Below are 72089 nucleotides of genomic sequence, written 5' to 3'. Positions count from 1 at the left end.
AAAAACAATAAAACTGGGACTGGGATTTTGAAAATTTGGGAACAAAATTTGGGAAATGGGATTTGGGCAAAATTTGGGCTGGAAAAACGGGATTTATACCCCTTTCAGGACCCTTATAGTAGATAAGAACAATCTAGATTCTTCTTGGATAGTCAGTATACTGGTTAGAATGGGGTATGTCATTAAAGGAAGGAGGACGTAGGTGCAACTCCTGTTTGGATAAGCTAAAGAGGCAGCCTGCGTAATTTACTGACAAACAGTTTTTCGAGTTTTATTTTTGACAAGTTTTTATTGAATTCCATCTAGGCCAGTTTACTCTGGACATATGATAAACATTTAGTGACAATTTATACTTCAAACCGTTAAAACGACTACAAAACACGAAGATAATTACACAAATGACCCTGAGCGGATTTTTGGGCACATTTTACACGGGCGCCGTTTTCAGTTCGAATTCATTCAGGACGAATATAGCCAATCATGTAAGCAGACTTGACGGTTGACTTAGCTTTGAAACATTTCATAAACAACAAGAAGGATTCTTCAGTGTTTTTGTTGACTGAATGTTCAGCATATGGCGAACTTTAGCCAAAATGTATACGTATGATTCGGGATGGGTCGGAGGAGGAGGAGGGTTAGGGGCAACGCCGAAATTAATTGAATTTTGAAAACCGCGCCAAATATGATTTCCTCATTTCACACGTCACCAGTTGATTGCCCATTGCGTTTCTTTGTGAGTTTCTTTTCTCCGTACATTTTGTGTTAAAATAAGGAAGCATTTCCATTTATTAACTTTAAGCCTGAGACAGGCCTGAGCCTTCCGGTTACTTGGGTATGTGATTTAAGAACGTCCGAGCGTTTAGTTATTACGGTTGTATCGTCCATCGGTACCCGTAATACTCCCTACTACAAGCAGTTACTTTGATATATTATATATATTTTCAATATTAATTTATTGCAAGACACAAATATACTACTTGCAATACAGTTACTTACAATACTAACAATCCGATTACTTAAGCTACTGATAACACGGTAAGTTAATATACTACACTAACAATACGATTATGACTATTTACATTATTTACAATACTATACGTTTGTTTAAGCTCATTGCAATTTACTTACAAACAAATACGCTACTGGTTTACAATCCGTTAATTATGTGACTTCCAATTACTGTTACAGTATACTGGAATTACTTTACATTTACAATATATACACTGGTAGAATTCCGATTTCTCTAACTCTCTCGAGATTCTCGATAACTCGAACCAAAAGTTGTTTCTCTTGGATTTGCTTTACTAAGTCAAACGCTGCAATTTCCCCCGTCCCCCCACTCTCGGAAAGCGCCCGCGCTGACTTCGAACGCTTACAACCGACTTTTTCAAGATTCAACCAAACGCGGGCCAAACTTTGCGAGTTTATCTCAAATTTATCTCGTCTGAAAAGAACCAAGAAAGCCCGGTCTGAATAGGGTTAAAAAAAAATCGTTTCACTTGGAAGCTTGAGAAATTTGGATTCCAGTGCATCTTTAGTTTTAGATTTATACAGTTTGTACCGTTTTGTAATTACGTTATTTACAGTTGCAAGATTATATATTAAATTAGTCAATCTGTACTGAACTCTCCTTTTAGGATTGGCTACATCTATACCTTACGTTTAAAATAGCACGTTTTAAAATAGCAGGCCTTTCAAAGTCCATTCTGATGCCAAAAACAAATTAAATTTATTGACCATAATATAAATGGGAGCTCTCGAAAATTTTGTGCGATTTTGTGGGTATTCTATTATGGCTTTTACTTTACTGGATTCGTTGCAGCGGAATTCCTACAGTTTCCCCCACTGGCTGATTCCCAGTCGCAAACCTTGAGATAAATTGTTTTTTCAAAAAGGCGCGAAAATCTCTCATTTGTACACAGTATATTATAACATTTACAGCACTGTTTGAAAATGCTATTAACCCACTGCCATAGCGAATGACGAAATCAGTTTCATAACTGATATCTGCCTTTGTTACCATGTTGTAAATTACTTGACCAAAGTATAATAAATATGGTATGACAAATGCAAACATGAGACTAATGGAGATAATCGTTCCTCGTCTCTTTGCAGCTCTCCTCATGGCTTTGATGGCATTGTCCCGTTGAACGTCAACAGTTCTTCTCGTCCTTGAGTTTAGAGTCGCAATAAGGCATATACTTATGATAATTATAATAATACTTGGTATGAAGTATTGAAAAATTATGTATGTTGAAAACATAATTCTAAAGGGTAAATAATTCTTATCGTACTTGCAAGAAACCGCGTAATGTGTTTCGTTAAGATTGAATCTTACCCCTTTAAATGTTGCAACGGGAATTAAGACATAAAACATTGCTGATACCCATGCAAACCATACTAGCCTCTTAACAGTGGAATTGTTAAACGTACGTGGAACTTTACGAGTTGAAAAGTACTTCTCAATGCTTATAACTAACAAATTATTCATAGTAACGGATGGAAACAAAATATTTAAGTAACGACCTGCTCTGCAAGCCCAGTCTTTTTCGAAGATATCGAAATAAAATTCGACAACTGCAAGTGGGTTGGCTGTCACGGCACAAAGAGCATCAGATATAGCTAGACTCTTAATATAAAAGTCAAAATTCTGCTGGAAGGAACATGCCCTTAGAAAAGAACTTGTCTTTTTCTTTGACTTTAAGAACCAAAGTATGAGAACGTTCCCTAAAAATCCTACTATTCCAACTAACACAAGCACTGCTAAAATAGTGATTTTTATCGAGGATGATACTGGGGAAAATACGTAGATTATTTTGGGTAGCCCTGTTTTGTTATCTGGCGTCGTAGAGATGTTAGTGAAGAGGCTGGAAGACAGATTCGTACCTTGCAGATCATCCATTCGTAACATCAAACAGAATCTACGATGGAAATAAAACGAATACAATTACCACTTGTTCGTCACTTGAAGTACATGTAATTGTACTTTTTTTACACCTTTATTGAAAATAACACATTTCACACATTGTTTTCGTGTTGATTTTTTATGTTTTTTCATGTATATTTAATATTTAACAATCCTTCGCCGAAGACGAAGTGATTTTAGTTAAATAATTCCCGAGACGTAGTCGTGAACTTCTGTTCACAATATTGAAACGTTATTTCAAAATTACATTCATGAATTACGCTAATTCCTTACTTTACAAAGAATATAACTTAATTTTTTCAAAATTGTTTTGTTTCTCTAAAGTCGTACACATGGAAAAAGTTTAAGATATACTTTTTCAAAAAAGGAATTATTTTTGGTTAATTTACAAACAAGGTCAAGATGAGCGTACAAAGTCATACTCTATCAATTTTTTTCTATTTAGTACTTACAGTGCTGAACGTTTGTTGGTTTCAAGAAAATTACACAGAGTTTAGCGTCCGCCTTTACAATGAGAGCACCTCAGCTTGTTTACACTCACTAAAAAATAAAATAAAAACAGCGGACAAGATAACTTTACTAAACAGCCAATTTACGTACTTGGTGAGAACCTAATTGCTTCATGCTAAAATGCAATAGTTGACAAAACCGTGACATAAAACGTCATAAAAATAGCATCTCAGTCAGTCAGTCAGTCAGTCCATGCGTTAGTCAGTCAGTCAGTCAGTCCATGCGTTAGTCAGTCAGTCAGTCAGTCAGTCAGTCAGTCAGTCAGTCAGTCAGTCAGTCAGTCAGCCAGCCAGCCAGTCAGTCATTTAGTCAGTCAGTCAGTCAGTCAGTCAGTCAGTCAGTCAGTCAGTCAGTCAGTCAGTCAGAGTCAGTCAGTCAGTCAGTCAGTCAGTCAGAGTCAGTCAGTCAGTCAGTCAGTCAGTCAGTCAGTCAGTCAATCAGTCAGTCAGCCAGTCAGTCAGTCAGATCGGTCAGTCAGTCAGTCAGTCAGTCAGTCAGTGAACATTCTATACGTATACATCTCTGGTTACATCGATCAGTAAGTTTAAATTACCTTAATCACGCTTCCTGTCTACTTTTATGCCATTTCTAGTACTAAGGTTTGCAGAAAAGAAGTGGACGTATCTTTTTTTGCATTCCTGTAAATGATGTCTTTCTGTGTGTTGCAATAAAAAAAATGTAAAGAGGCATCAAAAGAAACGGCAATAACTGTAGGTTAGATTTTCTAAATCTAAAAATAACTTTTGCTTCGACTTTGAAAACAATTCCAAATTTTAGTTTGGCGCGTAGAATTTACGCGCGCTAGACGAAAACAATGAAGGGCATTTTCACAAATTGCGCTATTGTTAAACAGCTGAGCGAAAACTTAATTTTAAACTTTAATTTTAAGTCACGTTTTTAAAACATAATTTGAAATGTGCCATAATGCAGTGTAAATGTTGTTTATAGTGATCAAGAACTTACTGAGCTTCATATCTCATGTTTATAGTTTTCATTCGATCGGCAAAAAGGCAGAAATACCGGCTTTATGGTCTTCAACACAAGTAAATAAATTCGGAATAAATACCAGACTGTAGAGTTTCTGGAACTAACCTTAAAGCGTATTCTGAACAACGTCGCTTATCTGAAGCTCTGAAGTTTGTAACCCTTCGCGACGACTGACTATTGCCACAGTTTGCTTGTTTTTCCTCGTCAAGTAGTTTAAATTACTGAATGCAATCATGGTTTTGCCTTTTACCTATTGCCTTTTAACTTTTCTTTCTGTGATTGGTTTCCCGCGTCATCCGGTGATTGTGTTGAGAAGAAGCAACTTGATCACCAAATTTGAAATATATTTCTTCTTCTTTGACAAATGTCTTCCAATAAAAAAGAAATAGACCACAATTTCTATGGGTTCACCATCGCAATAAACCCATTCTGGATTTCGGCAGAACAGTCGAAAAGCTGTTAATTTTGCCTGACGGCTTGTGATTTGCAAGCGTTTCTCTTTACATCTCGCGTGGGCTTATTGTGCTGGTAAACCAATAGAATGTGTGTTCTGTTGCTAAGGAAAATATGATTAGTTTGTTATTACCCTCTCATTGTTTTTTTCAGGAAGCAACATTTACTTGTTTGGACCAGCTTGATTTTACATTTTTTTGCTGGTGAGATTTTAAAAATTGGTAACAAAATGGTCTTATCCCTTGTATAACAATAGATTTGAACTATTCCAATTAAATTTTACTTTCAAAAATACGTTTTTCACAAATAACTTGCATTAATTTTATTTCATTTTGTCAGTATACGGATCATTTATTACTTTTAGCTGTTTAATGTTTTTAGTCCATGTGAGCCCTAAGCTCCTAAATAAACACGTTTGTTCTTTAAAACTGGCTTTAATGATCTCATTCGATTTGTACTGAGTTAACCACCTGCACACAAAATAGAAAAAGCCATATTTTCTTTCAATTAAAAAGAATTTTCCTGAGGACTCAGATGCCTTCACCGATAAATATATTTTTTAACAAAGTTTTACATCATATTATTTAAAAAAATTCCTAAATAAAACAAATGTCCGTGTGAATTGATGAAAATATCAGCTAAAACGAACAAGACAGAAACATATTGCATTAAAACAACTAGCATCGAACAAAAAAAATAGGTTCTTTGCTTTTCTCAATTGTTTTAGATTTTCCGGCATGTATATTTTTGGATGTAAACAACATGCTAAATACTGAGATCCCAACTCTGTAAAAACAGAAAAAAAAAGAAAAAAACCGATTCCAAAAACATGCTATTTATTTTTCACGAAATTCTTCTTTAACGCAAAAGATGTTTCTATTAGTGTAATTTTTATTTCAAAAGCAGAAATATTAGAGCAGAAAAATATAATAAGACCCTGGTACTTCGTTTTCCGTGCAAATATTCAAAAAAGAAGTAAGTAAATATGTATTGAACAAATCAATGCACTTTAAAATAGCGCTTATTTTACAGCTGGCTTCTTTCTGACTTCATGATAGGTCAGAGTCGTTTAATGGCTTTGCCAACAGGAAAATTTAACTGTTTTACGACAACAAAAGGGCAGATTTTTATGTTCACAGGAAAACAAAGGAATATAACATAAACGCTGGAGTTCCATTCGAAAAACAACATAAAACGTAAACAAAATACTTGAAATTCAATTTCAGATTAAAGAGAATTTCCACATAGCTGATTATGTTTTAACACGCAAAGGAAAGAAATACACATGGTAGCTTTATTTTAACTCTCATCAAAAGCAATATTTTGTGGCACACACGACGTCAACAAAATATCGAAAAAAAAAACACAGAAAATATCGAAAAATATCGAAAAATCAAATCACTATTAGATTTTTATGATAATTCAGAAAATATTTTGTTATCTTTGCACCAAAACAAAAAAATGTAAAATGGTGGCTTAGTGGGAACTCACACTGAAAAAATACTCTTCGGCACACACAACATAAACAGAGTACTCAAAAGGGAATAACGTTCAATCAGTGTAAAGATTCCTGCAAACTTAAATCTCCGACCTAGAAGGACTGATTATCAGAGGAATTTGTTTTGCTATAATGCAGATGATTTCAAAAATTCAAAAGCATTGACACGAAAAAATAAAAGAAATAAAGCGGCATAATATTTTCCCCAAAGAACAGCGAGGCGGCGGCAAAATAGGGAGGCGTGGGAAGAATGGGGAAAGAAATACCAAGAATATGGCTTTAAAGAAAGGGGAGAGAAGGAAGTGGCAGCCTAAAATTTAGGGGACAAACCGCTAGACCCTCTACTTTGTTTATAATTATGATATCAATCAAAGGCCAAAAGTTAAAATTCAAAAAAAGGGTAGAATTTATATAAAAGAAACAGGTATATAGGAGCAAAATCGAAACAATAATTTCTCTGTAATAATTGCAAATATTATAGCATCTTAGTTCTCCTCACAATGGTGATACCCCGGTTATCAACAATGTGAGGAGTTCAAAAAGTTGCTAAAAATGCCAAAAATCCAAGTTGCCAACTTAATTTCAAAAGCTGCTACCTAAAATGTCTTGATATTTTACCCAATCGTTAATTAAAAGTTCAAATGAAATAATTTCTTCTGTCTGTTGGCTGGGCGATGAGAAGGTTAAGGAAACGACACATACGGTTACGTATTGTAACGCAGTTAAGGCGAGCGTCGCTTCGCGCTTGTAACATGAATTGATGGGAAAAATACTGAGGGTCCGAATCTTACAGTACAGAAAACCATTATTTTGAGGTTTCCTTAGTAGTCTTTTTTCTATTTATTAACTTTGAGCCTGAGGCGGTTCCGAGCCGTTCGATTACTTGGATATGTGATTTAAGAGAGTCCGTGCGTTTAGTTATTACGGTTGTATCGTCCATCGGTACCCGTGATACTTCCTACCTCAAACCAGTTACTTTGATACATTATCATGATATATTAATTTTGTAATATTAATTTATTGAAACACACAAAAATACTACTTGCAATACAGATACTTAAAATACTAACAATCTTGATTAGATGAGCACTGATAGTACAGTCAGGGGAATGAGTACCAGTTTTGGCAAATCTTCGTTGAAGCACTCGAAAATATTTCCGAATTATTTCATCTAATCAAAAACAGGCCTGAGCGCTCACAAATACTCCGAAAGCAATCGCACCTACAAAATACGTCTTGTTGCTTAACAACTTCTTAGACGAAAACTGCGGGCTCAGCCACTTCTAGGAGAAGCCATGTCGCCATCAACTGGCACTTGTTCCCCCGACTAAACGCGGTAACTTAATATACTACACTGATAGTACGTGTATGACTATTTACAATGCTGGTATTTACAATACGATACATTTTTAAGCTTATTGCTATTTACTTACTGACCAAAACGATACTGGTACACGATCCGTTAACCCTATTCAAACCGGGCTTTTTAAAATATTTCCAGTCCGTGAGGTGATAACGTCATATCACGTGACAATTACATCAATATGTCAAAACAGCCGCCATCTTGGATTTCAACATTTTTCCAAAACGTCATAAAACCGCCCAAAATTACTGAGAAGTACTCAAAATCAATAAAACGGTGCTAAAAATCCAAAAACGTGAAAATAATTGCATTAAAGTTGATTTTCATTAATAGAAACACAAACATTAAATTTTAGATAACCTCTCACAGTTTGGCAGCGTCTGGTTAAATTTCGAAAAAGTTATAAGCGTTCAAAGTCAGCGAGGGCACTTTTCGCCCCTCCCCGGTCTGGATAGGTTTAAGTGTTTGACTTCTAATTCCAGTTACAGTATACTTTTATATTATTTTACATTTACAATACTAGCTGTCATTGCAATGTTGACATTATATACAGTGGTAGAACTCCGATTTCCCAAATTTTCACGATAACTAGAACCAAAAGTTTTTTTCCCTTTGATTTGCTTTACTGAGTCAAACAAGGTAATTTAGCTCCCTGCTCTCTCGAACTCCTGATCTCTTAAAAAAATTCGTTTCCCTTGGAAGCTTGAGAAGTCGGGATTCCACAGTTTCTAAATTCTTAATTACTGTTATTTACAGTTACAACACTTTCATAACAGAATAAATGAAATGTCTAAAAACTAAACTCTTCCATCGATTCCAGCAACACTTTAAATAGATAAATTTAGAATCGAATTGATATTAAGGTCATTAAAATTAGTCAATCGGTAGTTAGCTCTGCTTTTAGGCTTGGCTACATCTATACCTAAATCTACATCTAAAATAGCAGGCCTTTCAAAATCCACTTCTGTTGCCAAAAAAATACATTGACTATGAACGTAGTAATCTCAAAGGATAATTAAATTATTCAAAAGGCAGCTTTCCATAACCTTTTTCCTATTTATCTGTTAGGGCTATCACTTTACTGGATTCACTGCATTTGAATTTCTGCAATTTCCACCACCGCTGGATTCCTTTTCGCAAACCTTAAGATAAACTGTTCTTTTAAAAAGGCGCGAAAATCCCTCATTTGCACACAGTATATTAAAACGTTCATAGCGCTGTTTGAGAATGCCAGTACCGCACTGGCATAGCGAATAATGAAATCAGTTTCATAACTGATATCCCTTTTTGTTACCATGTTGTAAATAACTTGACCAAAGTATAATGAAATATGGAATAACAAATGCCAACATGAGAGTTATCGAGATAATCGTTCCTCGTCTCTTTGCTGCTCTTATCATCGCTTTGATGCCATTGTCCTGTTTAATGTCAATAGTCCTTTTCATCCTTGAGTTTAGAGTCGCGATAAGGCATAGACTTATAATAATTATAATAATACTCGGTATTATATATTGGAAAATAATGTATGCTAGAAACATTATTCTAAAGGGAAAATGATGCTTATCGTACTTACAAGATAAAGTGTAATGTGTTTCGTTTAGATCGTATCTTACCCCTTTAAATGTCGCACCCGGAATCAAGACGTAAAAGATTGCTGATATCCATGCAAACCATACTAGCTTTTTAACGGTGGAATGTTTAAACGTACGTGGAACTTTGCGAGTTGAAAAATATTTCTCAATGCTTATAACTAACAGATTATTCATCGTGATAGAAGGGAACAAAATATTTAAATAACGAGCTGCTTTACATGGCCAGTCTCGTTGGAAGATTTCAAGATAAAATTCGACGCACACAACTGGATTACCCGTCACGGCACAAAGAGCATCAGAGATTGCTAGACTCTTAATATAAAAGTCAAAATTCTGCTGGAAGGAGCATGCCCTCAGAAAAGAAGTTGTCTTTTTCTTTGACTTTAAGAAGCAAAGTACGAGAACGTTCCCTACAAAGCCTACTATTGCTACTGATACCAGCAATACGGTGAGAGTGACTTTCGTCGAGGATCGTGCAGGGGCAAACACGTAGATTTTGGTCAGCCCTGTTTCGTTACCAGGCGTGGAGGAGATGTTAGGCCAGAGGCTGGACGACAGATTAGTACCATGCAGATCATTCATTAGTAGGAAGAAATATTCTACGAGAGAAATATAATTAATACAATTAGCACATGTAGAACACATAAAGACCATGTATTTGTATTTGCCCATTCTGTAGTTATGTCGAAAGTCCCATCAACAGATGTACCTTTAGACTGTACACAGGTATTTTTTATACGCTTACCTTTTATCCACACCTAAACGACTTATTGAAAACAATATTTTTGTAAACGTTTTTCATGACAAATTCAATAAATTCCTATATCCGATTAAAATTTTCTCGTATATACAGACAAATACGCTGATTCTATGATTAGAATTTGTACACTTTTCAGACACGTTTCAGTAATGATTTTGCCTCGGTCAGGCTCCCCACAATGTTGAATAACCACACTTTCAAAACCCCAGCTGATTAGGGCTTCACAGCGTAAAATTCCACACCCTGTTTCGATGTAAAAGACTTCAGGATAGACTAAAACAAAACAAAGATAACGCCGATGTTTACTTTGGCTCGGTGTAGCTTGTTAAAATTGCTCTTTCTAGCTCTGCTAATGCGCTATCTACAAACGGTTTCTGGTAATGCCTCAGAGATAACACATTTAAATGTTTTTCAAGAAAGGCAAAAGAATACCGTAACAGAAACGGAGGTGGAATCGTATCCCATGAATGAAATACAAGCGCGGCTACTTGTAGCTTGTATTTATCTTTTTCATTATTCATGTATTTATTTTCTCAATTTCTTTAGAATTACTTGCTAGAGGCCTAACACATTTCATAATATTGAGGGTAAATAAAGTTTTCATTTCATTTTAATGTACGTTTTGAGCCTACGCGAACGATAATTATACGCTAAAAGTTTCATCGAGCATTGGTTGAGGGGAACTGTTTGCTTTTAAAAACATATATTTTCCACAGGCAATGGAAATATTTTTTCGCGCCAAAGGTTTTTTGTCATCTTTCATCATTCTATTTCGCTTTAGTTGTTAAAATTAAAACGTTTAGTTTGTTTCAAAACTAAAACCATAATTTGGGAAAATGCTTTGCTTTGCAAATAAGAAAACGTACTTTCATACTTCATCGATTTGGATTGTTTCTCGAAAACTCGTACACACAAAAAAAATCACATCTACATTATCACAATGATTTTTTTCTATTTAGTACTTACAGGACTGTTAGTTCCAAGAACACAACACACAGAGATCAGAGTCCCGCCTTCGCGGTAAACGTACCTGAGCTTGTTTCTCTTCACTGAAAAATAAAAATGAAAAAGGTGAAAATTTTATAAGACAACGGATTTAGTGCTTTGGTGAAAGCCGTATTGCTTAAGTTTAAAAGGTAGTCATTGAAATTGTAATTGAAAATGTAATAACGCGAAATAAAAGGTCGTAAAATATCGCCAGTAATAAACACGAACGTAGAAAGGAAAGCAAATAAGCGAGCGAGCAAGGAATCGAGCCAGAAAGCGAGCAAACGGGCAAGTGTGAGTGAGCTACCAAACAGTCGAAGAAGGAAACAAGACAGCGAGCAAGCGAGTAATCAAGCTAGCAAGCAAGGGAGCAAGCGAGCCAAGCAAGCGAGCCAAGCAAGCGAGCCAAGCAAGCGAGCCAAGCAAGCGAGCAAGCGAGCAAGCGAGAGGAAAGCAGAGGCAAGCAAGCGAGGAAGCAAGCGAGCAAGCAAGCGAGCAAGCAAGCGAGCAAGCAAGCGAGCAAGCAAGCGAGCAAGCAAGCGAGCAAGCGAGCAAGCGAGCAAGCGAGTGAGAGAGCATACAATCGAGAAAGGAGCAAGACGCAAGCGAGCAGGCAAACTGTCGAGCAAACGAGCAAGCACTAGGAAACAAAAGCAAGCAAGGAAGCAAAAGCAAGCGCATATCAACACAGATACGCGCACGACTTAGACCTTCACCAACTCAACATTGGCATCGCAAAGCCAACATTTGCATCGATTATTCTTATCAAGGTGCTGTACAACTTATAAGATGTTTTGCTTTTGAAGATTTTTATGTTATTCCTAACAATAAAAGTATCGACGGACCAAAACGCGTCCTCTTGTTTAAATGACTTTGGGTTTTGCTTCATCTTCAAAGATCTTCTCGGTCTGATTGTGGAGCTCAAATGAAGCCAATTCCTTTGTACTTGATTGTGGAGCTCAAATGAAGCCAATTCCTTTGTACTTTTACTATTTTTTATTTGTTATAAATTGTTTTTTTTTTCCAATATTTAGACTCGACTAGTGCGGATTTTATATGCGATTTGTCCGGGAGTCCACGAAATTATTATCATTTTTTTAAAAATTGTAACTAGAAATGGTAATGGCGGATATTAGAACAATACTTCGATACAACTGATTTAGCAGCTTAATTAAAGATTCTTGCTTCAAACGAGCTTATTTTCCAGTTAAACTTGTTCTCGGCGTTCTCTTTATTTAACGTTCTTTTCTCACTACGTTTTGTAAAAATTGAACTGATAACCGAATGATACTAAAATAACAAATAGAAATGTACAAAAACATTATTAAAATTAGTAATTAGTGTTTCTCTAAAATCTTAAGGAACGAAAAAAAACATTTGCGATACGCTTTATCGTATTTTATAACTTTACTAAAAAACTTGTTAAATTAATACTTGGTTTAAATAGATTTACAAATCCATTTAACAAAACCTCGACATCAGATTCAGGTTTTTCGTTCCAGGGTTAACTGCCCTTTGCTGTGTTTTTTAGTTCATTTTTCATAGATGATAGACAGTCCTTTGAAATGTGCAAATATTGGTAATGACAATATTTGCCTTTAATGATATACATTTTATTAATGATAAAATAATTACCCAAGAATATGCAAGCTTCAGATCAACACATGCATAATACGGGAAGAAGAAGACAAAAATTAATGATATAGCATAGCTTAGAAAATTTAGAATATTGCCGCAACCTGTATTTTGAAAAAGATTATCAGCAAGTTTTGGTATTAAAAAAAGCATGAACTGTTCGTTTGCCGGGATAAACGTGTAATTATGAGGACCTGTGATCCATAACAAGAAGTAAACTGATGGATTCTCTCTCCAGAACGATTACTATAGTTATCTATGGTCTATGGTTATCGATGTATAATTTTTCTATAATTCCACCCCTGCCACGTCAAATTAACTCAGTAACAGGCAAAATTCTTGAAAAGATTTACATAATTATTATACTTGAGTTAAAAGTTTTCTGGTGTAGTATACTTGTCTTTTTTTAATTATTTTCAACGTTAATGAAAAAAAATATTAAACATCCTTTTTCTTCTCTTCTTCGGGCACCAAAAGACTCTTCCCTTTGTACCGATTTTTTGTTACTTTGGTAACATGTTGGCCTTTTCCTTGTATAACAATCAGTAATCGTTTCAGTTCTGTTAACAACAAGTTTGTTAAGTAATAAGTAATTTTTTCAAGAAAATAAGACTCACTGAGCTTATATTTTAGAAATTACACATTTAAACTATTTAAGTTCAAATTTTACTCTTAACATGTGTTATACACACATAAATTCATTTTGTTAATGATTTATACAGATCATTTATTCCAATTTGTTTGCTCGCCGTTTGGTTTTTCGCCATTTGAATACACTGCCGTTTAATTTAATAATAATTTGGAAGCGCAAAAATATAGTCCATCGTTTTTCCGATTGATATGGATTCACCACCCCCCCCCCCCCACCACCCCCCCACACACAAATGTGAACATTGAGTTAAAAAAACCCTGTCATTATTGTAATATAGAGTAATTAAGCAATATAGAAGAAGCGTTATGCTACAGTGTATAAGCACCGATTGTAAAAACCTGATTTTGCAATTTGTGCTGATTTGTTATCGTTTCCGATAGAAGATTAACACTCAGTTTTGCTCACAATTGGTTTGAATTATTGAAGGTTTTACTGTGCAAAACATTCATTAACAAAATCAAATTGTTTTCGTAACGCAGGAGGAGAAGTTGGACGTCTTTTAGGCCAAAGACCTTTCACTTTTTTTTTAATGTAAAACAAAGTTCGTATTTTTTTTAGTTCAAACTGTTTAATGTTTTTCAGTCCATGCGAGCTGTAAGGTTCTAAACAACACAGGTTTTTATGTTCTATATTTCTCAGAAAAAAAAAAAAAAAAAAAAAAAAAACGAATGTCCTTGTGAAATTAACGAAACTGGTAAGCTACACTGAACAAAGCAGAAGCATTTTGCATTCAAAATATAGAACCAAGAAAAAAGATCCTTGGTATTTTCTGTTTTGGGTTGTTTAAGAGATCCCAAAACTTCTTAGAAATAATAATAATAACAATTATAAAAAAATATAATTGCTTAACTATGCTTTAACGCAGAAACGTTTCTTCTCGAGTAAGTTTTCACGTTAAAAAGCATTAAAAACGGTGCTAAATTGTCGGGTGGTTTCTTTCCAATTTCATGATTGGTCATAGCTTGAAGACTTGTGTTAACAGGAAACTTAACTGTTTAACGGCAATCAAAGGAACAGATATTTATTCCCACAGGAAAATAAGGCAATATAACATATAGGCTGAATTGTAGCGCTCATCGAAAAAAAACAATCAATGTAAACAGAATACTTTAAAGTCAATTGCAAGATAACGTCGAAAAAATGATTCATTCATTCAGCAAAAACTCCCTGAATTTCCGTCTTCCCCCGTAAAAAAAAGCATTTTGTGGCAAATTAACAGAATACTAAAAACCAATAAAATATTAAAGATAATTCATGATAATTTTAGAGAATATTTTAAAATATAAAAAGAAAATTCGGTACACTATGTAAACAGTGTGAATAAACAGGTTAAACATTCCTGCCATAATTTAATCTCCTTTCAAAGCATAAGAATGCACAAGAAAACGCGATTACCAGAGAAAGCTGTTACGAAGTGATGACTGATTTTTTTTTAACTTAAAAAAAAAAAAAACATTTTAAAGAAAAAGAAATAAAGCGAGGGATTTTTTTTTCTCGAAGCAACAGTAGCAAAGAGATTGCGAAGGAGGTTTTAATCAAACCCGATTTTCGCTAAGGCATGGTATAAATTATTTTTTATTGAGTGTTAGTGTGAATTTCAGCCGCCCTCTTTGGTCATAAACCAATGTAGTTAACCAAAAAGCGACAAAAATTGCAGTGAAGATAATTTACCAAACATTTGCTAAAATTATAAGGGTACTCTTTTTCCTTTAATTTATTTCTTCCATGTGTCTTTTTTGTTTTTCTTTTTATGTTATGATTTCTTTTCCTTACAGAAATCTAGTCACTGAGACAAGTAAGGTTGATTATAAAGTTACTGTTGATGAAAATTGCTAAAGAGCAAAGTAACAAAAAGACTGCGAAGGACGTTTTCATCAAAACCGATTTGCTAATGCATGGTTTAATTTTTTTGAGTATTAGTGTAAATTTCAGCCGCCCCTTTTAACCATAAACCACTGTATTTTATCAGTGAAGGGGCAACAATTGTAGTGAAGGCAATTTCCCAAACATAAGCTAAAAGTATCGGCGTACTCTCTTTTCCTTTAATCTATTTCTTTCATGTGTCTATTTTTTATTTAACGATTTCTTTTCCGTATCGAAATCTAGTCACTGAGACAAATAAGGTTGATCATTTAGGTACCGTTCATGTAAAATGCCAAAAAAAAAATTTCAATTGTCTTTCTTGTGTTGCAGGAAAGTGAAAAAACTGCCTTCTTGTTGTTGTGCTTTTCGTAAAAATCGATGAATACACGTGATCTACTGCAAACACTAAATAGAATTATGTTTTTTGTAGCGCCGGGCCGCGTTTAAAGTCTGTTAGCTTCTAAATCACACCCCGATGATCGTTGTTTAAGGAATAGAAGGATAATAGAGTTGTTAAAACACACCTTGAAACCATTATACCTTAAGTAGATTTAGTAGATCATTTTTTTTTGCACGAATTAAAGGAAACAAACATTAACATTAGTTGAGCATTTAATATAAATTATTGTTAAATATTGTAAATAAAGCATTTTAAATGTCGGTACATTTTCAACGGCCAATAACGCCAATATTGACTTTGTTTTTAGGGGGAAGATACTCAGGGATTTTAAAAGGTCCTGGTGGTATTATCCAATCACAACATAGATGAAGGAAACATGCTAATTTGAGGTATGCAATTTTAACAGCGTACGAACTGTTGTGCAAGCTATCGTTTTGAGAAAATAAAGTTAATATGCACGTACATTATATTTTTCACGTACACTTTGCCGTTTTTGTTTATTAACGGAGGGTTCATAATTTATGTAGGTGGGGGAGGGGGCTATGGCGATTTTAGATTTTTCCCGTTGCATTATTTGGTGTGTTTTTCCCTGGCCTCCCCTCATTACATAACCCACAACCATGGGCAAAATACCATGACCCCCTTCCGTCCCCCTCCACCACCATCACCACTCAAAAAACCCTGGAGTTTAAAACAAGATACTTTTAGTCTCAAAATTAACCACATTATGACGATTGTTTATAAGCATAAGTGGCGCGGTGACCTAATGGTTAGTGTGCCGGACTCCGGATCGAGCGGTCTAGGTTCGAGCACTGGTCGGGGTCACTGCACTGTGTTCTCCGGCAAGACACTTAACTCTCATAGTGCCTCTCTCCACACAGGTGTATAAATGGGTACCGGCGACAATATTGAGAAGGGTGCCCTGCGATGGATTAGCATCCATCAGGGGGAGTAGAAGTATTCCTAGCCGTTTGATGCTACGGAAACCGGGATAGGCTTCGGCAGTATGCGCCCCATGGCTCGAGGCTTCCCCCCTTTATCAACAAAACTGCCAATAATTGTATAAAATTATAGTTATTAAGCTGATAAGCAGAAATAAAGGATAAAGCTTACATTCAGTAGTCTTCAAAGCAAGCTAAAAGTGTCCAATTGATTTATTGAGGCAACATCTGTGTACTATAAAACATCATACAAATAGATCAGACTTAAGCTTTCTCAAATAATTTTAGGTTGTACCATGGAGTCAATCATAACCATTTTTATGTGGTCTACACATGCTGTACAGTCAGTTATAAAACGGTTAGTGGTTTGATAAAAAATGCCAAAGTTTGATAAAGGTGACATTTTATTTATTCTTATCTTTATCAAACCACTACTTATAACTGGCCATGCAGTATCCAAAAAATCGTCTTTGAGCTTCTGCGATGGCTCCAATAATCGTGGGTCCCGTTTATGGATTTTTTATACCCCCAATACTTTCTTTTTTAATGGTATAGATTTTGGATAGCCGCCCCCCTAAAACCATAAAAAAATTATGAACCCTACCTAAGTACTCACAATAGATTCCTAGTTGCAAGAAAATTGCACAGACGTCAAAGTCCAAGGCACACAGCGAGAATAGCTAAGCCTTTTCCCGTTACTGGACGCTGAATAAAAAAACATAGCGGAGAATATCAGAATAGTGTTGACTTAAAATTGAAATTTCTCGAAATAACTCGTCGACCATGTAAATAAACTTTGCAAATGAATAGAGTTAATTTAGGTCAGATATGAGTTAATTTGGTATATATTTCAGCAAATCACCCACATCAAAGGAAATGTCAGTTCAAATGTTGATCTTTTCGATTTACGGAACTGTACTGCAGGTTGATATATTTTTGTTAGCTTTATAATGGCAACCATTACATTAAAACCCTACCTCAGCGAGTGAGATCCGAGAACGTGGATTAACCTACGCGGCTTCAGTCTCTATTTTTACTGACAATCACCCTTACTTTCCAACTTTTATACGTTTTACTGGCGTTTTAAATTAGCTGAGAACGTGCCGGGAATATTTAATGAGAATTTGGGCACTTGTGGTTACTGTATGCATTCTGTTTTTGTTTAAATTGTATCATTAAAAGAGGCTTGGGATACAACACCAATGGTACACCTTATTACATATTATCAGACTAGGTAGGCAAGCTTGCGTTCAATTTGGGAATAAACAGGACTGAACCATAAACAAGAGCAAATAAAGAAATAAGCTTGATGATTGTTTAAATTTTCTTAACTTGGGGAGTAGTTTTCCGAGAAAAAGAGGGTCGGGTTTGATTTTACTTCAAAAAAGGTCTTTTAAATGCCTGTTACGTAATAGACTTTACTTCAAACTTCACGAGATTGGGTGGTATACCTTATTACATAATGTATACCACATCGGTGGTATACATTATTACATAATATCAGACTAGGTAGGCAGGTTTGCTTTCAATTTGGGAAATAAACAGGACTGAGCCATAAAAAGGAGCAAATATAGTAGTTTTCCGAGAAAAAAACGCCGGTCGTGTTTTATTTTACTTCAAAACGTCTTTCAAATGCCTCTTACGTAATAGAATTTACTTCAAACTTCACGGAAGTGAAATATATATTTTCGTAAAATATATGGGTGTTTAATACTTTGTTAAATATCGTAAACAAAATCTAAATGCCGGCACACTTTTAACGGTCCGTGATGATAACGCCAATATTCACTTTGTTTTCATGAGGTAGATACTTAGAGATATTAAAAGGCCTACGGTGATACTGTCTACTCGCAACATGATAAGGGAAACATGCTAGATTAGGTATGCAATTTTAACAGCTTACAAAATTTGTGCAAGCTATAGTTTTGAGAGGGTTATTATCCACGTACATTTGCCTTACTATATGTTTGCACGTACATTTCGCTATTACAATAGCTTCCTAGTTGCAAGAAAACTGCTCAGCCGTCAAAGTCTCACCCAACGCACAAGGCCGTGAAATAGGTAAGCTTTTTTCCCGTTAGTGAACACTGAGAAAAAAATTAAACATAGCGAAGAATATCAGAATTCTTTCCACACTTCTAGTATTGACCGAATAGAACGTTAACTTGAAACTGAAATTCCTCGTATTTAACCATTGACCATTTAAATTAACTTTGCAAACGAAGATAGTTATTTTAGGTCAGATATGAGTTTTGATGGTATATATTTTACTAAATCACCCACATCAAAGGAAATGTTAGTTTAAATGCTGATGTTTTTAATTTACGGAACTGTACTGCAGGTCGATATAAGTTTGTAAGCTTTATACTTGGCTACAAATAGATCAAAACCTTACCTCAGCGGGTGAGATCCGAGAACGTGGATTAACCTACGCGGCTTCAGTCTCAGTTTTTACTGACAACAGTCACCCTTACTGTCGAACTTTTATACGTTTTACTGACGTTTTAGATTAGATGAGAACGTGCCGGGAATATTTAATGAGAATTTGGGCACTTGAGGTTACTGTATGCATTCTGTTTTTGTTAAAAATGTATTATTACAAGGTTAAAAGAGGCTTGAGATGCAACATCGTGTGGTATACCTTATTACATAATATCAGACTAGGTAGGCCAGCTTGCGTTCAATTTTGGAAATATTAAAACAAGACTGAACCATAAACAGGAGCAAATAAAGAAATAAACTTGATGATTATAGTTTTTGGGCTATGGAAAAAGGGGGAGATTTAAATGGTGGACATTATGCAGCAACTGTTTTACAGAGTTATTTGTAACGACACCTTTTGTATCACTGAGTTCAGAGATTTCGCAATTTGTAATGTGTACATGTACAACCGTACTGAACAAAAAAAAAATTAGAAATATATGCACAACGTAGAAAACACTTGTCTACTCTTTTCTTGCGATTCGAAAACCTACAGTGGGGAAACAGTCGATCGAGTTTGACTAAAGTATAAGAAGTGAAAGTTTTCACGAATATTGTCGCATCCTTTAAAAAAGATTATCAGTAAGTTTTGGGATTTAAAAAAAGCAAAAACTGTTGTTTTGCCATGTGGTGAATTCTCTCTCTAGAGCGATAACTATGGCAGGTCTATGGCTTTTTTGCTGGCTTCTTTATAAATTTAAGATTGGTCAGAGTCGTTTAAAGGCTTTATCAACAGGAAATTTAACTGTTTTCACGACAACAAAAGAACAGATTTTTATTCTCACAGGAAAAGAAAAGTATATAACTTATAGGCCGGAGTTCTAATCGAAAACCAACATAAAACGCAAACAGAATACTTAAAATTCAATTTCAGATTAAAGAGAATTTCCACACGACTGATTGTTTTAACACGCAAAGGAAAGAAATACACATGGTAGCTTTATTTTAACTCTCACCAAAAGCAATATTTTGTGGCACACACGACGTCAACAAAATATCGAAAAATCAAAAACGGATTAAAGAGAAATTCCGTATCACTATAAGGGACGGACCATTATTTTCTTGGAGGTGGGGGGGGGGGGGGGGGGGGGTGAAAAATTTCCCTCTGCAAACTTTTTTTTTAGTTTATGCACCTCTGCAAATATATTTTTTTCGAAATTCATACTACTTTTTGGTATACATATCGTTTTTCCAAACAATTTATTTTGTCTTTCCAGGCCCTGCAAACATTTTTTTTCAATATTTTTCATCCCCTCCCCCTCCAAAAAATAATGGTTCGTCCCTAAGAGTTTAGGATAATACAGAAAATATTTTGTTATCTTTGCACCAAAACAAAGTAATGTAAAATGGTGGATAATCGGAACTCCAAGTGAAAAAATAGTTTTAGGTACACACAACATAAACAGAATACTCAAAAGGGAATAATGTTTAATCAGTGTAAAGATTCCTGCCAAACTTTTATCTCCGACCCAGAAAGTCTGACTTTCAGAGGCAACTGTTTCGCAGTGAGGCAAATGATTTCTAAAGTTCAAAAGCATTGAAACGAAAATAAATGAAGCGACATAATATTTTCCTAAAGAACAGGTAAGCGGCGGCAAAAAAGAGAGACGTGGGGAGGATGGGAAAAGAAATACCAAGAATATGGCTTAAAAAAGGTGGGAGAAGGAAGTGGCGGCCAAAACTTTAAGGGACAAACCGCTAGACTCTCCACTTTGTTTATAATTGTGATATCAATCAAAGGTCAAAAGTTAAATTTCAAAAAAGGGTAAAGGTTTAAATAAAAGAAACAGGTATAAAGATTCAAAAACGATACGATTATTTCTCTGTAATAATTTCAAATATAGCATCTTAGTTCTCCTCACAATGGTGATACCCTAGGTATCAACAATGTTAGGAGTTGCTCACTCGAATGTCAAAAAGTTGCTAAAAAAATTGCCAAAAATCCAAGTTGCCAACTTTATTTCAAAAACTGCTACCTAAAATGTCTTGATATTTTACATAATCGTTAATTAAAAGTTCAAATGAAATAATTTTTTCTGTCTGTTGACTGGACAATGAGAAGGTTTAGGGAACCGCTCATACGTTACGGCGTTAATGCGAGCGTCGCTTGGCGCTTGTAACATGAATTGATGGGAAAAAATACTGAGGGTCCGAATCTTACAGTACAGAAAACCATTACTTTGAGGTTTCCTCGTTTCATTGTACCTAACCACATTGCCGTAGTCTTCTTTCTATTTATTAACTTTGAGCTCGAGACGGTTCCGAGCTTTTGGTTACTTGGATGTGTGATTTACTCCCTACCTCAAACCAGTTTCTTTGATACATTATCATGATATATTTGTAATTATAATTTATTGAAACACACAAAAATACTACTTGCAATACAAATACTTAAACAATACTAACAATCTTGATTAGATGAGCTAATCGGATAGCACAGTCAGGGAGAATTGGTGCCAGTTTTGGCAGATCTTCTTGTAAGCACTAGAAGAATTTCCGAATTATTTCATTTAATCAAAAACAAGCCCAAGTGGTCAGAAATACTCCGAAAGCAATCGCGCCTACAAAATACGTCTTGTTGCTTAACAACTTCTGGGACGAAAACTGCGGGCTCAGTCACTTCTAGGAGAAGTGATGTCGCCAACAACAGGTACTTATTCCCCCTACTGAACACGGTAACCTAATAAAATACAGTGATAATACGTGTATGACTATTTACAATGCTGGCATCTACAATACTATACATTTTTAAAGCTTATTGCAGTTTACTTACAGACCAATAAGCTACTGGTTCACAACCGGTTTAACCTATTCAGACCGGGCTTTTTTAAATTCTTTTCAGTCAACCAATCCCCTTCCTCTTCTGCAACTTCCAGAATATTTTAGAACTTAGAATGAAACTTAGTAGATATAAATTATAATATGTCCAAAATTCTATCTTTTCATATACATCACGTGAGATGATGACCCCACGTCACGTGACAATTACACCATGGTGTCAAAACAGCCATCATCTTGGATCAGCCAACTTGGATTTTAAAAAAAAAAAATTCAAAACGTCAGAAAAAGCCCATACATACATACATACATACTTTATTTAACGTGGAAAGTACACACTTAGCTGTTAGCTAGTTACAGGTGCTCCACGATTAAAAGTTTAGTATTACAAAGTATTTACATCAAAACAAAGGGTATAAAAGTATACATCAGACTATTTTAAAATGGTTAAAATTACTAACGAGTACACAGAATCAATAGAACGTTGCTTTAAAACCTCGAAACGTGAATATAATTGAATTAAAGTTGTATTTCATAAAATTACAAATTTGGGAAAAATGTCTGTCAAAAAAGCCGCTGCCATGGTAACTTCAAGTTCAAAACAATACAAACTATCCTAGAAAATTATTCCTAGATAAATTGTAGATAAACTCGCAAAGTTTGACGGCGTCTGGTTAAAGGTTGAAAAAGTTATAAGCGTTCAAAGTCAGCGAAGGCACTTTTCTCCCCCTCCCCGGTCTGGATAGGGTTAAGTGTTTGACTTCCAATTACAGTTACAGTGTACTTTTATATTATTTTACATTTACAATACTAGCTGTCATTGCAATGTTGACAATATATACAGTGGTAGAACTCCGATTTCCCAAATTTTCACGATAACTAGAATCAAAAGTTTTTTTTTCCCTTAGATTTGCTTTACTAAGTCAAACAAGGTAATTTAGCCCCTGCTCTCTCGAACTCCTGATCTCTTAAAAAAATCGTTTCCCTTGGAAGTTTGAGATGTCGGGATTCCACAGTTTTTAAATTCTTAATAACGTTATTTACAGTGACAACACTTTTATGACAGAATTAATGAAGTGTCCAAAAACTAAACTCTTCCATCGATTCAGGCACAACTTTAAATGATAAATTCAGAATCGAATAAAGATCATTAAAATTACCGGTAGTCAATCAGTACTGAGCTCTGCTTTTAGGCTTGGCTTCATCTATACCTTACGTTTTAAAATAGCAGGCCTTTCAAAGCCCACTTCTGTTAGTAATTTCAAATGATAATTAAATTATTCAAAATGCAGCTTTCCAAACCTTTTTCCTATTTTATTTTTTACGGCTTTCACTTTACTGGATTCACTGCATTTGAATTTCTGCAGTTTCCCCCACTTCTGGATTCCTTTTTGCAAACCTTGAGATAATCTGTTCTTTAATAAAGGTGCGAAAATCCTTCATTTGCACACAGTATATTAAAACGTTTATAGCGCTGTTTGAGAATGCCAGTACCGCACTGCTATAGCGAATAATGAAATCAGTTTCATAACTGATATCCCTTCTTGTTACCATGTTGTAAATAACTTGACCAAAGTATAGGAAATAAGGAATGACAAATGCCAACATGAGAGTTATCGAGATAATCGTTCCTCGTCTCTTTGCAGCTCTTATCATGGCTTTGATGCCATTGTCCTGTTGAATGTCAACAGTCCTTTTCATACTGGAGTTTAGAGTCGATATAAGGCATAGACTTATAATAATTATAATAATACTCGGTATGAAATATTGAAAAAAACTGAATGTTAAAAACATTATTCTGAACGGTAAATAATGCTTATCGTACTTGCAAGATAAAGTGTAATGTGTTTCGTTTAGATCGTATCTTACCTTACCTTTAAATGTCGCAGCGGGAATTAGGACGTAAAAGATTGCTGATACCCATGCAAACCATACTAGCTTCCTAACGGTGGAATTTCTAAACGTACGTGGAACTTTTCGAGTTGAAAAATATTTCTCAATGCTTATAACTAACAGATTATTCATCGTGATAGAAGAGAACACAATATTTAAGTAACGACCTGCTCTGCATGGCCAGTCTTGTTGGAAGATATCAAAATAAAATTCGACACATATAACTGGATTAGCCATAACGGCACAAAGAGCATCAGATATAGCTAAACTCTTAATATAAAAGTCGAAGTTCTGTTGGAAGGAACATGCCCTCAGAAAAGAAGTCGCCTTTTTCTTCGACTTTAAGAAGCAAAGTATGAGAACGTTTCCTACAAAGCCTACAATTCCAAATGATGCCAGCAATACGGTGAGAGTGACTTTCGTCGAGAATCGTGCAGGGGCAAACGCATAGATTTTGGTCAGCCCTGTTCCGTTACCAGGCGTGGAGGAGATGTTAGGCCAGAGGCTGGACGACAGATTCGTACCATGCAGATCATCCATCAGTAGGAACAAATAATCTACGAGAAAAATATAAAAAAATAATACAATAAGCACATGTATAACACACAAGGAACATGTATTTGTGTTTGCCCTTTCTGTAGTTATGTCGAAAGTCCCATCAACAGATGTACCTTTAGACTGTACACAGATATTTTTTATACGCTTACCTTACGACTTATTGAAAACAATATTTTTTGTAAACGTTTTTCATGACAAATTCAATAAATTCCTATATCCGATTAAAATTTTCTTGTATATACAGACAAATACGCTGATTCTATGATTAGAATTTTTACACTTTTCAGACACGTTTTAGTAATGATTTTGCCTCGGTCAGGCTCCCCACAATGTTGAATAACTACACTTTCAAAAACCCAGCTGATTAGGGCTTCACAGCGTAAAATTCCACACCCTGTTTCGTTGTAAAAGAATTAAGTATAGACTAAAACAAAACAAAGATAACGCCGATGTTTACTTTGGCTCGGTGTAGCTTGCTCTTTCTAGCTCTGCTAATGTTCTATCTACAAACGGTTCCTGGTAATCCCTCGCAGATAACACATTTAAATGTTTTTCGTGAAAGTCAAAATAATACCGTCACAAAAACGGAGGTGGAATCTTATTCAATGAATAAAATACAAGAGCGTCTACTTGTAGCTTGTATTTATCTTTTTCATTATTCATGTATTTATTTTCTAAATTTCTTTAGCATTACTGGCTAGAGGCCTAACACATTTCATAATATTGAGGGTAAATAAAGTTTTCATTTCATTTTAATGTACGTTCTGAGCCTACGCGAACGATAATTATACGCTAAAAGTTTCATCGAGCATTGGTTGAGGGGAACTGTTTGCTTTTAAAAACATATATTTTCCACAGGCAATGAAAATATTTTTTCGCGCCAAAGGTTTTTTGTCATCTTTCATCATTCTATTTCGCCTTAGTTGTTAAAATTAAAACGTTTAGTTTGTTTCAAAACTAAAACTATAATTTGGGAAAATGCTTTGCTTTGCAAATAAGAAAACGTACTTTCATACTTAATCAATTTGGATTGTTTCTCGTTAACTCGTACACACAAAAAAAATCACATCTACATTATCACAATGATTTTTTTCTATTTAGTACTTACAGGACTGTTAGTTCCAAGAACACAACACACAGAGATCAGCGTTCCGCCTTCGCGGTAAACGTACCTAAGCTTGTTTCTCTTCACTGAAAAATAAAAATGAAAAAGTTGAAAACTTTTATAAGACAACGGATTTAGTGCTTTGGTGAAAACCGCACTGCTTTTAAAGTTTAAAAGGTAGTCATTGAAATTGTAATTGAAAATGTAATAACGCGAAATAAAAGGTCATAAAATATCGCCAGTAATTAACACGAACGTAGAAAGGAAAGCAAATAAGCGAGCGAGCAAGGAATCGAGCCAGAAAGCGAGCAAACGAGCAAGTGTAAGTGAGCTACCAAACAGTCGAAGAAGGAAACAAGCCAGCGAGCAAGCGAGTAATCAAGCTAGCAAGCAAGGGAGCAAGCGAGCTAAGCAAGGGAGCAAGCGAGCAAGAGAGCCAAGCAAGGGAGCAAGCGAGCAAGCGAGCCAAGCAAGGGAGCAAGCGAGCAAGCGAGCAAGTGAGCAAGCGAGCAAGCGAGCAAGCGAGCAAGTGAGCAAGCGAGCAAGCGAGCAAGCGAGCAAGCGAGTGAGAGAGCATACAATCGAGCAAGGAGCAAGACGCAAGCGAGCAAGCGAGTGAGAGAGCATACAATCGAGCAAGGAGCAAGACGCAATTGCAAGCGAGCAGGCAAACGGTCGAGCAAACGAGAAAGCACTAGGAAACAATAACAAGCAAGGAAGCAAAAGCAAGCGCATATCAACACAGATACGCGCACGACTTACACCTTCACCAACTCAACATTGGCATCGCAAAGCCAACATTTGCATCGATTATTCTTATCAAGGTGCTGTACAACTTAGAAGATATTTTGCTTTTGAAGATTTTTATGTTATTCCTAACAATAAAAGTATCGACGGACCAAAACGCGTCCTCTTGTTTTAATGACTTTGGGTTTTGCTTCTCCTCAAAGATCTTCTCGGTCTGATTGTGGAGCTCAAATGAATCCAATTCCTTTGTACTTTTACTATTTTTCATTTGTTATAAATTATTTTCTTTTCCAATATTTAGACCCGACTCGTGCGGATTTTATATGCGATTTGTCCGGGAGTCCACGAAATTATTATTTTTTTTTAATAATTGTAACTAGATTATTTTTTTTATAAAAAATGGTAATGGCGGATATTAGAACAATACTTCGATACAAATGATTTAGCAGCTTAATTAAAAATTCTTGCTTCAAACAAGCTTATTTTCCAGTTAGAAACTTGTTACTCGGCGGTTCTCTTTATTTAACGTTCTTTTCTCACTACGTTTTGTAAAAATTAAACTGATAACCAAATGATACTAAAATAACAAATAAGAAATGCACAAAAACATTATTAAAATAAGTAATTAGTGTTGCTCTAAAATCTTAAGGAACGAAAAAAAAAACATTTGCGATACGCTTTATCGTATTTTATAACTTTACTAAGAAACTTGTTAAATTAATACTTGGTTTAAATAGATTTACAAATCCATTTAACAAAACCTCGACATCAGATTCAGGTTTTTCGTTCCAGGGTTAACTGCCCTTTGCTGTGTTTTTTTAGTTCATTTTTCATAGATGTTATTCAGTCCTTTGAAATGTGCAAATATTGGTAAAGATAGTATTTGCTTTTAATGGTATATATTTTAATAATGATGAATAATTACCCAAGAACATGCAAGCTTCAGATCAACACATGCATAATAAGGGAAGAAGAAGACAAAATATGATATAGCATAGCTTAGAAAATTTAAAATATTGCCGCAACCTGTATTTTGAAATAGATTATCAGTAAGTTTTGGTATTAAAAAAAGCATGAACTGTTGGTTTGCCGGGATAAACGTGTAATTATGAGGATCTGTGATCCATAACAAGAAGTAAACTGATGGATTCTCTCTCCAGAACGATTACTATAGTTATCTATGGTCTATGGTTATCCATGTATAATTTATCTATAATCCCACCCCTGCCACGTCAAATTAACTCAGTAACAGGCAAAATTCTTGAAACGATTTACACATACTTGAGTTAAAAGTTTTCTGGTATAGTATAGTTGTCGTTTTTTTTTTAATTATTAAACGTTAATGAAAAAAAAAATTACATTCTTTTCCGTCTCTTCTTCGGGCACCAAAAGACTCTTCTTTTTGTACCGATTAGTTGTAACTTTTATATAAAAGTTTTTTTCGGTAATTGTTGGCATTTTCCTTGTATAACAATACAGTAATCGTTTCAGTTCTGCTGACCAACAAGTTTCGTTACAGTACAAAAAATAAATTTCCTAAGAAAAAAAGACTCACTGAGATTATAATTTAGAAGTTACACCTTTAAACTATTTAAATTCAAATTTAACTCTTAACATACGTTATACACACATCATTTCATTTTGTCAATAATTTATACAGATCATTAATTTTAATCAATTTGTTGGCTCGCCCTTTGGTTTTTCGCTATTTAAATACACTGCTAACAAACACAAATGTGAACATCGAGTTCCAAAAAACTGTCATTGTTGTAATAAAGTAATTAAGCGATATAAAAGAAGCGTTATGTTATAAGCACTATTGTAAAGACCTGATTTTTCAATTTGTGTTTATTTGTTATCGTTTCCGATAGAAGCTTAAACACTCACTTTTGCTCAAAATTGGTTTGAATTATTAAAGTATTTACTGTGCAAAAAAAGAAATTATTTTCGAAACACAGGAGAAGTTGATGTTCTTTACGCCAAAAACGTTCCACTTTTTTAATATAAAACAAAGCTTGATTTTTTTTTTAGTTCAAGCTGTTTAATGTTTTTTAGTCTGTGTGAGCTGTAAGGTTCTAAACAACACAGGTTATTATGTTCTATATTCCTCAGAAAAAAAAAAAACGAATGTTCGTGTGAAATTAACGAGAATGGCCAGCTACACTGAACAAAACAGAAGCATATTGCATTGAAAATAGAACCAAGAAAAATATCCTTTGTATTTTCTTTTTTGAGTTGTTTAAGGGATCCCAAAGATGTCTTAAAAAATAATAATAATAATATTCTTAACAACCATGCTTTCGCGATGCTCTTAAAAATAGTGCTAAATTCGGGTGGTTTCTTCCAATTTCTTCATGATGGTCGGAGCTGAAGGCTTGTGTTAACAGGAAACTGAACTGTTTAACGGCAATCAATGGGACAAATTATCCCCGCAGGAAAATAAGGCAATATAACATATAAACTAAATGTAAGCCTTCATAAAAACAACAACATTCAATGTAAACAGAATACTTCAAAGTCAATTGCAAGAGAATTTCGGCAAAAATGATTCTTTTCCAACAGCAAAAAACTCCCCATAAATAAACAGAATACTGAATATTAATATATTTGGGGCGGTTTTCCTACGGAAGGGGGCGTGGGGGTGGAGAATCCCGCCCTCCGGTCAGAAAAGAACTAAAAAACTCTGTCTGAATATGGTTAAAAACTAAGAATAAACAAATAAAATTCACTTGGGCGTTTAATATATTGTTAAATATCGTAAATAATGATAAATGTCGGTGCATTTTTAACGATCGATAACGCCAATATTCACTCTGTTTTTAGTAGGTAGATACTCAAAGATTTTTAAAGGCTTATAGTGGTATTATCTAATCGCAACATGGATGAATAAAACATGCTAGTTTTAGGTAAGTAATTTTAACAGCTTACAGTGCAGTTACAGTGCAACCTACCGTTTTGAGAGAATAAAGGTTACATTTTGCCATTTTCGTATATTTAGTACTTACAATAGATTCCCAGTTCCAAGAAAGTTGCACAGACGTCAAAGTCCAACGCACACAGCAAGAATAGCTCAGAATGTTTCCCGTTGGTAAAAACTGACAAAAACATAACGGAGAATATCAGAATACTTTCCACACTTCGTGTATTGACCCACTATAGTTTGAATTAAAATTGAAACTCCTCCCAATAACCCCTCGACAATTTAAATACACTTTGCAACTGAATAAAGATAATTTAGATCAGTTATGAGTTATGCTGGTATATATCTTATATATATCTCACTAAATCACCCACGGCAAAGGAAATGTTAGTTCAAATGTTGATGTTTTCAATTTACGGAACTGTACTGCTGGTTGATGTAAGTTAGTTAGCTTTTTTCTTGGCAGCCATTATTAAAACCTTACCTCAGCGAAAGAGATCCGAGAACTTGGATTAACCTACGCGGCGGCCAGTTTTTACTGACAATCATCCTTACTTTCCAACTTTTATACGTTTTACTGACGTTTTAGATAAGCTGAGAACGTGCCGGGAATATTTAATAAGAATTTGGCTCTTGAGGTTACTGTATCCATTCTGTTTTTGTTTAAATTGTATTATTAAAAGATTAAAAGAGGCTTGAGATACAACATCGGTGGTATGCCTTATTACATAATATCAGTTTAGGTAGGCCAGCTTGCGTTCAATTTGAAAAAAAAAAAAAATGACTGAACCATAAACAAGAGCAAATAAAGAAACGAGCTTGATGATTATGGTTTAATTCTTCTTTACTTGGGGAGAAAGGTCGTGGAAAAAGCGCAATCCGAGAAAAAGCCGGTCGGGTTTAATTTTGCTTCAAAAGAGGTCTTTCAAATACCTCTTACGTAATACACTTTACTTCAAACTTCACTAGAGTCCGTACAGGTGGAAAAAATAATATATTTGGTTTGTGTTTGTGATTTTAATGGCGGACATTATGTAGCAACTAATTTAGAGAGTTATTTAGAACGATACCTTATGTGTCGTTGAGTTCAAACATTTCGCAATTCGTAATTTGTACGTGTACTACTGTAATTTACAAGGGATATGCGTGAAGTGAAAAAGCGCAACGTAGAAAACACTTGTTTTTCTTTCTTTTTTTTGTGATTCAAAAACTTACAGCGGGAAAACAGTCGATAACAGTAACTGATTTTTTCTCAGGGAATAACTTTTACTGTGAAGAAAGTCTGACTAAAGTGAAAATGATATTGTTTTTGAACATTTGACTTCCTTATGAATGTTTTATGCCATTTCTAACAATAAATGTTAGGAAATATGTAAAAAGTATCGACAAAAACGCGTCGTCTACTTTATTGTTTATTTTTTGCGTCATCATAAGAATTTTCTCGGTTTGATCGTGGAGCTCGAAAGCAAGTCAAAGGCTGCTTATTTTTTCTATCTTTTTATTTGTTATAAATATTTTTTTACAATATTTAGAGATCCGACTTGTGCGGATTTCATATAAGTGCAATTTGTCCGGGAGTTCACGGAAATGGCGGATATAAAAACAATGCTTCCGGTACAACTATTTAGCGGCCCACATATATTCTTGCTTCAATCATGCTTGATTTCCAGTTAAAACTTGTTACTCTGTGTTTCCCTTTATTTAGCTTCCTTTTCTTGCTTCTTTTTTTTCAAAAATTGGACTGATGTATAACCGATTGATTCTTAAAATAACAATTAGAATTGCGCAAAAACATAATTTAATACAGTAATAAGTGTTGCTATAAAATCTGTAATCATGATAAAAGAAAAAAAAAACATTTGCGATACGTTTTATCACATTCTATACCTTTACTAACAAACTTGTTAAATTAACATTTAGTCATACATTAGATTTCTTTTGATACGATTTTGGAAGAAGTAAAACATAAAAAGCTTGCAATAAGGTGTAAATAATTTTGGTACATAGGTTTGTGCAATAAGTACTCGAAGTACTGGCGGATTCCATCTTAAACATCAATTAAAAACGATTATACACTTTTTCTATTTTTTTTCTTTTTCGGGGGCCAAACGACTCTTCTGTTTGTACTGAAATGCTTTTGCTTGGTTTTTGGAAGTTGATAACATTTAAGTATTTTCCTTTTATAACAATAAATTAGTCGTTTTAGTTTCGTTACAATACAAAAAATAGAAATTTCCGTAGAATATAGGCCTCCCTGATCTTTTATATTAGAAATCATACATTTGAACCATTTAAATTTGATTCAAACTTTTAGCATGTGTTATGCATACATAATCCGGCCCATCCCCCACCCGCGGGCAAGAACTAAGAGATGCATACATAATTTGCATATTTTACGATCGGTCTTCATTTTGTCAATAATTATACCGATCATTTCTTCAAATTTCGTAGCTCGCCGTTATGAAGTTTGGTTTTTCACCATCTCAATACACTGCTGCTATAATTTTCCTTCAACGGCTACCAAGATATTTCGTTGTCTTTTTTTTTCCTCGAAAGATTAGTCTATCTCATCAACAATTAGGATAAATTTATTCACTTTTCATGTTGGTTATAAAGTAAGTGATTAAAAAATGTGAACCTGCCTTTAAAAAGTTACCAAGCTTACCACAAACGGGTGGTTAACAAGTCAGTTAATTTCATATATGCTTTACTTTAATTCTGCTGCCGTCACAGCCAATTTTTTTTTACTGAAAAATTTAAAAAAGCGTTGTGTGTTATAGGCATTTTTGTGAAGACCTGATTTTGCAATTTGTGTTGATTTGTTATCGTTTCCGATGGGATTTCGAAAGAAGCTTAACACTCAGTTTTGCTTACAGTTGGTTTGACTTAGGAAGAGGTGTATGCGTCCTTCAGGCCAAAAACCTTCCACTCTTTTTTATTTTATTTTTCTTAATAAATATAAATCTCAGTTCGTTTTTATTACTTTAAGCTATTTAATGTTTTTCAGTTCATGGGAGCCATAAGGTTCTAAATAACACAGGTCATTATGTTATTTATTCCTCAGAAAAACAAATCTCCGTGTGAATTTAACAAAAATGGTCAGATACGTTAAACAAAAAAGAAGCATATTGCATTAATAGAAAACACAAGAAACATTTCCTTTGTCTTTTCTGTTTTAGATTGTTTAAGTTTTTCCGGCAAAAATGCATATTACCCGAAGATTTCAATGCTGAGATCCCAACTCTGTCTTATTAAAAAATGCTGCTATTTTTTCGAAATTCTTTTTTAACGCAGAAGCGTTTCTATTCAGTAAGCTTTTGCGTTAAAAACCATCGGACAGAAAAAAATAATATAAAACTAAAACAATTACGTTTTCGGCTCAAATTTTACAAGGAAGCTAAACTTAAAAAAATGCTGCAAGGATTAAATGCTTGTTAAAAATAGTGCTATTTTCGGGTGGCTTCTTTTCAATTTCATGATTGGTCAGAGAATCTTGAAGGCTTATGTGAACAGGAAACTTAACTGTTTAACAGCAATCAAAGGAACAGATTTTTATTCACAGGAAAAATAAAGAAAAATAACATATAAGCGGAACTGGAGCTCTCAACGAAAAACAACATTCAATATAAACAGAATACCTTAAGGTCAATTGTAAGAGATCTTCTACAAAAATAGTCATGTGTTGACAGGAAAAAAAAATCAGCACAATTCTCACACACAAAAAAACATTTTGTGGCCCATCAACAGAATACTGAAAATCAAGAAAATATAAAAGTGAATGTTCGCATCGCTCTAAGAGTTTTTGATAATTTTAGAAAATATGTTGTTACATAAAGAGAAAATTGGGCACACTACGTAAACAGAATACTCAAGAGCGAATAATAGGTTCAAATAGGTTAAATATTCCTGCCAAATTTTAATCTCCTTTCAAAGCAAAAGTGAGCGACAGCAAGTCATGCAGAAAATCTGATTATCAGAGAAAGCTGTTACGCAGTGAAGAAATAATTTTTTGAACTTAAAAAAATATTGAAAAAAAAATTTAAGGCAAGGTTTTTTTTTTTTTCGGAAACAACAGTAGCAAAGAGATTGGAAAAGATGTTCTCAGCGAAAGCGATTTGCTGAGGTATGGTTAAATTTATTTGTTTATGGAGTATAAGTGTCAATTTTAGCCGCCCTCTTTGAGCTTAAACCAGTTTATAAGTAAAGGTGCAATCATTTCAGTGGAGGCAATTTCCCAAACATAGGCAAAAATTATTGGATTACTCGCTTGTTCTTAAATGTATTTCTTTCATATTTCAATTTTGTTGTCTTTTTTATTGAACGATTTATTTTCGCTTTAGAAAGCTAGTCACTGAGACAAATAAGGTTGATCATAAAGTTACTGTTGATGTAAATTGTCAAAGAGCACATTTCAACTTCTTCTGTTGCAGGAAAGGGGAAAATCCTGTTCTTTTCTTGTTGACCTTTTGTTGAAAAAGGACGATTTCATGAGATCTTCTGTAAGCACTGAAAATAATTGTGTTGTTTTTAGCGCCAGGTCGCATTTTAATTCAGTTAGCTTTCAAATCACACCCCAGTAACCTTTATTTGAGGAATAGAGTTGTTAAAACACACGTTGTAACCTTATAATGCCTTTAGAAGATATCGCATTATCATTTATTGGACGAAAAAAAAAACAACGACTAATAAACAATTTAGATCCCTTTCGGGTTTTGGCCTTTAGATTTTCTTTAATAGAATTTTAGTTTTTTAAAGACGGATCAATGAATATCAGTGAAACGCTCAGTTAGTTTTCAATTTTACATTTAGTTACAAGAATACCACAACTCGTCCAAGCGGAAACATTGGAAAACCTGAGGTTATAGAAAATACATTATAAAACTTTCAAACCTAAGTCAATTCACTGAAGTAGATTGAATGTTAAAAACTACGAATAAACAAATAAACATTACATGGGCGTTGAATATGTTGTTAAATATAGTAAATAATGTTAAATGTCGATACATTTTCAACCGCCGATAATTTTCATTTTGTTTTTAGGAAGTAGATACTTAGAGATTTTTAAAGGCTCATGGTGGTACTGCCTAATGAAGGAAACGTGCTAATTTAAGGTATGCAATTTTAACAGCTTAGTTTTTTTGTGCGCAAGCTCTTGCTTTGAGAGAATAAAGTTTATATATACGCTCATTGTGCATCACATTTTCGCACATACATTTTGCCATTTTCGCATATTTAGTACTTACAATGTTTCTTGGTTGCAAGAGAATTGCACAGACGTCAAAGTCCAAGGCACACAGCGAGAATAGCTGAGCTTTTTTCCCGTAACTGAACACTGAAAAAAAAACATAACGGGAATATCAGAATACTTCTCACACTTCGTGTATTGACCTAGTTACGCACTGACTTAAAATTGAAACTCCTCGTAATAAATTGTCGACCATAAATTTCGCGATTGTAGGAAAAAATATAGAAAAAGTGTATCAAATTTCGCAAATTTATCAATGTTTCATGGATCAGTTGTAAAAGACTAAGGAACTACTGGAAATATACAAAGGTCTGACTCAATGTAACTAACTACAGAAACTGCCTTGAAACGTAAACTTTGGTGACTGTATTTAAGAGGTTTTGGCCAATTTACAAGCTCGAAACAGTAATCCTAGGAAGGTTGCTTGTCAAAACCAAAATGGAAAGATATTTTTAAAGGAGGATAGTTAAGGTTCCAAACATTTAAAACATAAATTGTTTTGATGCATAATAAGGCATTAACCGTGAAATTTCGGCAATGTTTTTTCGCGCGTACTAAATTTTGCGATTATTTTGAAGTTGCGAAAATAAGTGCTCGCGAAAATTAGTAAGAATAAGGTAAATCTAGTTAAATCACCGACGACAAAGGAAATGTTAGTTCAAATGTTGGTGTTTTCAATTTACGGAACTGCACTGCTGGTTGATTTAAGTTTGTTAGCTTAATGCTTGTCAACCATTACATTAAAACCTTACCTCAGCGAGTGAGATTCGAGAACATGGAGAAACCTACGCGGCTTCAGTCTCAAATTTTACTGGCAATAGTTCTTACTGTCGATCCTTTTATACGTTTTACTGACGTTTTAGATTAGACGAGAACGTGCCGGGAATATTAAATGAGAAATTGGTCACTTGAGGTTTCTATATGCATTCTGTTTTTGTTAAAATTCTTCATGAAAAGAGGCGTGAGATACAAAATCATTGGTATACCCTATTTCACAATTTTACACTATGATATGTAGGACAGCTTGCGCTCAATTTTTGAAAACAAAAAACACGAATGAACGTTATATAACCAAGAGCAAATGAAAAATAAGCTTGATGATAAACTTAATGAGTAGAGGTGGGAAAAAAGCGCCTTCTGAGAAAAAAGCAATTTAATGCAAAAACTAACTAAATACTTAAGAAAAAAGATGTATTTTTGGTTTGTGTTTGTGATTTTAATGGCGGACGTTATGAAGCAATTGTTTGGAGAGGTATTTGTAACGACAACCTTTTTTATCGTCGAGTTCAAAGATTTCCTAGTTCGTAATGTGTACATGTACAACCGTAATGTACGTGAAATAAAAAGTGCACAACGTAGCAAACACTTAAATTTCTTACTTATATTTCTTTCTTGCGATTTAAAAACCTACAGCAGGGAAACAGTCGACAACAGTAACTGATTTTTTTTTCTCATGTGATAACTTTTTCTGCTAAAAAAATGCGAGTGTAACTAAACTAGAGAGAGATGTAAATTTTTGGTTTATTTGTTTCTTGTGTCGGCGTAAACCACGGTACCATGTCGAATGAAAACGAGACCGATGACATAGTACACGAAACCGCGTAATTTCACAGGCAACGCAAGCTAACTATTATAGCCACTTTAGAAGACTCAGTTTTATTACAAGGGGTTTGTATGGGAGCGGATTTATTTTGTTTCAGCAGGTATAAATTCGAATATTTTATGACTTAAACTGTCACTTTGTTGTGTCCTTGTTTATTGTCCCAGGCAAAAAATATTACTGCAAAAATTTCGAACGCGTATAATTTGCTGAAATTTCCAAGACTGAAAACAATTGTCGACGGCACCTCGCTCGAATCTCGATATATTCCACAAAAATGGCCAAATAGCTTGAAAAATAATAAAAAGTTTTTTTAACAAACGGAAATCGCCACGACGCCATTGCAATGAAAAAATAGGTTTCCACATTTCATCCTTTTAGAACCAAACTAACCCTGAGTAAAACCACAATCTCATAGAAAAAGATAAATATCTCAACATAAGTTTAAGAATCAGTTACCTTCAAGAATGTTTACTAAATATTGTCAAGAAAGCATTTTTGCGAAACTAAAGGTTCACCATTTTCAGGTATTTATTTCTTACCGATCATTTCATCTTTTCAATTCGCACATTTTTCCAGCTGAAAACAGTTGAGCGTGTGAGTTTTGCGAAAATCGCCAGCTGCACGTAAAAGGGCAGGAAGATGTCGCTTAAAAAGCAAAACAAAAAAAAAAAACAACAAAGAAATGATTCCACTTATTTATATTTTTTCTGGATTGTGTTACCTTTTCCTGACATATGCTCATTCTAGATATACATGTTGTGGTTTAATTTTATATTTGGCGTAAAACTTTTCAAACCAGTTTGATTTTTGAAGATGAAGTGTTCAACATGACACGAGCATGGGACAAAGAAAAATTCTGAGTCCCCGACTGGAATCGACCCCATGGTTTCCCAGATACCGGTTGGGCGCTCTAACCAACTGAGCTACGAGAGACTCGTTGTGAGCTGGGCCATTTTACTAGGTTGATAAGTGACACGCGTCCTGCATACTGCTAGGATCAGCAATGTCGAATTCATCAAGTTTGTAGTAAATAATAAAGATGGTAAATTTTAAGCTCGGTAATAAATAATGAAGATGAAGTGTTCAACATGACACGAGCATGGGACAAAGAAAAATTCTGAGTCCCCGACGGGAATCGAACCCATGGCCTCCCAGAAACCATTGTCTCATACTCATTACATAAACTTAAACAAAGGGAAATAAAAATCAAACTGGTTGAAAAATTTTAAACTAAAGATAAAATTAAACCACAACATACACAACGTTTTCCATGCTGTCCTCGAGAAGACCACTACTTCTTGTTTTCTTTGGTTAAACATTCCGTTCTTCCTCGAAGCAGTAATACTTCCTGGAATTTTATTTTCATTGACAATCACCTGACAAAAATACAATTGCGAGCCAAGAAGGTTTCCAAACAATCTCCTTTCGTTTGAAAATTAAAAAAAAAATACTTTACTTAAAAAAAGGAAAAAATATGATTATTTTAAAAAAAGTTTAAATTTTACTGTGGGTTATCCCTTCTTTATGACTGATCAAAGTAACTGTTGAAGTGTTGCATGCAAAAATCTTCAAACTTCAAAAGCAGATTTAAAAAGATTGGCATGACTGTTTTAGTTTTAAGATAATTTGGAGAATTACAGCATACGATGACAAAAATACACAAATTTGGTACCTTCTGGGTTTTCCTTGGCCATACCAACGTAAAAAACTCGATAACAGATATCGATCCGGCACCATAAACATGCAACGATCTTGCCGAGCTGAGCTAAGCACACAGAGCGTTTCCAAGCCTAACATTTAAAATTAACTAAATGATTAAAGATATTTTTACCAAGAACTGTTGTAGCATAACGATAATCCTTGGAATTACAACAAGAAAAGAAATCTAACATGTAAACGTTTTTGGAAATCCCATCGAAAAAGTTTGTGGCCACAAACAAACGTAACAGAGTAAGTGAATTCTTCTGACTTCTTCTTTTGTCATCTCTGCCGAAGTTTTTCAGACAACGGCGAACTTTGTACCATCAATATATTATCATCTCATGTAATTTTATACTCGTGCCAAAAATGGTACGAACTCAAATGGCCTAACAGCGTGAAAACTCAAAGGGAAACCACCATCTCCCCCTGGGTCCAAAAAGGACAACTCTGAAAGAATTCTGGATATAGTAAACTCATATCTGGAATTGATTAGCTCAGCATATACTATAATAGTGTCATTTTTTTAACCAAAAGGGTCAGTAATTCTACCATAAAGTACAAATGCTACCAACTACCTCTCCCTGGGTCAAAACGTGTCTCCCCCTGGAAAAATTCAAAAGAGCTCTCAGCTGAAATTGATCAGCTTACCAAATGCTATCACTGTGTGAAATTTGGTACTTCTTACTCAAAGGATGCAGTAAATTTTGCCATAAAGCTCAAATGCCACCCACCCCAGCCCCTGGGTCCAAAAGATGCCCCCACCCCTGGCAGAATTGCGGATGGGCCTATATCTGAAATTGATCAGCTCATCGAATACTATCACTGTGCCAAATTTGGTGCTTTTAACAAAAATCGCACAATCATTCACCACATTGCCGGACTATAAGTTCTAAGCTGTAGAAATAGTTTTGTCTTTTCTAGGTTTTATATTAAGTCACTTGGTTTATTTATTTATTTATTTATTTATTTTTTTGAACTTAATGGCAATTTGACTCTCTTCTGGTAGCAAATCTATTTTTACGTACTAAAAAAAATTAGCGAAAACACCGACTTCTCTTCAACAAAACATATCTTGTCCTTTAAGTAATGCCATCATCATCATCATCATCATTTGTCTAACAGTGTCATTTTCTTTTTGTTGAAATAAACACAACTCGGACGTGTCAATTCAGAAAAAAAAAGCGCTTAAAGCAAATGGCAGTTCAAATACAGAAATGTCACGATTGACAGTTGACCAAACGTTATCAGTATTTGAAAAAACTAATTTTTAACATATTTGTTGCAGTAACGTGAATATGAAAAATGCAGGGTTGGTGTGATTTATTCATCTGAATAAAAACACGAATATTTATGTTTTTAGGAAGGCTAAAGATTACTAAAGGCTTTAAGCTGCGTGGTTCAAAGTGAACTTGGATTACCACATCAAAGATGTACATTAAAGTCATATATCGTTGAGGTATGTCAATATTTTTAGCTCGCACGTATTTCACCACTAAACGATTTTGCATTCTTTTTTGCATCTATTCCTTTTCGGAAGTTCACATCCATGATCAAATTTCGGGCGTAAATTATCGCAATTTTTACTATTTAGCAATTACACAATAGATTCCTTGAAGGTTGTTTTCCAACATTTTGGACACTTGATGCCTCTGCATGTATCGCGTTGTTTTGAATTTCAACTTGGGTAAAATTTCGTATTGCTATTCCGTCCTGTTGATTTATAAATGGAACGATGTATTTCCTTGTTCGATTTTCTTGTTCCTTTGTTTGAAAACATTACGTACCACATAAATTACATCGTCGAATCGCTGTAATTTCAAACGGTGTAGAGAACATGCATGATAAGTTGAAACAACTTGAAAAAAGCTTTGAAGCAATTTTTCAACAAAAACTGAAATCTACCTGTTGCTACAACGACAGGTACTAAGACAAAATTAATTTTCCAAGCTTTTTGCGATCGATCACATATTGGTCGTGCCAGATAAAAATACCACATATCGCTTTTTTCTCTCTTTCCACGATTGTTATCATTCTTTTAATTTCTGCTTGCTGTAGAACTTCCAAATTGTAATACTCTCTGCATTAAAGGGGCTTTGTTGCGCAATTTTCGGCAATTTCGGCACTGACCAACTCTTCATTGAATTAACTGAAAAGGGGCATGGATGGGCAAACGATTGCGTCTGGATAAACTTGAAAAACGTCGGCCCGACTTATTTAAGTTTATCTCAATCCGGGATATCAATTAGTATATAAGTGTCATTTACATTGCTCGAAAATCATCCTTCTTTGTTTTGTTGCCGTGTTTTTGCCAATGAAATACTTTTGCTCTGCCAATTTAAAGTTTAGAGCTCGACGAGGGTAGCACTAAAATAGCATAAAAAATGCTAACAAACCAGTGGCCCTCTGAAACTTTTTGCAATAAAATATAAAAATACACTAGAATGCAAATATTAAAAACTCGATACATTATGTGCTTACAAATAAATTAAAACTACGAGGGTAGCACTAAAATAGCATAAAAAATGCTAACAAACCAGTGGCCCTCTGAAACTTTTTGCAATAAAATATAAAAATACACTAGAATGCAAATATTAAAAACTCGATACATTATGTGCTTACAAATAAATTAAAAACTCAATACATTATGTGCTTACAAATAAATTAAAAACTCGATACATTTTGTGCTTACATGATGTTACTATTTGTCTCGTAGATTGTGTTTGGTGGTTCAGATACATCATAAACAAGGTATGAATCTGTCCACCAGCCTCCCCGTCACCAACTCATCGGTAGCTGCAAATGGAACAGGACTGACAAGCAAAGTGTTCGTCTTTTCACCAATAAAGTCTTCCACAAGACTTACAATGTTCTTATTTCTAGTATCAATAGGCATAGTAGGATTTGTAGGGAACATCCTTGTTCTATGCTTTTTAAGATCAAAGAAAAAGACAACCTCTCTTATGAGGACCTGTGCCTTTGAAAAGAATTTTAACGTTTACATTAAAAGTCTAGCTATCTCAGATGTTCTAACTGATGCCATTTCACTTCCACCAATATGCTGTCAGTTGTATTTTGATGTTTTTAATAGTGGTTGGGGCTGCCGAATAGTTCGCTACATAAATCTTGTATTTCCTTCTGTTACCATGAACAACTTGCTATTTATTAGCATCGAGAAGTATTTATCAACTCGTGAAGTTCCACGTACGTTTAGCCATTCAACTGTGAAAAAGATTGTGATACTAGCATGGGTGACAGGGTTTTTGTAGTTTTATTTCCTGGCGCAACCTTCGAAGGGATAAGATTTGATGTTAACGATACGCACTACACTGTGGTTTGTAAGTATAATAACCAGTATTTATCGTATAGAGTTATGTTCTTAAGTTATACAATTCTCCAATACATTATACCTGGTTCTGTTATAATAAGAGTCAATATCTCGCTTATCATAACTTTATGGAAAAGGTTAAGAAGAAGGACTGTCGACGTTCAACGAGACAACGGTATCAGGATGATGCGGAGAGCCGCTACCATCCGCGGTACGTACATCATTTTTACTCTAACTTTTGCTTTTGTTCTTCCATACATTTTTTTCTTTGGCCAGCTTATCTACAACATGGTAACTCAGATTTCCCTCGATTTTGAGACCGATTTTGTCATGCGCTGTGTGAGCTCAATAGTAGCATATTCCAACAGTGTTGTAAACGTAATAATATACATGGTACAAATAAAGGACTTTCGCGCCTTCCTGAAGAAAACATTTTCCCGAAAGGTTGTCTCTCATAATTAGCGGTGGATTGTGCAGAAATGTATTAAAACAACAAGACCGATTAAAGGGGCACTGTCACCAGTTTCACTTCAAAAAGCAAGAGCCTAAAGACATATGGAAACTTCGAATGGTGGTCCAATTTTGTTAAAAATCAACATGAAAGTGTACTGAAGCGATAAACAAGTCATATTATTGTAATGTCATCAGGAACTTTAGATCTCAACTTGAAACAACATCAGGCTAAATTGTTCAAGAGCCTAAAAAACATATGGAAAGTGCAACTCAAAACAGAGCCAAAAACAAGAAACTAATAAGTGATACAATGTTGTTAAAATCACCATAAAAGTGTACTGAAGCGATAAACAAGTCATATTATTGTGAGACCATCAGGAATTTTAGATCTCAACTTGAAAAAAAATTAGGCTTATTTTTTCAAGATTTGTCCTTGTGGACTGGAAAAACACTTAAAAATTATTATAGCTCCCTTCTTCCTTCAACAACCATTTACTTTATATCTCCACCTTGATGTACTAGGTGCATTTCATGTACGAGAAGACCTATTCGTCAGTTTTAGTACTTGTTACCGAAAAGCTTTCAAATTTCCATGACAGTGTCCCTTTAAGAGAGAGAGAGAGAATACTCGACTGTGAGCTCCTTAAATGATGGCCAAAGTACCAGGGCGGTAAATTCTACAAAATTGATTCGGAAATAAGAGCAAAAATATAAGGATTCAAAACATTTAAGGTATCGCAATTAAAACTGAAAATCCTTGAAAACGAAAAATATATACCCTGATGATGGCAAACAGCCATTTTTACCATTACCATTTTTAACTCATTTTAGCCTTGTATATAGTATATATGAAAAATATATAAGTATCCAAAGAAATTACCAGTTTTTGGTTAACCCGCTTTGAAGATATGTTTGCCATAGAAACGTTCCACGTGACTTCAGTAAAGTCACGTGGCCAAACTATCGGCAACGACGATCTCCGTGCGTGCTAAAATTATGCTAAGGTAATTTGGGCGCTGAATCCCTGGTACTTGTGTGCTATTGTGCTAAGTTCATGAGAGAAAATAGTCACACCATATTAAATATGCATTTACGTTAACGGACAACATAACCTTGATAAAAAATGGCATTTTTTTCCCAAGTTTGTCATTCGTAGTCCATCTTAATCTTCGTCAGTTGAGACCATCCTTGGTCATTTTTCTTTTTTTATTACTCCTTGGTTATTTTGTAAGAAGTCCCCTTCTTACCTTTCCTGCATTATGCTAATTGTATTAGTCTTTTTAGCCAATCAAAGTTTGCGCACGTACGTGACGTGCCATTTACTAGTTTTATAAGTTTATGGCACGTGACGTACCATAAACTTAAAAAAAGCTACTCGATTTGCGACCTTTACCATACCATATATTTCTTAGCTCTCCGAAGTGACCTTTTTCGAAGCTTAAAGTTCCATGGATACTACTTTGTTGTTGTCTGTAAAAACTTGAGCTCGATTAAGTCGAATTTAAATAATGTGTACATACAGTATTCTACAGTATTCTCCCAGAGGAGACATAAGGAAGCAGATGATGTACATACAGTATAAAGATAGCCAGGAAAGGGAGTCTGTTTTCCAAGTGTTGTTTCAAACTGCGCCAACGAAAGGAATCCACACTTTTCTTTACGAATTAAGTTTTTGTTAAAGGATCCGGACTGTGTCATGTCAAGGATTTTAGCTAAACTTAGGCAGGAGAATTCTATTTTCTAAAGGCCTCTTCATATGAGCGCTGTTAACCTAGCTGGCCCGGTTTCCGAGATCTCGCCATACTACTATTTCCTTTATGAAAATGTCGATGTATTCATATGAGCAAAGGGCTAGCCCGGTAACCAGATCTCAGTTTTTACAGCCGAAATCCCGGTAATCGGGCTGGAAAATTCCCGATAAGAACTTTTCATCCCGGTTACCGGAATAACAGTTTCTTTTCAAATCCACAAGTCTTTCTGTGAAAGAACGAACGGCCGGTGTCAGATTATTGTGGCATCTTTCGACGATTTTCCAGACTAGCATGACTTCTAACAGTCGTTTCGCGTCGTTCATGAGTTTTCAGACCGTACAGAAACGAGAATTACGCACGACACTCTTCAGTAGGCCAAATGCTTATTCGTTGAATTGTACGCCAGGATGATTTTGCCATAACTTTTCATCACGATGACCGGGCTAAAATTTCCCATGTATAGGAACAAAAAAATCGACCCGCTAACCCGGCCAGCCCGGTTACCGTGTTCTTATTAAAAGAAGCCAAAATGTTACTGAAATGTAAAAATGTACTTAATCTCAAATTTTAATTAAGAAAACTGGGAAAAAAAATCGAACCATTTTCCCTAGTGGTGCCCGACGGCTAACACATTAAGTAACGGACGTTTCTCCGTTTGATGTTAGGCTCGGTCGAATAGATACAAAGAAAGTTAACCGATTTGATCGAAGCCGTAAATCTATCTCGTTAGCGTTGTGGTTATCGTGGTTTTGTAAATAGTTATTTAAAACAAGTAAGAAGGAAAGCAAGTATAAACAGGTATTTAAACAACAATTAACTCTTTCACTGCTAAAGTCGACTTTTCTCGACATTTGGAGGAGCAGTCAATGAACCACTTGTGACGTCATCAATTTGAAAGTCAGCAGATTTTAGTGATAAGCATCTGATGGAGCTAGGTTTGACCTTTTCAAAGAACTTTTCATTTTGCGTATCGGTCGAATCCTGACAGAGCTAATCGAGAAAAAGTCAATCACTTTTTAGTGCAAAATCGGTGCTTAAACAGGCCAAAACACCTGTAAAAGATCCAGGTCCTCTTTTCAGGGTTTACCAATGTTTTAATCAAAACTTTTTTGGTCTAAAGGAAATCAAAACTTTTTTGGCTTATGCGCGTGCGCCAAAGTACAATTTTGTACATTTTTTGATGGAATCTTCATCAAAATCTTGCTGCATTGTGGAAAAGTGCTTTTTATGCAAAGTTAAAGAAACGTAGCATCAAAAATTCAGTTTAACGGTAGAAAAAAACCCCGTTTTTGGAGATATTAGCACTGAAAGGGTTAATTAAGTAAGTTTATTTAGACGGGCAGGCCTTGGGCTCATTGTTTGTTTGCATGCAACTGTGTCAACTGAAGCTGACAACAAACGAAATGGTCTCGGAAAAATAGATATAAAAATGTTTTAATTTTTCTGTAGCAATGGATAACGAAAATATCTTGTTTCGAAGTATTTTTAATTACAGGGTCATTGTTCTCGGTTTTGCCCCATGCACTGAAATGTAGCAAATTATCATGATCTATTTCATATGTTTTTGATGCCTTGATGCCTTATGTCTTGATGCACTCTATTGTTTTTTGACAAGGCGAACTGTCTTTAATTTCAAAAACGAGGTTGTACGTTTTTTGTCAAAGCTAAGATTTCACATTTTTACCGTATTAGCGGCCCTTAACTTTTAGCAATATACCATAGTCGCATTTTCGGTATTAGACTGGAACTACAGCTTGCAATAAAAGGTTAATACGGGAATATTTTCAAATGCAAATCACACGAAACTCGTTCTAATGTCATCTCCCCGCACTAGGTCCCTTTGCAAACTAGTTCCAGTTCAGAACCGAGAATACGAACATATTCTTTTTCTTATTTAAAAAAAAGGCAAAATAAATTTAACATCAGTCCCTAGCTGTTTATTAAGTGTACTGCTGATCCTGAACTGCACCAAGTTCCGGCTACAATTTGCTCCTGTTTGTCAAAGTGGTCCTTGCATAGTTACAGAAGTCACTGATAGGGTTCTGTCCTACTTTCGTATTCATATTTGTATTCATATTAACATTTATATCCATGTTAATTATTTAACCATATGCAAGTAAATGGTATTTTACTGCACCTGACTGCGGTGTTATATAGTTACATGCTCCTGTAGATATATTTAACATGAACTGTAAATGAAATGTTTAAAAATCTTATATTAATATTAATATACATATCAATTATTTAACCATATGCCAGTAAATTGTATTTTACTGCACATGACTGCGGTGTAACATAGTTACATGCTCCTGTAAATATATTAACATGAATTGTAAATAAAATGTTTGAGAAGTCTGGATGAATGAGCAAACTGACTAAAGATTTCACGAAACCTTGGATGCTTTCTTTGTTAATATATAGATGTGTTAACATGCTTGAAACAGCTATGAAAAATATTATTTCGATTTAATATTTTTTCGTGTCATGAGAAAGTTCGAATTCAGTGGAAATCTTGTCGCTTTGTAGGTCTTTACATCATCCCAACCTAATGAGAATCAGAGATTCAGAAACTTTAAAGATGAATTCCAGTCCGTACTACGCAATCTCGGCTGCAATGTTTATGTGAGCCTCACACAAAGGAATGTTTACAAGCAAAACTAAAAATTCCGCGACAAACTTACCTTCTTCTTCATTATTAACGCCAGATATCCTTGCAGAACAAATAATAACGAGTAGAAGAACCTTGACGCTATTTCAAACCGACGTTTCAGCTCATCGGAAATTCTTGAACGAAAGGAACTGTAATGGCGGACTAAAAAACTTCATGTATGCTGTCACCGAAGTGTAACGTTTCAACGAATTCAAAACAAAAACGAAAACAAACCCCGAGTCTGCGCAGTACGGACTGGAAATAAAAAAGCTTTAAGAAGAAGTCTGTTTAAGAACCGGACTTGCAACTTAAGGCGAAAAATAAAATTCATTTATTTTCTCTACAAAAGTCAAACATCATGTTCTAAATACGAAAATCATATATGTTTGGCTTGGTTTGTCATCCGTTGTTCATAACACTGGTTTTGACCTGAAACCCAAGGCAACAACAACATAGATCTAACATTACAAACTCACTTTTTCATCGAAATTTATACCAGTGATGAAATTTATTTTCAAAGTGTTAAATTATTTTTTTTTGTATATCCTACTTTCAGGACCATAGCCAAGTTTTTGGCACAGACGTGGCAAAATCTGCGATTGTCGAAAGCACGAGCCACTAAAGGGGTCTGGAGAATGTACCTCAGGAATTTCGCCAAAATATCAAATTTCGTCACTATTCGCCCCTTCACTGAGTTCCTTCAATTGCATATGAAATATTTGAAACCCGCCACTGGTTGAAAAATATATGTGTCAAGCATGTCTCATCTGTCAAAATTTACTTCCGGTGCCATCTTAAAGCCGTCGCTTCCCAGATCTTAAAATCCTTAGTATAACAGATTAGACGTGAAAGCATCTATAAAGGAAACCTGAATTATGAACTAAATCTTCCCGGAACCTAAATGCACTGCAAAACATCTTTTTCAACCGTTGACGTCTTCAAGAAATATCGAAAGGCAAACATCATTCGACAAAAGCAAAACGTATGTTACATTCATGATATGTCACTGATTAATTGATAAAAGCTTCATGGCATTTCATGCGAAATATATATATATATATATATATATATATATACAAAAAACGCCACACTGTTGTTGAGGAATAATTGGGTGTTGGCCGGCCGTTTTCATTCGAAAGACGTGTTACCCGTCTAGACGAGCTACTTTTCGAAATACGTCTTGAAAGACGGATAACGAAAGGAAGCTCGTCTAGTCGCGTAACGCGTCTTGTGCCCGTATTTATACTGGAGACGCATAACCAAACGAACAACAAAATTTTTGCCAAAGCTTGTTCAGACGGGTAACACGTGTCTAGTATAAAAACGGCCGTTGTTGTTGGGTGTTTACAAGAGTGAAGAATGATCTCTTTGCTATAAGAGCTTACTGCCAAACAAAATGGTATAAAGTTTAAAACCGCCGAACAAAATAAATAGCTTAAATGAACAGTACTCACGGAAAAGTTCATCAAATAAAAGAGGAAACCATATAAAGTAATAAAAAAGCACAACGGCACCAAAACAAAGGGAAAAAATCAGCGTGTTGCGAAACATTTTTAGCTCCATTTTGGCTCGTGAGTTATTTAAGGTAATTAATCCTGTTCTCGGACTGGAAAGCACTTACAACATATATTTTCAAGCTATTTAAATTTGTATTTAAAGGAGCTACCTCATGGACCACCGTTATGTCGTTTGTAATCCGTGTTAATCTTTGTCAGTCAAAACCATCCTTGTTTATTTTTGCGTTTTTATTACTTCTTGTTTTTTTTCTACATTTCACACTTGTTATTTTCAGGTTTTGGAAGTAATCAGAAAAAATGACTCAAAATATCATGACATTGCTCCTTTAACGAGTCATTAACCTCTTTGTTGATTTTCACAGTATTTTGTTTTGTATTTCGTTTTGGAGAAAAGATTACAGGGAAGCAAGGTTTTTGAAAGGATAAATCGAATCTGTAAACAGGCGACTTGCAGTTAACAGCAATGGCGTAATGTGCAGTAATGTGCAAATGCACAAACTGACATGGACAACCCCCCGCCAAAAAATTGTTACTTCATTTTGTCAATAAAGATAATGAATACTCGCCTTTCGGAGACTTTCCCCCCCCGGATTTTCCTTTCAAATTGACAACGTTTTTTGAGCAACTACATCGTTTTTGGAGAGCAAAGCTGTCATGGGTTCGTTCGACTCGCCGCGAAATGAAACTCACAAAAGTGTTACCATGGCCCGTGGGCCGAGATGGAAAAATCTTGCCAGCGCTAAGAACCAATTATAGCCTCCTACGTACCCAGACGTTCTTTGTTCGTTTCATTGAGGAGAAACACGGGACGAGCCCAAAGAACGTCTGCGTAGGAGGCTAAGAACCAATAAGATTACAGGGTTCGTTACCGTGTCCTCTTCGAAAAAAAAAACGATTTTTCTCAGCAAGAAAAATCCTGGTAATTCACTCTAGCTTATATAACAAGTTGATATCTTCTTCAAGCTCGTCAATATTTCAACCAATATTTCTTGAGTTTGTCGACCAATTTTTTGCTGAAACTTTCCTAAGATTTTAATAGAGGTGTTTTATGTATATTATATGTAATCGGTCGAGTTTTTGTTCTTCTTGTTTTTGGATATGATTGCCAGCTGTTTTATGTCTGTCTCAGCCCCCTTAATTGAACACCAATTGTATAATTACAATGATCGTCCTACCCTTTTCATGTCTTGTCCCGGAACTTTCGGCTTATTTCGAGGCTTTGGATGAATTATTATAGCGCTGTCATTCTATTTGATTGCCTAGTACGGTTTTTTAAAGAATGGCAAAATGATAAACTCATAAATTTGGAAATTAAGCAGAAATGAAACATGCGTTTGGGCCTGTTTGTATATGTAATGTAATAAATTGAATACGTTTTTCAACCTGGTTCATTAAATTAAAACCATAAGTTCATCATGCGATTGAATAGTCCAGGAAATTGAGAACTGTATTGTTACCAGCATTATCTTACAAATCATGGCAGCTGTATTTTATTTAAATCTTTAACGACGGAGCAATTAAACACACTCGTGTCGATCGTTTTAAAATACAGCTACTGCACACCACAGAAGCCACGAAAATACGTGAGTAGTTTAGCAAGAAAGGTAAGCCTTGTAAATATTTCGAAACACTTTTTGTAATATCTTGTATTTATTATAAACTAAATGATTAAGGGAAAAGGAAATTTTTACATAAAAATTTTGGCGATAAACATATTTCCGCCTCTTAAAACGATTAACGGCAAAAGGTAATTATAACAATTTTACAGTTTTTAATTTCCACAAATTCGGGTCCTCTACAAGCTATCCGGATCGAAGGGGAGAGGGGAAAAAACCCGCCTACCCAGAGATAAAAGGGCGATAACAATGAATTAAAACAACATATTTTGACCCGTTTTCATAACAAACAACATCTTTCACATTTCAACTCAACCCACACGATTTCGTTCTAGAATCGGTCGAACTTAGGGGGCGGGCATTTAGCCATCTATACAATTTTTTATATGCAGTCCTTTGCTGGGATTAATTATATTAGACTCTTAAAATAAGATAACGCGATAGCTTAATTAATGTCTTATGAATCTTCGATGCCATAATTTGTTCGTTGCATTCGAATATTATTATGTTTTTAAACTCTTTCCTAAACTTTGTTATGGCGAGGCTGCCCTTCGCACAAATGGCGAAAGAAAGGCGATGGCTAAAATTGAAAAAAACTAATATATAGATTTAGGCACGCCTAAAAGCGGAGCTCCCCATTTATTTAATTTTCACTGGAGCTTACAATGTTTTCATTCTAGTGAACAAGCGGCCAAAGTACTAATGTTTATGGCGGTTTATAGGTTCAAGACAAATTTAAATAGCTTACGGTTAAGCCGAATGTCAGCAGTACGACAAAAATAATAATCTTAAAGCGGTGCAAAATCATTACTCATGGCACGAAAAATTACTTTAGAGTACAGTAAATTATCTGCTTTCTAGCAATAGAAAATAGTTTCGCGGTCCTGTTATAGTTTCGCAGCAGTTTAGTAGACTCCACAATATCTATTACATAAATATAGGATATATTCAACGAGTATCGCAGAGTCTGTCGGATTAGCTCAATCGGTAAGGTGCCAGTCTGCGGATCTGGAGGTCGTGAGTTCAAATCCCAAAGGGTCGTTTGTTTTTTCTTTTTTTTTTTTATCCCGTAGCAATATAATGGTTTGTTTATTATATCAACCCGATTTAGCTTTCGAACGCTCCTTCATGTACGATGCTGGCTTTACAGATAGACACGAAAGTCATCGATCGATTATGGCTATCAATGTCCACTTTTTTGGCGGTCGATTACTTTCTACACGTAATTTTCAGCCACATTTTGTCCACATTTTCTTTTCAAACCTCTTTAAATTTTAATTGAAAAAAAAAAAAAAAAAAAAAAAAAAAAAAAAAAAAAAAAAAAAAAACCCCCCCCCCTTAATAGGGTTAAAGGCCGCCTTTATACGGTCGTCTTTATACGCTTCACTCTTTCTACCATCAAACTATGGCCGCCATGTTGCGCGACTCCGTACGCCGTACGGACGCGCCCGCGAACCATGCCGCTATCCATGTTGACCATGAGAACTCATTTCGATAGTGTTCCTTCTTTCATGGTTATGGTGCTACGCTTAGGAGCTCCGCTATAAGATATAAGCCAGAGGTTCACAGTAAGAGATCTTTCAATTTATGCCGCACAACACCATATTGGTGCAATTTTCAGCACAGTTTTAATTTACAATTGTTTTTAAAGGCCTGGCATAACGAGGAAACATATTTCCAGAATTAACAACCGTAGAGCGTGCATGTTTCCCCAATGCTTCCCAGTTTTGCCATACGGGAAACATTGTTTCCAGCGTCAACTTTGTTACCAAGAAGGAAAAATTTGTTTCTGCTACACGGCAGAAACATTTTGTGTTTCTGTGCGGCATAGAAGCATGGCAACACGAAGAAACAACTTTGAAAAGGTCTCAGGCTCGCACAAAACATATCAGTCTCGCCGTTTCGCAAATATTCGCATTTAAGTTGAAATGGGAAGATAATCCTCAGTAGAACATGATTAATTTTTTCTGAGGAAAAAATTCGCGGAGTGTGTCGCAGCTTCTAGATTTCATGGTCTTTTTGCTCAAGGTTCGTCACCCTTCGACCTCACATCTTTTGTCTCGTCTACACCAAAAGTCTGGTTACGGCCCAGTTTTTTTCTAAACGGAGAAGTAACTTGCGACAAATGTATGAAATATCGTCAAGAAACATTCTTTTTAATGATTTCGTACTTCAATCTTTGAACATGTAGTCCAAATAATTCTACTTTGAAATGCAAAAAACTTGAACATGAAGCTCATGAAGACAACACGACAAGAAAATTAGGGGCCCTACCGTAATGATTCGATTTAGCGCCCGGGGCGCTTATTTACTTTTGGCGCCTCGAGGGAGGGCGCTTATTCGAGACAGGGCGCTTATTCGGGACAGGGCGCTTATTTAATTTCTTGAGAAACAACCAAATGTATCTAACAATAACAGAAACTTTAACAGTTAGAAATTGTTTGAAGTACAGTTACTTTTTAAAGAATTGTTCATTTTAGCAGTAAATATATACATGAACTGTACGGCGAACGGTCAGGAGTTTATCTAGTTGACGTCAATGACTTCGGTATGGGCAGTTATCCACAATAAGGGCACTTATTAGAATAGGGGTGCTTATGAGAACGGGGGCGCTAATTAGAATGGGGGCGCTTATTGGAATAGGGGCGCTTATTTACAAAAACACATTCGAAGAGGGGCGTTTATTAGGAAGGGGGCGCTTATTTGAAGGAGGGCGCTAAATCGAATCATTACGGTAATTATAACTGTCTTTTTCAGATCTCGAAAAGTAAGAAGAAATCAGCAAAATGACCAACAGCAGCGAAAATAAATGTTTCCTTTCTTCATGTATATTGTGGGAAACCAGACCCCAGTTTCACACTAGTGACGTCATCCTATCTGCGGTAAATGCAACAACAGCAGTGTTCGCTCTTCTTTGTAACCTCGCCATCGCTGTTACGATGAAGAGGAAAAAGTTGATAAAGATCCCATATGACATTCTGATTTATAGCCTCACACTGGTGGACTGTGTTTCTGCCTTAACAGCAAAACCATTGTACATTGCACTTCGTCTTTTTCTTTACAATGATCACATGACTTGTGACATACTAGATTCCTTGACGAAGACAACTCAAACTGCCATCTTCTTTTGTGTTGGTTGTTCATTTACGCACATGGTGCTGATTGCTGGAGACAGATGCATTGCCTTGTGCAAACCCCTAGCATATCGGACACCTCACGCAAAGAAAGGTAAGGCTAAAACTATAGAAAGAGTCTTGTGTGAGAAACGTTGTCAATGCAACTGAAACATAACATTTATTTCCCTTTAGTGGCCAGCTGGGTTGCCTGCGTATGTTGGATAATCTGGTGTCTCTTTGTCTTCGTTTGTCAGTGGATCTTCCCAGCACATGCTAAACCATTCTTCAGAATTTCCAAGGCAACGGTGCTCCTTACGTGTCTTGTGGTACTTAAGGTTAAGACTTTCCTGGTCATTGTCCGGTGGTTCAATCACTCTGTCATAAGCGACACCAATTCACTTGATGCCCAAAGACTAACCATGAGAGAGAGGAAAGTGCTAGTTGACACGAGATTTACTTTGGTCACATTCATGGTGATATTTATCCCCACCGCTGTTTTAAGCTTCGTGAAGCCCGCTGGTATCTATGGCAACGTTGTGTTCCCTTGGTCAATGACCCTCACCCTTCTTAACTCCTGTATAAATCCTGTCATCCATTTGTGGCGCAACCACAAGTTGAGACAATCGGTTATTGCAGTCTTTTGTAAAGGGTGAAACAGAAGGCCAATTTAAATGAAAACTCGAGGAAAGTGTTTTGATGATTTTTTTTCTTTCGGCTCATAATCCTGTTTTGCTTTTAATAGTATAAAGCCTGCTTTGAATGTAACATTAAGTAATGGGCATTGTCATACGAATGACCTTGAAAATATATAATGGTTCAGTTTTGTCAAATTACTACTTTAGTACACTAGAGCTGTTCAAGGGGTGTTGTCTTAAGTTATTCATGCACAAAGTTTTGAAACCCTTTTTTTCAAATACTGGCCCTCTCGAATATAAAGCCATGGGCTAACATAGGGCTTATCTTCGGAAGTTTACAGTATCTTCATCTTGATGTTTTTACCTTATTTCGTGTGTGAGATTAGATAGTTATAGTCATAATTCTGGTACAGTTTTGAATAATATGCATGCATTATAATTTTCATTATAGTGCTTCATGAACAACGTACCGAAATTGTTTTGACCCCTAGGGCGAAATGGCGTACTAAAAGAATCGTATTGAGACGTTTGTCCAAAATAAGCTAGAATTTAGCTAATATATATTCAAAGAATAGGTAGCGAGGCTTAAAGAATTTATCCAATTAAAAAGCATACATTTTTTTAGAATGCGCCCCTTCCTCGGAAATTGCGAAAGGGTTATGTTCAGCACGTGCCCGCGACACATGATTAGACGCATTTTACACGTTACGTTAAGGCAAGAGAGATAGGCAGTGTTTATTTCAATACACTCTTGTGTAATGGTGACCTAAAGATTACCATTCTGTTAAGGGTGCTTTAAAAGGAAACCTGAAATGGCCTTGGAATGATAGAGATCAGAAAAAGTGTTAGAAAGCATTTGAACATTATAAATAAATTATATACGAAAAGCAGCAGCAATTTACGTTTCAAAGATAAGTTAACCCAAGCCCAGCTTGTGCAGCCAGGCAAGCTTGTGCAGCCAGGCACTTCCCATAATGGGCCAGTTTTTGAGGTAACTGATGATAAAATATAAGAACTTCTCACGGTAGATTATTGGTTTTCACGTGACGTCATCAATATTCTAAAATTCAGAATCGCAAGGCCCCTGAGTTTTTATCCTTCACTGGCTGTTATACGTCCTTAATACATATTTTTTATAAGGTTTTTAGCTCGATAGCATTCGCCGTCTTTAAGATAGAGCATTTTGAATTTTGGAGTTTCACGCTACACGAGATCAAAGATGGCCGCCAAAAGGCTGTCACGTATACTTAAAAAAATGCTTTATCTTATGATTTTTAACAATCTGAACAGTTGAGATTTTGCGAGAAGTGTTTATCTGAATGTTTACTTGTTCGTGATGGTGATCTGACCGCTTTTTGTAGCAGTATTTAATGCCAAATGTTTTTGTTGATTTCCGGCCGCCATGTTGGAGCCCAAGCAGTTAGGCTCCAGCATGGTGTTTCCATACTGTGCTCTCTAAATTTGCGTAAAACATTTTGACGAATAACTCGAGTACGGAATACCGTACAGCACTGAGACTTGGACGAGTAGTTTATATTGTACTTCTCTACAACCTGTAATATTCTTGATTTTTTTTGACACAATAGTTTTAGATTTATTTTTTCGCAGCGTGACAGTGGCGTGACAGTGAAAACCACCCATTGAAAGTTAAAAAAAAAAAACGTAAGGTATTTGTATGCTGGATGACAAAGCAACTGTTTTTCAGCACAAATCTTTAAACTACAATTACATGTGAGATAAAAAAATCTCAAAATTAGGGAATCTACATTTGTCAACATGCTCAGGCATTATTTGATGAAAAGACCATGTCTTTGGCAAAAAAAAAACGCTTTATGTGATATTTTTACCCTTTCCAATCTTTTCCGAATTATTGTGTGAACATTTTTGTCTAATCTGCTGTAACCATAAATAAAACAGCTTATAGTTTGATAACCATTTTAAATATTTTCGTGCATGTAATTCAAATTTGTCTGATTTGAAGCTGTAATCATTTTTTTTTTAAAAAATTAACGATTTTCCAGAGAAAATTAGTGAGTAAACAAAAAAAAAATGACAAAAGTTTGAGTCCTGTGGTTGTTTATCACCTTTCACCGTTGAACTGGGAACGTGTTAAGAATCCCTAAACGTTTCTTCGCTGATTAGTCACTCAAAGTAAAGTAGCCTTTTATGGTAAATGAAGACATTGATTGCTTGGTCGAAAGGTGTTTCCGTTACGTTTACCCACATAATCAAGTCACTTGAGAATTGAGTAACCCATGTTTAATAGTAGTAAACTGGGGTTACTCAATTATTTCGTGAACTGTTTTATCTTCTAAACAGATTTTTAACTTTAAGCTTTTATTCCACTTGAGAAAGACATCAATAGAAACATTTTTTTCCTACGTTCGTGTCGTCCACTCCCTTTTTTTGCTCTCTCGTGGTGTACCCACGCATTTGAAGTTCAAGGTAAATTCAGGAATAAAACAGCTTTTAATCTGATAACAATTTTTAAAATTTTCGTGCATGCTATTTATATTTCTTTTTGCAAGCCATGTTTTTTAAAAAAAAAAACAAAAAACGGTTAACCAGGGATAAAATAATGAGTCGGTTTATCAAAAAATGACAAAAAAAAGTATGAGTCCTGTTGTTGTTTATTTCCTTTCACCGTTGAACTGTGAACGTGTTTAGAATCCCTAAATGTTTCCTCGCTGATTAGTCATTCAAAATAGCCTTTTTATGGTAAATGAAGGCATTGATGGCTTCGTCGAAAGATGCTTCCGTTACGTAAACCCAAATAATCAAGTAGAAAACTTACGAAACTCAATTATTTCTTTAAGAAACTGTTTATCTTCTAAACAGTTTTTATACACCCTAACTTTAAGCTTATATTCCACCCAAGGAAGACATCAGTAAAAACATTTTTTCTCACATTCGTGTCCTGGACACGTCCTTCTTTGGCTTTTCTTTACATCATGATGACGTCATTCGCACCTTCTCGGGAAGAAAAGACCACATCGCCGTCGCACATGTTTTTCAAAACAGGCTGGCTTCCTCACAATGTACTAGGGAAATTTCGTGTAACTGAATTGAGTTGACAACCAAGAGCAAGGATAATTAAGATTGGGGGGAGCTTTGTTTAAGTTACGACAATCTTGATTGAAAAAGTTAGTTTCAAAATTTCAAAATATACTATCAGTGAAATTGATATCTTGCTCGTCTCTCCTCGCACCTAAACTTCCATCATTTTCCATTCCCCTTTCACTGCCTATTAAAAAATCATTTGTTTAAACTGGCCATTGCATATTGATATCCTGCCCTGCACTGAGGCTAGAAATGTTCGGGCAGCAATAATAGCCGCTTATAATGAGCGATTTTCAAACAGAGACCACAAAAACCAAAACAAAAAACACACGAATACGTTTTCCGCGCGAATGAAAACAGCATGGACAATTTCAAATGACAACGTCAGGTGGCCAATAAAGTTACAGATAGTCACAAATTCTAACCGTTAATTAGAAAACTGCTATGAAGTCAAAATAATGTCGTGATGATACCAAATTCTGCATCGAAGTAGCATTTTAGCCGAAGTGCATTTTCCAAAAAAAAAGAATAACAAAATAAAAACCTGTATTTTTATATTTGCCAGGAAATTGAGATCTCTATTGTCACTTGTATTATCTAAAAAAAGTGGCAGCTGAATTGTAATGACTTAATTTCTGTTGATGAGGTAAACGCCATTTTGCGGTTGATCATTAAATAAAAAAAAACCTACGGCAAACGAAAGCAAAAAAACATGAGTAATTTTGCAAGAAAGGTAAGTTTTCTTAACATTTTTAAATGACGCACGATGTAACTTTGGGTCTTTTCATATGAGCCCGGTTGACCGCGCTTGCCCAGTTACCGAGATGACGCATCACTTTAATTTTTTTTTGTAAAAAAAATCGTGAGATGGCGGGCCAGCCCCTTTACCGAGATCTCGCTTGTAGACACCGAGATCTCGGCAACCGCGGGATGGAAATTTTCCCATATGAACACTCCAGCCCGGCTACCGCGATGATCTTTTTTTTTTCTATAAGAAAATAGCTTCGCTTTCGCAACTGGGCGGTCTAAAGGCATAATTTTGCCTCGTATATGTATTTGCTCTTCAGTTAGAAGTATACGAATTTGCTCTATCAGTAAAGTTGCAAGTGTTGATAAAGCTACGATAGTTGCGAACGATGCCACTTTATGGGTCGCTATTTTGGTTTCGTCTCTTGAATTTTATGCCGGTCAAATGGGCTGAAGTTTTCCATATGAGCAGACGACAAAATTCGTTCCGTTAAAAGAGACAGCCCGTTTGCCGGGCTCATATAAAGAGACCCTTGAATTCGCAATTTTTTTTTTTTTATATCTGATGTTTATCGTAAAAATAAAAGACTAATAATTGATATAGCAATTTTTTATCTCGAATTTGTGCGTTAAACGTTTTCACTCTTTACGGCAATAAGCAGCAGACGTCGTCATAACGATTTCACATATATTTGTTATTGTTTTTTTTTTAATTTCCTTAAATGCGGTTCCACAAAGCGTTGGTATTTCTAACGTTAAACTTATTGCGAGTCGACTTGCCTCGAGTCTAGTCGTTGTGATTCGTCTTAGTAAAAGTCTATCTCCACTAACTTGGAGTTGATTCAATAGAGACTTAGGGCGCTTTCCACTTGTCAGAACTGGCCGACCGGTCAGGTGGTTTTAAAGGTGAAATGGGTCTTTTACGCGAAACAAATCCACCACGGCGGTATATAATATTTATACATTGCTTGATTTGACAGGACAAATCTGACTAACAAAGGAATTTTGCTATCGAATATACCGGTCTGACTGGCCAGTTCTCACTAACGTAAAGCGCGGATTACGGCAGCGTCAGTGGTTATCAGGGAGAGTGGATTATAGTTATTTTAACTAATCGAATGTACTTGATCGATTGATCGATTTGAGTTGTTACGGCTTTCTCCACTCCTGGTTGTCACTCCGTGAGAAAACCCAAATTTGAAATACAAAAATGTGATAGAAAAAAAAATGCCAAATCCGAACGTAACGAGGGTCGTTACTTCTCAGGGGTGGGGTCGGGAGGAGAAGGGAAAATCCCTATAGTGAATTGTACAGCAATGCTTCGCACAAAAGGGGTACCTTTTTTCAGGCTGAAGGCATATAAATAGGCTAGGAATTTCACGAGTTGGAGTAAACAAAAGAGTATGAAAAACTGCCATTTAGGTATTTAAAAAAGACCTTTCAAAATATCCTCAACAGACCTACCAAACGGTCGATTCATTTAAGTATTTTGAGGGGTTCTTCAAGTGAAAATTGAGAAAAGAGGTGCAGTATCCCTTCTGTAGGTATGTTAAAAAAAAGTTAAACCAGTTCGTGATCTTCGTGTCTAATACTAATTTGTCCATTATAATAATTTAAAAACACGAAATAAATTGCGGGAAAGTTCGTGAAAACTTCGTAGCAACAAGAAGCTATGACGTAATTATATTTTTTTACAGAGCTTGAAAAGTAAGAAGAAATCAGCGAAATGACCAACCACAGCGAAAATAAATGTTTGTTGTCTTCATTCATATTGTGGGAAACCAGTTCCCAGTATCACACCAATGACGTCATTCTATCCGTAGTGAATGCAACAACAGCAGTGCTCGCTCTCCTTTGTAACCTGGCCATCGCTGTAACGATGAAGAGGAAACTTGAGTTGATTAAGACACCGTATGACATTCTGATTCATAGCCTCACACTGGTAGACTGTGTTTCTTCCTTAACAGCAAAACCCTTGTACATTGCACTGCGTCTTTTTCTTCACAATGATCACATGACTTGTGACTCACTAAATTCCTTGACGAAGACAACTGAAACAGCCATCTTGTTTTGTGTTGGCTGCTCATTTACGCACATGGTGCTGATTGCTGGAGATAGATGCATTGCCTTGTGCAAGCCCCTAGCATATCGAGCACCTCACGCAAAGAAAGGTAAGGCTAAGACTACAGTTGACTCCCGATAACTCGAACCTTCAAGGGAAATTCAAAATGGTTCGAGTTATATATCGGGAGTTCTAGTTATTGGGAGTTGAAAACAAATGACCAGAAATAAGCGAAAACAGTGTTTACTTATTTTCTATTCATATGGCGTAGACCAGTGTACATTTTAAACAAATTTAATTAGATTGTATAGGAAGCCGAAAAAAGAGAAAGGATATATATTTAAATCACTGTATAAATCAGAACGTAACGTAACATAAAACAAAGCAAATCAGCTGCGAACTTTGCAGTTTTCAAAGAGAATAACAATATAGGCTACTGCTGCAGAGTCTATGCGATTTTTCTTTTTCGAGAAATGGTCAGTTATTTCGCCTTGGTGGATTTGAAAGGATTGGTATCCACTTCCACAAACAAACGGAACGACTGTAGCACGTCAATGGCGCGGCACAGTTCGTGTTTTGAGGGGCGTTTGGGGGACCACTCTGACTCGTGTACGTTTTTATTTCAAAACAACTTTAACACTTTGGACTACAGTGCAGTGATATTTTTTTGACTCGTCACGTATTGACGGACATGGTTCGAGTTATCGAGGGTATAATAATACAGAAAATGACCTGAAGAGAAGCGAAAATTGGTTCGAGCTAGCGAGAGTTTTGAGTAATCGAAGGTTCGAGTTACCAAGGGTAAAATTATATTAAATGTATGACGGAAATCCAGGGAAAATCGTTTTTGGTTCGAGTTACCCCCAGGTTCAAGTCGAGAGTCTACTGTATAGCAATAGTTCTGCTTGATAGAAAAAGTCAATGCCACTGAAACATGATATTTCTGTTTCCTTTAGTGGCCAGCTGGATTGCCCGCTCATGTTGGATATTCTGGTGCTTCTATGTCGTCTTAATTCAGCGGATCATCCCAGCACATGCTAAACCATTCTTCAGAATGTCCGTGGCAACGGTTCTCCTTACGTCCCTTGTGGTACTTAAGGTTAAGACTTTCCTGATCATCGTCCGGTATAATCACTCTGTCATAAGCGACACCAATTCACTTGATGTCCAGAGACTAACCATGAGGGAGAGGAAGGTGCTAGTTGACACGAGATTTACTTTGGTCACATTCATGGTGATATTTATCCCTACTGCTGTTTTAAGCATCGTGAAGCCCGCCGGTATCTATGGCAACGTTGTGTTTCCTTGGTCAATGACCATCACTCTCCTTAACTCCTGTATAAATCCTGTTATCCACTTGTGGCGCAATCACAGTTTAAGACAGTCAGCAGTTCATGTCTTGTGCTCGCGTGGATGAACTTCTAGGGGAAGTATCACGAGAAGTCTTTGCTAAAATTATGAGGGTGCACTCAGTGATCAACAACATAACCATTGAATAACAAAATGCAATAAATACATTCCTCAAGGTGTGAATATCAATATTCACAACCAATCGTTTAAGGTGAATTTCTTCCAAGTAACACTGTCAATCTTGAAAACGTCGGCTCGATTTTTACAAGTTTCTGACCACTACGGCGCTATCTGTCCGCCCCGCCAAACCACGTCTTTTAACAATTTTCATGACTAGAACAATGAGTTTTACCAAGGCCAGGCCACTATAGGTGGATTTTCAATTAATACCAACATCTTTTTTTTTTTAAGTAGCACGAAATCATGGTGATACTGTCCCTTTAATCCTACTACATGTAATTACAAAATTATCGTTTCTGGTTAAATTGCTTCTACTCCCCTCGATTATTCACATACACTGAGACTGAGTCGAATAGTTGTTTTAGTATAATTTTCAGAGGTGAATATCAAGAACTGCAAAATTAGAGTAAAAAGTACGAAAATAACAGAAGTGTTCTCGAAATTGCTCGCTTGCAAATGTGTAAACCAGTTTAATTCATCGAGTACATCCGAAGTTTAATCAATAAGACGGGACAAAACACGCACTACGTACGAAAAAGAAAGACGTCTGGTACCTTTGCTTAATCGTCCGTCGGAGACTTCTGAACAATTGTGCGAATCCTCTCGAAAAGAATAGCTCCTGTCATAAGAGAACTGAATCATGTTTGGTCAATCGATCTGACTGAGTTTCTCATGGCCGCGTGCGATCTCCAAAACCGCCGTGTTTACGATTAATTCTAATGCCTTGAGAACCATCTTTTGAAAATATCTTCGGTCCAGAAGCCTTGGTAGTCAACTTGAAAAATTCCCAATGTTTTAAACATCCAAGACTTGGAGTTATTTCTTTCGAAGGAGCGAAAACTTCATTCAGCAAGCACCGCCATGTTCACTTGTCTGGATGGCAAATTTGGTCTGGCTTAGTATCCACGCCTTAAATTCATCGCCTAGCGTGGTGAATATAGTGCCATGATCCGAGCTACTCGACCAATCGAACCATTCTTGAATTCACCTCTGGAAATTATACTTTTTTAATTATTTTAATTGTAGCGCGATCACGTGCTTATCCAGTTCAGTGCAAATATTGGATAATTTTTGGGTTGCTTTTTTCTCTTTATGTTTCTGTACTTTGTGTAATAGAATAAAATGGTTAACAGCTCAGAAAAAAAGCGAAGGAGCAAACAAAAAGTCCAAGATTCATGTTGGAAGGTCCACAATCCTGTACATCTTTTGTTTTTGCGTTCATACACTATGCATGAGTTACGTAATCGCAATGTTTTTATTGGTTAATTTCATGAACACACGTAACCACTTATTGCATTTTGTCAGGTTTTGTGCAGAGTCTGTCTACCCCCAAAATAGCGAACAAAAACATATACACAAAGAACTTGGCCGGAATTCCTACCCATTTCCCTCTATTAACGATATGGTCTGTAGTGCATCACGTTAGTTGTATTCAGCAAATAAATAGAATGAGTTTACTTTTGAATGTTCATCAGATTCCATGTTCTTCCCCACTTAAACCTGATGCATTTAAGTAATTAAACATTAAAAAGAGATCACAGAGTCTTCAACATTTTGTTATTGTTTCCATGAAATAATGATAAGAAAACATCAGCTTGGTACAATTTAAGGAAAACATTCAACTCTCTCTTAAACAGACACCGTCAGGACCAGCTCCAACGACCCGTCTTAGAGAGGTGTCCGTCTTATAGGAAGTTTAGTTAGAGTAAGATGACTGAAAAACGACAGGAACCTGGATTAACACCAGGTGTCCGTCTTAGAGGTGTCTGTTAAGAGAGAATTGACCTTTTTAAACCTTCAACTTATTCAATTTCAAATATGTGTCCAATTACTCCATGGTGTATATTCCACTGAGTCCAATTCTTATAACCTACTATTCGCGTTCGTTCCACAGAGTGTAGAGCAGAGAGAGCCTGCCCGCAGACAGTTCAAATTCGACAAAAATTCCTTCGCATTCAGGCTCGCATTCTGTACATCGTTTTTTGTTTTTCTAAAGAGAAACCGAACTTCACGAAAAAATCGCTTTGACGGTAATACATTTTTGCTGATTATAGCCAATTTGTGAGATTTGTTAATAAGTATTTACAGAAATTATTGTCCAAACAATAAAAATTCTATGCTGCTCCTCGATTAATATTGAAACCGAAGCACAAATTAGCTGGCTTAGATTAGCCTGCGTTGCAGACGAACAAAACCGGGGTTTTGTTCGTTTGCAACACAGGCTAGCTTTAATATGTCAGTGGGAGGTTACATTCTGGGAACCCTCTAGACGATCTATCCATCCGTCTTGGTTTTCAACGGACGCAATACAGAACTGCTTAACCGTGGACTTCGACAAAAGGTAATTTATCGAAAGAAACTTATTTAAATAAATACCTCTTGCGGAATGAATTTGCTTCTTTGGATTTATTATAAATTAAGTTTGCCGATTTGGATTACAAAATCCTTTTTTAAAGCAGACGTTTAATCGTTATTCTTGTTTACGATTGGTTTTCGCGAATTACTTTAATTTTGACGCAAATACGCCGTCTGAATCAGCTGTCCCTCCTAAGGTGCTTCACGGTCGAACCTATTTGAGTTAGGTTCGGCACATAAATTAGCGAGTAGAGCGGTTTGGACCGGGCCTGAGAGACAACATGTATTAATTAAATTAAAGTTTATAATCATACATGTTTTTAGGAACTAATTGAAGAGATTTATTTTTTACAAAAGTGCTTATGGTTATGAGAGTCACTGAGATGGTCTGAAATGGTCTGAAACAAAATTCCACTGAAACAGCGCTTCTGTATCGGATTGAATTCTTCAAAATTCTTCTTTGTTAAAATTTCAATTTTTTTTCTTTGATATAACAACAACTAAATTCTTTATGTTTTGTTATACCAAACTAAGATTATTTCTATGAAGGCTTTTTGTGCATTGGAATAATAATTTATATAATAGCTTTACAAGTCTTTTTTTGCGATGAAAATTGCAATCAAAATGCGGACGGAATCTCTCCGGCCCACATTAGGCGGTTTCCTCAGACAGACGCATAAAATAGCGGGCATTAGTTTTTCGACTTTAAAATGTGATTTACCATATTTATGGTATGGATCAATGAATATTAGGGTGTCCCGATAAAGATTTTTTCGGACGATGCCTAACATTTTCAATCAACTTTTTGACCATCTTTTCATAATTGGATTGACATGAAATTATATTATACCAGTTATTGGTCTTAGATTGAAGTAACAAAAAAAAAAAAGAATTAATTAGAAATCAAACATACAAAATTTGTTGTTGTTGTTGTTGTATATCTGATTGGCAATACATTATATTTAAAGGCAGTGGTATTAGCTTGTTTCTATGAAATATGGATCGAACAAAATTCAAGTTTTACTGATTTAGAGGTTTACTGTTTGTCTTTGTCATGGCAATAATCAACTATCAAAAACAAATAACTGTTGAAATTTTCCTATCAGTCAGATTTAGGATTTAGGGAAGATTACTAAGACGCTTACTGAAAATATTTGGTATGGTCGGAAAAATTGTTTAAGCCGAGTAAATTACACAGCCGTTGACGTGATGTAGAGACTAAGTCATGTTCAATTGTCATATTACTTTATTTTTCATTGTACTACATGTTTCAACTAAATTACAGTGTTCATCTTGGTAAATGTTTATAGATAGCTCGACTTAAACTTTTGACATGTCTTAAAAACTGACTGCGTTTAATTTCGTGCGTTTAATGATAGTAGTAACAGTAATCAAGTCTGACATTTTTCCCGATAGAAGCATAAGGTTTGAAGCCACCACCATAGTTTTTAGGGAACCAGTCTTCAGTGTCCCAGTAGAAATGCTCGCTTCGTACTCTCATCCCCTTGACCTGCTGGCAAAGATGAGTATTCGACTTCAGCATCACGAAGGGGGTGTCGGTGGGGAGGATAATGGCGTTAGTAGCATGTCCATCTGCACGGCAGCAGTACCCGATGTGAGTGTTCTTGTCATAGTGGCCATCTGGAAGCTGACCTGAGTACCCGTTGCGGTTTCTTATGTTCTCATCATCCCACCGGATGTAACCAGCCCTGAAACCTGGGTGATGCAAAGCAAAGACGAACAAGAGCTTGAGCAATTCAGATAGACTGAGTCTGCGCAGTTTCACCCACCTTTGGGGCTTAGGGTTCTTATGATCAACTTCTAACAATTAACAACCGGGAAAAAAAGGAGAAATTTATAAAAGAAAACTAAGATGAGCTAAGTATTTATTCTAAAGGAGAAACGTTTACTGAAGTTTTGATATTTAGATTATCTTCATCTGTTTTGACTTAGCTTTTGTTATCTTACTGAAACTCTACACCTCTCCTGTTAAGTATAGGTTTTAACTCATTTTACCTTTCTCCTATTGATGCTAAAGTGTCCATAGCAAGCACATTTAGTTCAAAGAAATAAGTAAATGCAATCTCATTAAATAAATTCGTAGACCGAGCTGTGAAAACTTGCTGCCAACTCGACAAGAGGTTTGCAATAATATGGTACTCCATCCTCTTTGCACCAGGTATTAGAACGTTGTGGCGTTGCCAATGTTCATATTTCTGTATTATTTTCTTTTGACGTTATAAAAGCATAGTTCGTATTTAATTGCACACCCAATTCACAGCCTATGCGCACCTTGCAAAATGGTAAGTAAATTCATCGGCAGAAAAGAAAGCACGGATGGATTTGAGGCCTACGTTCAAGTTCGAAAGCATTGTATGTATTCTGAAGGTTTGTACTTGCACTGCCGGGAAATAGAACTGATTGCCGGGATAAAGATTTAGGACAGCAAGCCTGTCTTCAATTTGTGTTTTCTTTCTTTTTTTTTGTTTTTTGTTTTTCTTTTTAGTACCTCGTTCACGTAGCTTAGTCTTAGTGCTAGTGTTGTAAAATAATTGTCCCTAAAACCCACTAACCTTCAGGGCAATTGCCTTTCTTAAGAATACAGTATTGACCTCTGGGCCAAGAAATGCCATTTTCTTTGTCTCCAACTATTGTTTTCATGCAGAATTTTTGCTCCATATGGCTCCTGCCAAGACTACCAGCCAAGTCATATGGATTTGACCAAGAGTTCTTTCCACGAGAATCCTCGGTGTCCTGATAACGAGTCCCCACATGCCAAGAGAAAGTTACCCCTTTGGGACAACCTGCCTTTGGCATGGGAAGACCGTACGTGCCCACTGGCCAAGTAAGAGGAATGCGTACTTCGGGATCTGAAAATCACACAGAGGTAGGATTAGTCTGCGTCGAGCCTAGTGGCCCAAACAGGCCGGAGCTAATCCTGGTTTCTGTATCATGAAGCAACTAGGAGTATTTCTACTCCCCACTGAATGGGATGCTAGTCCATCGCGGGGTAATCGGGCTAATCCTGGTTTCTGTATCATGAAGCAACTAGGAGTGTTTCTACTCCCCACTGAATGGGATGCTAGTCCATCGCGGGGTTACCCCCACCCCCACCCCCCCCCCCCAAAGCATTAGTTCGCCGGTATCTATTTATACACATGGGTGGAGAGAGGCAGTATGAGAGTAAAATGTCTTTCCCAAAAATACAACACGATTACTATGATAAGGGCTCGAACCCGGACCGTTCAATCCGAGTCCTGCGCACTAACCATAAGGCCACCGCTTTCAATTAACCTAGGGGAATAGGGGAAATATCGATTACCCAATATCTTCTATCGAAACAAAACTGTTATAAAGCATCTATTGTTTTGATCTGGCTCTCATATAGCTGTTCCGATAAATATATCCATTCTCTATAATCGCAAATGACAAATTAAAGTTAGATCCAAACATAAAATAGTTTCAGACCGCTAAGAGTGTCAATATGAATGCTTCATCTGATACTGAAATAGCCCTTCAATGCAATGTATTTTTTTAAGTAATTATCATCTTGGTTAGTGGCCGTACCGAACGGTTTCACTGCTTTCTTTAGGCGTGGGTACTCTTTCAGGGCCTTCTTAACGTGAACCTTTCTTGACCCGACCAGCGATCGAGAATGGACACATCTTGTAGATTGTTGGTGGTCCATTGCAGTGTAAAAATTGACATCAAAAGCCTCGTAAATTGGCACCAATTTTAGTCCAATAGGCTCTGGCATGTCCGGTCCTCCAGATGAGAACTTTACCTTGTCCTCACCAAATTCGGTTTTCTCCGACATGGATTCGCGGAACTTCTTCATGTCAACTTTCAAAGAGGCTTTGAACCCCTTGAAACCTCCAGATACAGATACAGAGCTTTCAAGCTAAAAAAAGCAATAATAAAATTTAATTAATGTGCATGATTTTTTTTACGATCGTGGGGCAAAGAAAAATTTCCCAACCGTAATTAAACACATTAATCCTCCACAATGGTCAGATACTCTAACCACTGAGCTACAGGGAGAATCTTGGCAAGCTAGACCATTTTTACTAGGTTCAGATGTAACAAGCATCCATTGCTGGTATCAGCGATGTCGGAAGCGCCCTTTTTTGGACATAGAGAAAGGAAGATGAAATTTTTAAGCTCGTTGAATGAAATAAGAAATATGTTATTCCCGTTGTAACTAACGTGGGTCAAAGGGAATTTTTGCGTCCCCTTTGGGAATGCATTATCTTATAAATGGTCCTGACATTCCCATAAATGATCTGCAATTTACAGTGGTCATCTTATAAAATAAAAACTTTTAACTTAGTGCATAAAATATTCCAAAAAGAAAAATTAGTTATATACACATTGTTGAAACACAGAAATAACGAAACATTTTTTTTAAACAGCGAAAATTCTTATTAAAAGTAACCAAATGAAATTAAATTTTGTAGTTGTGATTAGTAGTTGTGCGTCATCTTGCGATTCTATATAAACTTTACTTCGAATGTTCTCTGTCTTCTCTTCATCGTTAGAGAATGGTCGTATCTTTTATACCTTTGTTACCTTTTATGAGTTTCGCTATATCAATATATAATATTATATGAGAACTGTTATGGTGTAAATTGTGCATTAGCAGAAACGACGCTATTTGAACTGTTATTTCATAAAATAAAATCTGGTAGAAGTAGCCTTGACGGTGTTAGATGGAAGTCTTATTAGAAACAGCACAGCAGTCCGTTTTGCAATCGCAGCCGTCAACCTCAATGAAAGAATTGATATATCATCCAAAAATAGACTAAAAGTAATCATAAACGGATAAGCACTAAAAGCGGCACGAGCAATTTTAAACATGTACAGAAGGTTAAAAACAATATATAACAAGTTTCTTACGTTATTCATTGCATATTTGGTAAACTCGGCGTTAGTGCTTTTGGAGCGTTCATACTTCTTCTCTCCCAGATCCACTTCCACGACAATGTGCTAGGTGAAAAAAAAAAAGAAATAAAAATGGCTATTCAGCAGTTTTCAAATGTGTTCCGTATACATCTTAAATAAATTAAGAAGAAACTCTACTCTGATTACTCTCCAGTTCGGGATTCTGGCAAAATCAAATGGTACCAGAGTATTCATATATTAAGTCACACAAACTAAGTGTCTTATCGTTATTTGAGCTTCGGGCGCCAAACAAGAAAAATCATTTATTTAAAAAGTTGTCATAGACTTCTCTCTAGAATAAATGCACTGTATTAATATCAATGCCTAACTGTTTTTAAGCTTGGTCACTTAAACATACATTCTATGATTTGAAAAAAATAAATATCAGTAATGGAATCTTAAACGTACACGAAGACGTGTATAAATAATCGCTTACACTTTCAGTATCTATAGTCTATGTAATATGGCCAACAAACTGTCACGTTTGTTTGTGATCATTTTTCTATTGTTTTACCTTACAGGTTGCCATTTTGACCCCCCCCCCCCCCCCCGGGGGGACGCACTCTATATACTTTTCAGTGGGGGTGTACCACTGGGACTTTGAACCCTCTACACCAGACCATGTTCAGCTGATTTTACAACCCTATACTAGACTAGACACCAAAAATCCCTACTCTATCACAATCATTTTTTAAAGCTATATAATCAGTTTTTCTATGGAAAACCATCTGTCAACAACGTCGCCACGATGATTTTATTTACGTTATGGAGAGACTCTTTCTCTTCCAAGTTTCTAGTTCTAATCCTGAACTAACTCCGTCGTACCACTAATTAGTTTCCCGGCAAATGACACCCCATTCTTGGCCAAAACTCTCTGATTTCTATACCCTACCTCAGACTAAACTGCTTGAAAACCACACCCTTCAGAGCGGCACATACTTTTATGGCTCATATAAGGGAGTGCCCCCTCCCCCGGGATACATTGCTACAATTTTATAAATAAAAAAAAATTTTTTTTTTTCCGGGGGTTGCGGGGTTGACTAGGTTCCTAGCAAACATATGCTAATATGATGAGAAAGCTCACTTACCGTGCCCCACCTCTCAATAAATTGAAAGTAAGCTTTCTCATTGTAGTTTTCCGGTAAAACGCACACAGCAGCAGCGAAGTCTTCGGACACTGAGAATTTCTTGATGGGAGCCAAGTCCAGTTGATATCTAGCTCGGCCTCGGTTGCACACATTCTTTTCTTCATAAAACACGTTGTGATATTTTTCCGTCTCTTTTTTCATCTGCTCAAACCCTATAAAAAAAATAACAACAACAACTACAACAATGTTTGGAGAGAAAGTCACATCTGCTTTTGCTTAGTTTTCATGCAGGTCCCTTATCCAGGCCAAATTAAAATTTGGAAATCCGTGGTCTTTTAGTAGCAGGGACGAAACCCGAGTACCCAGAGGAAAACCCTGGTATTAAGAAAGAGAACAAACACCAAACAGTCTCAACCTACATATTCCGACGAGAGACGTCTCTTTCGTCCTGAAGCGGCCCTAAACGTCAGAATTTTCAAATTTAAACCTCGGTAACTTTCCCCTTGAGCAACTTTTTCCTCTCGATTTGCTATTCTTTGAACACACATTTTCAGACCGGAGATCTCAAAAGATTCAAAATATCTTTGATTACTGCTATAAGATTTCGCTGAAATCTTCAGCCTCATTTTTGAGAAATCACGGTCACTTGTTCCGCCATCCAAGAACTAGCGGAGAATCCAAGATGGCGGAACATGCCTGTATGCCTTGGTGTTACAGAGGCTATATTGTAACCTTGCTATTGAACTGTGGTGTGGGTAGTAATTATATAAAGTCTTTAAATCGTCTGATTTAGTTCGTTTGGTGATCGCACCATCCTCAACACTAAGAACTGCCCCGTTATTGTGTCAGTTGTAAAATTTGAAGGATTTTTTAAATGAAATAACGTATCAAAATTTGGAACTTGTGATTTACTCACAATTTTACTATTTATTTTCCAATAAAATAGGAAAGACAAGCAAACAAGATACATAGCCTGAGAAAGATACAACAACGAACTGAATCGACGCGTACGGCTTACTGTCATTTTTTTTCATAAATTAAGGCACAGAATGAAATGTCCCCTATCCCTGGTACAACCCTGCCCATCTACCCTGTGTATGCGCTATTTACAAGCAAAATTTTGTAACCGTCTACGAGGGAAAAAAGTTGTATCTAACGCCATGCTAGCATGTCAGTAAGCTACGAGAAGTCACTCTGATGTTAGAATTATTTTCCTTACTTGTACTCATACTGAAAGCAACATTCCACAGTGCTGCATCGTAACCACCTACAAAATGACAAAATATATATTAATACTTTAAGTCATTCTTTCTAATAGCCATCTAATAAAGATGTTTCATGTTGAGTTTTACTTGAATTCAAATTGTGAAATATTTAAATATTTCTTATAATTCTTTAAGAAACTATGGTACAGATTTAAGCCAAATTTAGACGTGGCGCTGTCCTTTTCAACAACAATTGAAGAAAAGAGAGAAAAAAATGTTTGTATTTTTGTTGCCATATATTTTTGTCTTTACAAGGGGCTCAGCAGGGCAAGGAATTTTTATTTTTCCACCATTAAACTGTCGCAATGATACTGGCAACGTCTTTCTTTTAAAAATTGCTATTAACGCCAAATGCAATGAAACAAATATGGTGGCAAAATGAGCATGGTATTGGCATGTTCTAATATCAATTTTCGGGCCGTTCTTTGATACATGTATTTTTTTTTTCTGCCAAGGCCGGTTTACATGTTACGATTTGTTGGCCCGATTTGTTCCAAGCAAATTTTCCGGCTGTGATTCGATTACCGGCTTTTGTTTGCCTTTTCAAACTGCAAGAACGAAAATCGGCCCGATTTTAAAAATCTGTGACAAGAAAAAAAAAAAAAAAAACCCAATTAATAATTCCGATAATCAATTACTTTCAAAATCGAGTTAAAATCATTGTTGGAAAGAGAACTCACCGCTCGATTCCACATCAAGGTTAAGTTTCTCCTGATAACTCTTGGTGCCAGAGAATACCTCTTTCTTGTTAGTGGTGACGCAAGACTCACGTGGGGCAAAGCTGACCTGATCCGGTACAATGTACTTTTTGTCAACGGACACTTTGTTCGTTTTCCATGTCAGTTTGAAAATCTTTCTTGTGAAGAGCAGTCCAGGGTCAACACCACCGTTTGATACATCACCACCCTCGGGGTTTCCTTCCAAAAGGTTGTAGCCGACACCTACAAAGTGAAGACCTTTCGGCGAGTCCTGGTAGCCCTGTGTAAGGACTGTAAAGCCAAGAATGACGAATAAAACGGAAAGCTGCATGGTTTCCCTGCTTCTTTTACTCCAATGACTAATATAAGAAAATACATTGGGTTAAAAAAAAAACATAATGTGATTGCGCTATGCAGTCGTTGTGTCACCCACAAATGACCACTGCTCACCACTAGAGTTCTCAGAAGCTCAGCGGTTAGAGCGTCCAACTAGTGAACGGAAGGTCGAAGGTTCAAGTCCCGTCTGTGAAATCAGAAATGTTTTCTGAGTTCTTCTTTTCCACACATCATCCCATTATTAGGTAACATCGTTAATATTTTTTTTCTTAGCACAGTTAACAGACATACAGAAACTTACTGCCTTACTGCATGCATAACAACTTTGGCTTGTAACAGACCAGAATCTGGTTTAAAACATAGTTTTTTTATATTTTGAACCCAGACCAAAAGATAACGCGGTAGGGTGTATTAAGTAAACATTTTAGATAGTATAATTGCTAGATAGTGCTCCCTTTGCAAAATCCGTGAAACTGGATAATCGATCTAATTAGAGAAGTTCAGATTTTGTTTGAGAACAAAGGAAAATCAGAATATAAAACTCTTCTCGATACTCAATGCACGTATAAGCCTTTGCTTACCTGGTTCTTTCCTGTTGGGTAACCAGTCTACCTGTGTCTTATGAGGCTATTGCTGAAGAGTATTTAAGCCAATTTTTGTATCCTGTCGATACAAATAAAACAGCACTCAGTGCAAATACAGCGTGGAAACTTCAGCATAATGTTTAACTAGCTGGCCATAGGATATTGTATTAAATTTGGGAAATCACATGAATTTACCGAAAGCAAATACAGCGACTTTGTTGTCGTCCGCTATTGACTTTTCGTTTTTTTGTCATTTCGCTTTCCGATAAAAATCAAAGTAGACACTGCTAGTCTAACAGTTACTCAGCTTGCAGTGGGATAGGTCTTAAACGATATCAGTTTATTTGTTTTGTCCTCTTCTAACGGGTTTATGATATAATTCACCGGAAAAAAAAAGGGTTGGCTGCAAATCGAGTAAGGCAGACGTTAACAGAAAGGTATCATGTCTACTAAAATAAATACATCTTTTGTATCTTCTTTACAGAAAGACTTCAAAACTAAAATGGCGCGAGCGGTTAACGTATATTTGATTACTCATTTTAATAAGGCAAACGTTAACAGAAAGGTATCATGTCTACTAAAATAAATACAACTTTTGTATCTTCTTTACAGAAAGACTTCAAAACTACACAATTAAAAAAATCGTGGCTAACAAATATAAACATAATCCTGTATGTGTGTGATTTTATTAAACAAGAAAGAAATAAAGTAGACGCCAGAGAACACTGGAGAAAAAAAAAACCGCTGGTTTTATTTTATTTC

At 35.8% G+C, this 72089-nt stretch overlaps 1 protein-coding gene and 1 pseudogene across 1 annotated transcript; one reads left to right on the top strand and one right to left on the bottom strand.

Annotated features, from left to right (window-relative positions):
- The first annotated feature begins 40348 nt into the window (after positions 1-40348).
- Positions 40349-41385, top strand: LOC144666613 (allatostatin-A receptor-like; annotated as a pseudogene).
- A 22270-nt stretch (positions 41386-63655) lies between these two features.
- On the bottom strand, positions 63656-71671 carry LOC144665526 (uncharacterized). Its single transcript, XM_078526757.1, has 8 exons — positions 71325-71671; positions 70390-70766; positions 69664-69711; positions 68445-68656; positions 67312-67401; positions 65983-66316; positions 64989-65285; positions 63656-64131 (listed from the first exon to the last, which is right to left on the bottom strand). The coding sequence occupies exons 2-8, from the start codon at positions 70736-70738 to the stop codon at positions 63785-63787; spliced, it is 1677 nt and encodes a 558-aa protein (XP_078382883.1). The 5' UTR covers positions 70739-70766; positions 71325-71671; the 3' UTR covers positions 63656-63784.
- Positions 71672-72089: the final 418 nt, after the last annotated feature.

Source organism: Oculina patagonica, chromosome 9 (genome assembly GCF_052425735.1).
Source record: "Oculina patagonica isolate OP01 chromosome 9, crgOcupat, whole genome shotgun sequence".
In the NCBI taxonomy this organism is placed as follows: Eukaryota; Metazoa; Cnidaria; class Anthozoa; order Scleractinia; family Oculinidae; genus Oculina; species Oculina patagonica.
The sequence above is the reverse complement of the archived record's forward strand: the minus strand, read 5'-3'. Positions and strand labels throughout refer to the sequence as shown.

What these genes read in the sequence shown, in the direction of transcription:
- LOC144665526 (XM_078526757.1), bottom strand. Translation starts at nt 70,738, where the DNA reads ATGCAGCTTTCCGTTTTATTCGTCATTCTTGGCTTTACAGTCCTTACA. An exon ending in TGCTTTCAGTATGAGTACAA is followed by an intron (nt 68,657 to 69,663) that starts GTAAGGAAAATA and finishes TTTTTTTTATAG; the next exon opens with GGTTTGAGCAGATGAAAAAA. An exon ending in CCAAATATGCAATGAATAAC is followed by an intron (nt 66,317 to 67,311) that starts GTAAGAAACTTG and finishes TGCTTTTTTTAG; the next exon opens with CTTGAAAGCTCTGTATCTGT.